Source organism: Eulemur rufifrons, chromosome 3 (genome assembly GCF_041146395.1).
Source record: "Eulemur rufifrons isolate Redbay chromosome 3, OSU_ERuf_1, whole genome shotgun sequence".
Lineage (NCBI taxonomy): Eukaryota > Metazoa > Chordata > Mammalia > Primates > Lemuridae > Eulemur > Eulemur rufifrons.
The window spans coordinates 49,996,892-50,068,980 of NC_090985.1; the positions used below are offsets into that span (position 1 = coordinate 49,996,892).

Sequence of the window (72,089 nt, forward strand, 5' to 3'; positions counted from 1 at the left end):
AAGACCAGATCATCCTTATTTCAAGGGAGTGTGGAAGTGCAGTCTTTTCATAGACTCAGAGGAAGAGGTTATAGCAGAAATATTAGTAAGTAGCTGTAGTATTTGCTATATTTATTTACCTGGATACAATAATTTAATTAATATTTTAAGTAAATATATTAAGATCCCCAAAATAAAGCAGCACAAGAAAAATCTTATGACCACCCATGATGGTGACTATTGTACAATGACTTCTATTGAAAATTGGTAATTAAAGGTGTGTTAAGTACATCTCTCAACTTTTCAATGAGGACTGTATTGGATAATCAAAAATGCCACAGTTGGTAAAGGAAGGATCTTATTTACAAAAGAATGCCAGCTAACTCTTATAAAAGGGATATCATTAAGCAATTGAGAGTTTGTAACCCCAATGAAATGATTGACACAACAAGGAAGGTCAACGGGTGCTAAATCCAGTAGAGAAAGGTTGATTGGATATGGAAATTCCCTGAAGCCAAGTTTCACCACACAGATAACTTGCTGCTCAAAGAGAGAAAATGTGGCTTCACGATGGAGAGATCTAGCTATCTCCATCTTAATCCTGTAACTAATCTTATCATTGCTAACGGTGGAATAAACAGGTAGGAGTTTTCATTACACAGTGACATCTGTGAATTATTCTTGACAAATATGTTTAGCCTGTGTTTAATTCCTTTTTTTTTAATTTCAGCATATTTTGGGGGTACAAAAGTTTAGGTTACATATATTGCCCTTGCCCTCCCTCCTTCCCGAATCAGAGCTTCAAGCATGTCCATCCCCTAGGTGGTGTGCATCGCACTCATTATGTATGTATATACCCACCCACCCCCATATCTGCCCGATACCGGATCAATGTTATTCCTGAATGTGCTCTTAGATGATGATCAGTGAAACCAATTTAATGGTGAGTACATGTGGTGCTTATTTTTCCATTCTTAGGATATTTTATTTAGTAGAATGGGTTCCAGCTCTATCCAGGAAAATACAAGAGGTGCTATATTACCATTATTTCTTATAGTTGAGTAGTATTCGATGGTATACATATACCACATTTTATTAATCCGTTTTAATGGATTTAATTTACTTAACAATATTTTGTATTGTATTTAATTTACTATAGTGTATTTAATTTACTTAGTATATTTAATTTACTATAGTGTATTTAATTTACTTAACAATATTTTGGCAAAAATTTAGCAAATAAGTTAACAACTATTCACTCTGGGACAGTTGACTAGGAAGATTGAAGATTGGCCAGGAAGGAATCTTGTCTCCACATCAGCAATTCACACTTGAGGGTAGAAGGTGATCAGCTCAGCTCAAAGACACAGTCAAGAGTAAGATGAGCTTGAGAATGTGGTTCCCAGAAGCAAGGTAAATGATTTCTGGAAAGTGAAAAGTACTCTAAATTGGTAAGGGTCTAATGCAGGATTCAAATTGAGGTCTGACTCTAATTACTACATTCTTCCAACCACATTACATACAGGATGGAATTAATCATGCCCTCCTTGTGTTTTTGTATTCTTATCAATAGAGAATAGTACTTATTTGACATTGTCTTCTGTCATATGTATGTTTGTTTCCTCTATAAGATTATATTTGAATAGAAACTGAGTCTTATTCATCTTTGTATATTTAACATGTAATATATGAGTAGCATACAATGACATTCAATGATATATGTTAGAGTGAATTAGCTGGTACTGGCACTCAATGAATACTTGTAAGATTTAGAATGAATAAATTATTTAATTGAAATGAATAACGTTTAAATAACTCTTATGGTGATTGTGCTTTGTAATAAATTCACATGCTCTTCTAAAAATATTTCAGAGTATCTTGGTAAATTCAGCAACTTTATTACTGTACTCAAAAATGGAATTGAATAATATCTGGTGAAAGCTGCAAGATGTTCCTGTACTAAGCCATTTAAACACATTCATCACTTTACAACTTGATGAACTTCATTTGCTGACACTTTTAATACTTTTAATCGCATATTGGCTTTTCCTCAAAATTGGAATTAATGGCCTCTGAAATATTCAGTCTTCATGAAATTGTCTAAAGAAATGGTTTCCTTAATTTCATATGTTCTGGGGTATAAGCAAAGCACTACAATAATTAATTATTCCCATGAATAAACTATAACTGCCCTTATCTACATGTCTAAATATCCTTCCAAGGTGTTTACTTCATTTTACCAGCACTATATAGGTACATTAATTCATGAATTATTTATTCTGTTATACCAAAACAACCTTAATTTTGAACATGTTCTAAGGAATACTCTTGCATTTACATTACACTAAAATTGATCTGAAATTTTTTTTTTTTATTTAATTTTACAGAATCAAAGAGTCTAACAGTATATCTTGTTAGATACAGTATGTCCTCATAATGTATACATTATTTCTTGTACAATGATATGAAATAATATGGGAAATATTCATGATAAATTATTAAGTGAACAGTGCAAGTTAAAAACAATAGTTTCATATTTTTTCCCCGCCCCCCCTTTCCCGAGTCAGCACCTTCAAGTGTTACCACTCCCCAAACGGTGCGCAATGCACTCATTGTGTAGACATACCCCCCATCCCCTCCCCCACCTCAGTCTGATGTCCAATTGGTGTCGTTTCCAGATTTGTATTTAGGTGATGATCAAGGAAACCAATTTTCTGGTGAGTACATGTGATGCTTGTTTTTCCATTCTTGGGATACTTCACTTAATAGAATGGGTTCCAACTCTCTCCAGGAGAACCATAGAGATGTTGTATCTTCATCATTCCTTATAGCTGAGTAGTATTCCATGGTATACATATACCACAGTTTACTAATCCAATCATGTATTGATGGGCATTTGGGTTGTTTCCACATCTTTGCTATTGTGAATTGTGCTGCTATAAACATTTGGGTACACGTGCCTTTGTTACAAAATGACCTTTTTTCCTTTGGGTATATGCCCAGTAATGGGATTGCTGGGTCAAATGGCAGGTCTACTTGAATCTGTTTAAGATACCTCCATAATGCTTTCCACAGAGGTTGCACTAGTTTGCAGTCCCACCAGCAGTGTATTAGTGTTCCTGTCTCTCCACACCCACGCCAACATGTGTTGTTTTGGGTTTTTTTGATAAAGGCCATTCTCACTGGGGTTAAGTGATATCTCATTGTGGTTTTGATTTGCATTTCCCTGATGATTAGAGATGTTGAACACTTTTTCATATGTTTGTTAGCCATTTTTATATCTTCTTTTGAAAAATTTCTATTCATGTCCTTTGCCCACTTTTTGATAGGGTTGCTTGATTTTTTTCTTGCTGATTTTCCTGAGTTCTAAATAGATTCTTGTTATCAGTCCTTTATCTGATGTGTAGTATGCAAAAATTTTTTCCCATTCTGTAGGTGGTCTGTTTATTCTCTGGACTGTATATCCATGACTATATCAGACCTGACAGCCTCAGATAATCTGGTCTAAAGTAGATAACATTTTTATTGTTAGAAATACATTTCATTTCTAAGTAAGCTCTCTATTCCCTTTCTACCTTGTCAAGTGTACTTAATAAAGTATTACCTATAAAAAGCATGTATTTAATATTTACTCAGTGTCATAGCAATCTCATTAAATACAAAAACTTTGAAGGAGAAACAACCCATTTTACAGATTTGGAAACTTAAATATCTTCACTCAGAGGCACTCAGCTGGATAATGGCAGGTGGCTAATCGCCTTCCTGCTCGGTCTCTGTAAACCTGAACTTTCCTAAAAGCCAAGCATGCACCCCTTGCTTCTGCAAGTGACCACCATGGTTTGGTGGTGGAGGTGCCTGGCAGAGCCAAACGGGAGCTATGGAGGGGATGGTGAAGCTGGGTGAATGGCAAGGGCTGCTCCACTGACCTGCAGACCTTCACTGGGTGCAGCAAGAACCGCGCAGCCCAGAAAGGAAAGTGCGGCAGAAACCGCAACATCCAACTATACTTGCAAGCACAGGTGGGATACTTTCTAGAGTCTCCAGATATATTTGGTAGATACTTACAGGTGGACATGGTTGTGGATGAGCAGGTGGGGTAAAAGCCATGGAAATCTCATTATTCTGTTTCTATTGCCTCATGTGAATGCATAGGCTGATGAGGCTTAGGTATACCAGTTACATTTGGTCTATTTCTATCTGGATATGGCATATGTTAATCATAAGGATATCTAAATTCTTGTTCTGCCCAATAAAATTTATCTGTCTCTGGAGTTCTTCTAAAACAAAAATCTCACAGACTTTTCTTCAATATTGATAGAATGGAAAAGGCTATTAGGGAGAAATGAACAGAAGTCAGGAAAGTACAAGTAAAAGAAGGATTTAAAATAGAATACTCAGCAAGCAGCAAAAATAATCTTGAAATTAAATATTTCCCTTACTACATTAGGTAATTTAACTTTGTTCAAATGTTCTAAAAATCATATGTGATTTTGTCAAATCCAGAGTGAATTCTCATTTTCGGTGTACTTCAAATTGATTACTTCATAGCTGCCAAATAATTCTTTTATTTGCATTAAAATCCCTGTTTATGTAATATGTGTAGATGACAAATAAGCTAAAACTATGAATTTCCTCATTAGCAATAGAAGATAAACATATCCATTCTTTTAATAGAAGATCCTACTCTTATTTTAGGAGTAGGCCTAAGTCTAGATGTGGGTCTCTAGCTAGATTTCAGCCCTGCCAACACAAAATAAATATATATATATATTTTTTTTGAGATAGAGTCTCACTCTGTTGCCCGGGCTAGAGTGAGGGCCGTGGCATCAGCCTAGCTCACAGCAACCTCAAACTCCTGGGCTTAAGCGATCCTTCTGCCTTAGCCTACCAAGTAGCTGGGACTACAGGCATCCACCACCATGCCCGTCTAATTTTTCTATATATATTTTTAGTTGTCCAGCTAATTTCTTTCTATTTTTAGTAGAGACAGGGTCTCGCTCTTGCTCAGGCTGGTCTCAAACTCCTGATCTCGAGCGACCCTCCCGCCTTGGCCTCCCAGAGTGCTAGGATTATAGGCGTGAGCCACCGCGCCCAGCCCAAAGTAAATATTTTTGATAACAAAGACTTCTAGGTTTATGTACATTGCAGTATCTTACTTATTTCTATAGTATTATTTTTCACGTTGGTTAACTTATGCAAAATTGCTTACCAAGGAAGGGAAATTACAAGCATCTTCATGAGAAGAAACAATTTTAGTAACTTTTTAGATGTGTTATTATATACTCTGTATAAAAGATAATATTTGTTAATTTTTGTGTAACTAGAGTTTGAGTGTATAAAAATACAAAAATTGTGCCAAGATTAACTCTTGAAAATATATAAGACAAGAAAATAAAAGCCTTAAAGCATGAAAATCCGTGGCATGCACATGATTTCAGTAATATGTAACCTTTTATGTTGGTTAATAAAATGCTTAGGAATATCCTACATTCCAGTTTACATCTGATATGACACTGGAGCAGAGGCAATATTTATTTTGTTTGATGAAACCTTTAAATGCCTCACTTATACCAGGCTCAATCAAATATTTTCCTTGTTTCACAAATGTTCCAGATCCTTCACAATAAAAAAGTCTGTAATCATCACCCCTTGTAAAGCTTATTTGTGAAGAATATGAGATAAAGTACAATAATGTTTCTTTATAGCACCTTCAGATACTGTGGAGATTTCTAGATACTCAGAAATTATCTAGTTCTGTCACTGTATTCACTTCAAACTATTTGACCAACCAAGATACCATGTGTGAACAGGTTGATTACTTCTCCTTTGATAAATCACCATAAATATGTAAAGCAATTATAAATCTTTATTGTCATAAACAAAAAATAAGCATTTTAATTACATCTTAGTTGTTGATCAACACTTATGTGTACATATGGAAGTAACATTCATCAGTGTTGGGCAGGTGGGGGGCGGAGGAGGGGATGGGTAAATTCACACCTAATGGGTGCAGTGTGCACTGTCTGGGAGATGGGCACGCCTGTAGCTCTGACTCAGGCAGTTCAAAGGCAATATATGTAACCAAAGTGTTTGTACACCCGTAATAGTCTGAAAAAAAAAAAAACTCAACAAGACTTTAAAAATTATTGACATAATTTCTACAGATGATTTAGGGAAATTAATTTTATCATTTTCATGAAACTTATAAAACTATCAGTGCCTTGTATGATAAACAAATGGTATTTAATTTACCAAACTATGAACAACTTATATAAAAGCAACAACTGATCATAAAGAAAAAAGATAAACAGAACAAAAACCTCTTTAACTCAGTCTTCTCCAGTACAAATTTTGTAAAAATGATGTCGGGTATTTGTTTTCATATTTGTTTTTATATCATTAAATAATTATCATTGAGCAACTTAATATAATGTCCAAGTATTTCACAAACACAAATTGGTTTCCAAAATTTTACAAGTCTTCCTCTCAGCAATATACATAAAGTTACACATAAACTTCACAGTGATAAAAATATTCCTTTAAAAAAAAACCTTCCTAAATGAGACATTTCTTTTTACTTATTCAGATTAGTCTTCCTAGAAATGAGAACAAATTAAAGAACCATTTCTATATTTGGTGTTTTTGTAATTTAAAAACTATATTGAAATCTTTCTTTGTAGTGAATTTTGTAAGTTAGAAGGTGCAAGGAATACTAGGAATAAAATTTTGTAATTGTCTACCTGTCCCCTAATTTTTAAATGAAACAAGGTTTTCCATAACCACTTAGTTATCTATTTATTCCACCAATATTTATTGAAAATCTTCTATATGCCAGACATTATTTAGGTGCTGCAAAATCTCCTCTAGGAGAGTAGCACTGGCGACTTGAATTAATGTGGGAATAGTTGGGATACTGAAATGGGCTTGGATTTAGGATATACTCAAGGACCAAAAATGATTGGCTGATACAGGGTGAAAGAAAGAGAGAGAACGTAAAGATAACTCCTGAAATCTGGGGGCTGAGCAGAATGTAAATGTACTTGCCATTTACTGAACTTGGAAGAAGCCAAGGGGAGGAAATTAGTGATGGGAAACAGGAATTCTGTTTTGGATATGTGGAATCCAAAACAGCAGTCCAAGTGGAGATGTCAGACTGTTGGATATATGTGTCTGGTATTCAGATATGGTCAGAACTAGAGATATAAATTTCAGTAATCAGCACATATATGGTATTTTTGTGTAATATATTACAGTGATCCCCAACTTTTTTGGCACCACAGAATGGCGGGTAGGTGAATCTCAGGCAGTGATGCAAGAAATGGGGAGTGGCTGTAAGCATATCCCAAGCTTCTCCAGCTCACTGCCGCTGTGTGCTGCCTCCCCCCACTTCCCTAAGTTTCATGTGGAAGACAATTTTTCCACAAATGGGTGATTGGGGGAGCGGGGAGTGAGGTGGTGGGCAACAGAGCTCTGTGGCCCGGTCCCTAGCCAGGGGTCTGGGATGGCAGCTTTATAGACTAATTTACATTTTCATCACATTTGTTTTATCGGTTTCAATGTTTCCTTTATATCTGCATATCTTGCAGGATCAAATAAGATCTCTTGTTTTCACCAACTCAAATACTTGCATAACTCCCAGCAATTCAAAAATTCTGAGTCCGCTGCCTCATAAAACTTTGTTCCTATATTTTCCTCAGGAGAAGAAAATTTGAATACAACTGAAGGAAAAGGGACATCATCATCTTCATCATCATCACAAGTTGAGAGACAGTTGAGAGATAATTAAATAGCCTATTGCTTGATTAATATAAAACATCTCAAACCATGAGATGTTAATTTCTTTTTTCCTTTAGATATGACATTGTAAAAATATAGCCAAATTTGCTATTGTTGAAACTATTCTCAAGTTGTTAACTATTCTCAAGTAGCTTCCACATTTGGAAGGTACATTAAATTCATTTATATTTAAGAATGTTATTTGTCAAATTAATGAAAATGAATTATTCTTAATTATCCCCATTCTTTCTCAAAAGTCCTCTTGTGACCATTGGCACATATGGATAAATTGATGCCTAGGGCTAGAGATCCAAACTTTGGTTACAAACAGAATAAACTATTTGTTTATTAAAGTTTTAGTCTTGAACTCCTTAGTTCAGCCAAACCTGTTATATATAAATGTAATAGAAAGTTCAATGAATATTTTAACATGTTATTGCACAAGTTCACTTCATCACAAGGAGTGGACAAGAGACTATATATAGTAATGCATAAAAACAATGTTAAAAATTGTTTTTAGCACTTACTATGTGAATGTCCAGGTTTATTTTATTTATTCAATAGTCAACAAATGTTTCTTGAACAACTACTCTGGTTTGAACACTGTTTTTGAATTTGGGGATACATTGGAAGAAATCAGATCCCAAAGCAATTTATTTTTCACATAGTGACTCGTAGTTGACAGTGTAAGTTACCATTTTCAGGAAAACACCAAATAACAAGCCATTCTAAAACTCAACAGCATAAAACAAACATTTTTAAGTCCATAAGTTTGCAAGCCAATTATGAATATGATAATGTGGACTATAATGTTGGGCTTCTGGGTGACTCTGCTCCAGGTAGTATAACAGATTGACTGGACATGGCTCTTGGCTGTGGTTTGGGCTCAGGTCTTTCCATGCATTTTTGTTTGGGGGTCCAAGATGAAGGGCCATCAATAAACCATCTTCATGCTCTTCTCTTGGTGGATTATGAGAGTACAAAGCACATTTCATCATCCTTCTTATGTCATATGTACAAAATCCCATTGGCCCCAACAAACCGTAAGAAAAAATCTTAAGTCAATAAAAATGAAGTCATGGCAAGAATTTGGATATATTACAAGATAGCGAAGATTTGTGGAAGAGAAATTAATTCTACCAGAGTAGTAGATACAAATATTACCATTTTAAGGAAGTACAGAGAAATTATTGGCTGTTTCAAGGTCACACAGCTAAAAAGTGGCATAATAGAAATTCAAGATTATCAGATTCCAGATTGTGATCTTAATCAATGAACTATACTGCCTAAGAATTTGTTGCATCTTACATTTAACTTATCTCTAGAAAGACATTTTTATAAATTTATCATTCAATTAATTTCTAAAATATTTGTGTTGTCTGTTGTTCATAAGTTTAGTCCAGTAGATTGATTCTGTGTGTGTGTATATTATATATATATAATATATATATAATATACACACACATCTCTATAATTGTGTCTATATGCATACGCAACTGTTTATACATGTATAATTTTCTGAGATAGAATATTATAGTATTTAAAATTGTTGTATATACAATTATATATACATGTACAATTTTCTGAAATAGAATGTTATAGTATTTAAAATAATTAACAATCAGCAAGTAGGCCTAATATAGTAGAAAAAAATGTAAATTTGAAATAAAAACAAAGAAGGGTTTGTATGCTGCCTTGGCTAGCGTACAGTCATTAGGTCTTCATCTATTTACATCTCTGAGTCTTGGGCTTCCTTATTATTAACTGATGTAATATTACTTGGCTAAAATATTTGTTATTAAGACTAAATGGGGCCAGGCGCGATGGCTCATGCCTGTAATCCTAGCACTCTGGGAGGCCGAGGCGGGAGGATTGCTCAAATTCAGGAGTTCAAGACCAGCCTGAGCAAGAGCGAGACCCTGTCTCTACTAAAAATAGACAGAAATGATCTAGACAGCTAAAAATATATATAGAAAAAAAATATTAGCTGGGCATGGTGGCACATACCTCTAGTCCCAGCTACTCGGGAGGCTGAGGCAGAAGGATTGCTTAAGCCCAGAGTTTGGGGTTGCTGTGACCTAGGCTGACGCCACAGCACTCTAGCACCTGCAACAGAGCAAGACTCTGTCTCAAAAAAAAAAAAAAAAAAAAAACTAAATGGAAAATGTATTGGTTTATAGTTCACAATTCCTGATTCATAGTTTCCACCATATCCCTAATTCAAGATAATAAATTAGGTTGATCTGTTAGACACATATCTTCTGAGGAAGCAACATTGTTACAGAGTAACTATATTATGGATAGAGACAAACATATTCAAATATAAGACCTTGTGATATCAGAAAATGGATCTTGCAGATCTAAGGTAATTTTATATGTCCTAAAGATTTAGTTATCATTTTGTATTTTATAGTACTGTTCAAATTAAAAAGATATTGTGTTTATATCTTCCCCACAAATACATCTACAAGTGTCATAAAGTTTTGGCTAATTTTGGAATTTAGACAATAAGCTTCCCATACTGTTGGCCAGAAAATTGAAATTAATTAGTGAATAGAAGAAATTTAGTTTTACTTAAAAATTTAATTTGTAGATTATCTCCCAAATTCCTTAATCCCAAATTATTAGAATTTAAAAGTATTTTAAAAAATTAAATGCAAACATACCTACAGACACACAGTCCTGAACACCATATCTTGTTACTACGAAGATAGCCTATCATTTATTTTTTCCATTTGTATAAAAGATAACTTGTAAGATTTATAATCTAAGAAAAAGATGTGACAGTTTCTGCAGGAACAAGGTTACTAGTGAGTAGTACTTAGTTTTATTAAATTTAGTACTATATTCATAAGTGTTTTAATATGGAAGTCGCTTTGTATAGTTAGATAATAGGCCTGCAGGAAATGGAAGACTTTTTGTAAGAATGTCATTCAATACCTTTTATATATACTCACTTGGAACTGCTCAGACTTTTACATTCAATATTCACTGTCCATTGAGTCAGCAAACCAAAAAAAGAGGAATAATTCTGAATAATTTTGTTGTAGGTCTTGTACTCAATAGTGATTTGGGGGGGATTTATTTTTTCTATATTTGTTTTTCACACTTCAGTTTAAAGCAAATAAAAGGTGAGCTGTGGATATTAGTAGGAGCTATTTTGAGAAGGACAAAAATCTTCTTCCTTAGAGATCTTGACGTTGTGAATAAACAATAATATTTCTGTGACAATGTAAAAGTGAGAGCACAGTGGTCTCCCCAAATAGGGACTTTCAAGATATGAATTCCTCAGGTGGGTACTGAAATTCTGATTTAAAATAAAATAGTTTCATAAAAAGCATGACAATATTATGTCAATCAATTTGAAATCTTACCTGAAATTGACCATTTTCTATAAAAATATTTTTTTCAAATTACTAAGATGCGGTAACAGAGTAGACAATAAACAAAAAAGATATTTAATTGCTATCGAAAATCTACTTTCACACAACAAATTTAACAGGTCTATGTGGTTTTGCAGACACATTTTACCAAACTACAAATGAATAATCTCTCTTTTACACATCTCTTTCAGAAAATATAAAAGGAAGAGTACATACATTCAATTTTTGAGGCTGTCTAATAATTACAGTAAAACCAGATAGAATCAGACAGTATAAGAAGGGAAAATTGATGACATACATGTTATATAAACAAATATTGCCAGCAAATAAGTAGCAAATAAAATCTAGTAGAGAGAGGAGGGAGGGAGTGTGTGTGTAAATAAATACATCATGTTTAAATAAGGTTTATTTTTAAAATACAAAGATGATTTAACATTAGAAAATTATTAATAGAATTTGTTATGTATTTGAATTATATACAAATCATTAACAAATTTAAAGAAAAATCATATCTTTTGAGTAGATATGGAAAATATACTTTGACAAACTAAGAGTATATGAGAATATTCTTAACATAATAAAGAATATTACTAAATCCATGAACATGAGATGTCTTCCTGTTTATTTGTGTCCCTTTAATTTCTTTCAGCAGTGTTTTATAATTTTCAGTGAACAAATTTTTCACCTCCTTAGTTAAGTTTATTCCTAAGTATTTTAATATTTTTGATGTTATTTTAAGTGGGAGTGTTTACTTAATTACTTTTTCAAATTGTATACTGCTAATATATAGAAACAGCTTATTTTTGTGTGTTTGTTTTGTATCCTACAACATTACTAGTTTTGTTTAGTAATTCTAAGGGTTCTTTTGTGGAGTCTAGGATTTTCTATGTGTAAGATCATGTCATCTGCAAACAGACATCATTTTACTCATTTTTCTTCCCTAATTTAGATGCCTTTTATTACTTCTTGACTACTTGTACTGGTAAAAACTTCCAGTACTATGTTGAATACAAAATAGTCAAACTCCTAGAAACAGAGAGTAGAATGCTGGTTTCCAGGGGCTGGAATGAGAGGGATATAAGTAGTTGTTATTTAATGGGTATAAAGTTTCAGTTATGGAAGATAAATAAGTTCTAGAAATCTACTATACAACAATTTCTATACTAAATAATACTGTATTGTGGACTTAAAATTTTTTAAGAGAGTAGATCTCATGTTAAGTGTTCTTATCACGCAGAAACACACACAAAAGGCACATGAGGAAATTTTTGAAGATAATAGATATCTTTATTACTTTGTGGTGATTGTTTCATGGGTATGCGCATATAACCAAACACATCAAATTATATACATAAAATGTATGCAATTTGGGGCATATCAATTATACTTTAATAAAGCTATTAAAAAATACTATTAAAATGATAATTAATACTACCAATAAATAATCAGATGCAGTCCCTTTAAAATCAGATATGTACAAACCAGCCTGCCATTGTTATTTCTAATTGGCAATGATAAAGAAATGAGTTACAGAGATAGCCACTAGATGGAATACTGTCTCTGTCATTATTGGCTGTAAAATATCAAGCCAATTACTTATCTTCTTTTCACCTAATTTTTCTCATCTGGAAATTGAAATAATTATAATATTATCTACCTGATCTGGGATGTTGTGAGTTTTAATAAGATATCACATGTAATTTGGATGGAAACTTAGACATAGTAAGCTCTTAACAAATGTTACCCATTGTTATTACCTATCCTTTCATTAAGCATTATTTTGGATGTCTTACTCAATGAAATAAGAAAGACAAATTTAAATTAAAGAAATAAGGGTTAAAAAAATAAACTGTCATTACATTAGAAAATTCAAGAGAATCTGCAGAAAACTTTAATTTACAAGAGAAGCTTACACTCACTATGGTAGCAAGCATATATAGTGCCTAGGAATATATGTAACAAATTATGTACAAGACATCTTTAAATATTATGAAACTCAATGGAAGGACATAAAAGAAAAACTAAATACAAGTAAAGCTATCCTATATTTATGGATGTGATAAATTGGTTAATAAAGTCTATAATCTCCTCCTTTAAAGGTAATTTATAATTGAAATTAAAAGAAAAACAGAGCCTACGTGTGTATTTGCATTTTTGTAGCTTGAAAAACTGATTTTGACATGTACACAGAAATGTAACAAAGCCAAAAAGAATCAAGGCAGTTTTGAAGTAAAAGAATGTGAGGACTTATTCTGCCAGATATCAAGATATATAATATTTCTGTAGTTTTAAAATAAGGTGGTTTTCTGTGAAATTAAACAAGTAGATCAATGGAAGAGAACAGAGAACTGAATCAGTCACACACAAATAGAAGTCATTGGTATATAAAAATCACTTGGGAGGAGGGAAAAATGGACTTTATTTAATAAATCATATTGAAATAATTAACTATCTTCTCAGAAGTACAATAAATGTAGTATTATATTTAATACTATACACAAAGACAAATTCCAGATTGACTAATGACCAATGTGAAAAGCATTTCTTAAAAAACATTTCTTTACTAAACATAAAATGCATTAATCACAAAGGAAATTACATTCTTATTTAAAGTTAAAACTTTTGTACTACAAAGACTCCAGTAATAATGTTAAAATAGACACACATAAAAACTAAGCAACAACAGAAAACTAAAAACAAGTCACAGATTAGTAGAATATTTATAGTTATAATAATATTTACATATTAGTATTATACACTGATATTTGTAACACATTTATTATAATGAACTCAGAATTCTACAAATGTATAAGAAAAAGTTACATAGCTCATTTAAAAAATTGCAAATATATTCACAGAAGAGGAAACAACAGTGGCCAAAAATAAATGTAAGTCTTGCTAATATGCATGAGGGTGAATTTAAATAATGATCTAGCATTTTACATTGGACAGATTGACACAATATGACAGTGTTGATATCAAATTCTGGTGAGGATGAAGGGAAGTAGAAATGCAAAACTGGTGCTTGAACATTGCTAGTTCACAGAGTGGCTCCTTCCTGGGAGATGATATTTCAAGCATTCCTCAGGATATACAGAAAACCCCGTCTAAGTGGTTGTGCTAGTTTGTTTGTGCTACTGTAACAAAATATCTCAGACTAGATAATTTATAAACAATAGATATTCATTTCTAATGGTTCTGGAGGCTAGGAAGTCCAAAATCAAGGCACCAACAGATTAATGTTTAGTGAGGGATGCTCTGTGCTTCCAAGATGTCACCTTGTTACTGCTCCTCTAGGGGAAAGAAACACTGTGCCCTCACATGGTGGAAAGGACAAAAAGGCAAGACAGAGCAACCTTCAACCTTGAGCTCTTTGGTAAGAGTGCTAATTCCAAAGGCCACACCTCTGGAAGGCACACTCGTTAATACTGTTGCATTGGGGATTAAGTTTCAACATGAAGTTTGGAGGAGATATGATCTTTTAAACAATAGCAGTGGTCTCACAACTTTTTATTAAATATGTGAATTCTAGCCTCTGATTCAAAAAACATTCAAAAGCAAAGTTCTAGTTTGTCTACTGAAAGAATTTCCAGTCTTACACATTTTAATGTAAGGGTATATCTTCCTGGAATTATAGCATTTCATGAATCAGAGAAAATAAGCAGTGTTTCCGAGTCATCAGGGAATTATGAACTGAAAACCAACAGCTATTGTTCTGATTTAGATTACATATTATAGAGCATAATCTCTTCACATTTGATATCCTGTGGTCCTCGTTTTTTGATACTCAATTTCTTGTTTCAAGATTAAAATTTCAGATATGTGTTACAATCCTAACACCAGTGAATAGATCTGCAGCATATTAAAGTCTCCCACAGCTATATGATCAGATAATAGATTATATGGAGGCATTTTCAAGAATCTAAACTAGAATTACAAAGAAAAATCACACCAGGCTTCAATCCCAAGGAGGCAAGAGATAAAGTAGACCAGACATTTCAACAATACTAATTACTAATAGTTGTGTGAGCTCCTACAAGGTCTCACAAAAGCATGTGGCAACTTATACTCAAGGATCACACAACATCACTTGAATGCCTTCAGTTCTTCAGTTGAAAATGCCAACTGATGGATTTAGTGATAACTAAACTTTTAGGTGCTTATGTTGCTTGTAATTTTCGCACTTATATTAATTTAATTTTAATGAATATGAAAATTCTATTTTATGTGCTTTTATATGAAAGTAGTGGACATGGCTGAAATATTTGTTAACATTAACATATGTGAAATATATATATATATTTATAAAAGCTAAAGGATAACACTCTTTAGATAGAAAACAAGAAATTTTGGCTTTCTGAAGAATATGAAAATCATAAGAACAAACAATATAAGTTTTGGATTAAAAAAGAGCAGAGATTGAATTCTGGATTCACTACCTAACAGTAATATCATACATAAGTTACTTTTATTTGTTTTCTTCCTGTTACCTCATTTTAAAAATGAAAACATTATTCCCTACTTCTCAGTCTTATTTGGGTCCTATGCAAAGCACTTAGTGCTGTGCTGGTACATAAAACATGTCCGTTGGGGTGGGCCCTCCCACATTGAATCTGAACTGGCCTGTGACTTGAATTAACCAACCGAAAGACACAGGAGTGACGTTCTAGGACTGAAGAATCTAATTATCAAGAAAGACTAGCAACTTCTGCTTTTGTGTTTTGGAATTCCTGGACTACCACAAAAATTCCAGTTATCCTACTGGAAAGACCAAATGGAGAGAACACATGGAGAAGAGTCTCTGAGAACACGTGAAAGGGAGAGCAGCCTGGCCAGCCTGGTGTGAACTCAAGGCTTCCAATCACTCCAGCCCCAGCAACCATCTGTGTGCACAAACACAGAGAAGCTATGTGAGACGAGCAGAATTGCTTTGCTGAAGCTTCTCAACCCAGAGACCCATAAGAGATAATGAAATTGTGGCTGTTTCAATGATTATACTTAGGGGTTTTGTGAAGCAGTGATAAACTAAAACAATTATATAAAAACATCTTATAGACCCTTCAATCATTAATTAAAATAAAATCTAAAACCTATTGAGTTTGTACTATGTGCCAAGTGCTAAACTGAGAATACAATGGTGAGCTCAAATGGTGAAAGTTCCTGCCCATGTGAAATTAGAGCCTACTACAGAGTACAGACATAAAGTCAAATGATTAAAACAAAGTGCTGTAAAGGAAATTTGTGAAATGCTGTGAATAAATCTGATGTAGTCCACAGGTCATGGAGGCTCCTGAGGAAGTAAATTTGAGAACACTCTTACACTGCTGGTGGGATTGCAAACTAGTACAACCCTTGTTGGAAGTAATTTGGAGATACCTCAAAGAGCTAAAAGTAGAATTACCATTTGATCCAGCAATCCCACTACTAGGCATCTACCCAAAGAAAAAATAGACAATCTATAATAAATAAATCTGCACTTGAATGTTTATGGCAGCACAATTCACAATTACAAAGAAGTGGAAACAACCCAAGGGCCCATCAATACATGAGTGGATTAAGAAAATGTGGTATGTGTATACCATGGAATACTATTCAACCACAAAAAACAATGGTGAACTAGCACCTCTTATATTATCCTGGATAGAGGTGGAGCCCATCTTTCGAAGTGAAGTATCACAAGAATGGAAAAACAAGCATCACATGTGCTCACCACCAAACTGGTATTAACTGATCAACACTAAGTGCTCACATGGAAGTAATATTCACTGGGTGCCAGTCAGGTGGAAGGGGGATGCTGGGAGTGGGTAAACTCACAACTAATGAGCATGGAGTGCGCTGTATGGGGGAAGGGCAAGCTTGTAGCTCTGGCTTGGGTGAGGCAAAACCATTATACGTAACCAAAATGTTTATATCCCCATAATATTATGAAGTTAAAAAAAAGAAGGATAACTAGGTAACGTGATATTGGGAGACACATTTTCCAGAAGAGGTGACAGCTTATGCAAAGGTTCTTTAATAGGAGGAAAAGATTCAAGGAGCTCAAAGGTAACTACCAAGGCTGGAGCACTGAGAATAAAGGGACGAGAAGGACAAGATGAGTTTGATTAGGGCCAGATTAAGCTGCATCTTATATACAGCCCATGATACAGGAGAACTAATTTAAGTGCAAAGCACATACCTTCCATTGCTCTTTGTTATAAACAAACTGATCTAACTATCACTTTAAAGTAAATATTATAGGGGGTGGTGAGGATTCTTTTGTATTTGCCTTTTGGGCTCACGGGGAGGGTTGTTCTGAAAATATAGATATTGATTTTCAAGCCACACTTGAAATGTACTTAATCCAAATTTTCAGAAGTTATATATCAGGATTCAATGTTTATTTATTTATTTTTATTTCAGAATATTATGGGGTACAAATGCTTTGATCACATAAATTGCCTTTGCACTGCCTGCATCAAAGCCACAAGTGTGCCTATCCCCCAGATAGCACACACCACACCCATTAGGTGTGAATTTACCCATCTCTTCCTCCCTCCCTCCCACCTGCCCGATCCCCGATGAATTTTACTTCCATATGTGCATGTAAGTGTTGATCAATTAGTACCAATTTAATGGTGAGTATATGGTGTTTGTTTTTCCATTTTTGTGATACTTCACTTAAAATAATGGGCTCTAGCTCCATCCAGGATAATACAAGAGGTATTAGTTTGCCACTTTTTTATGACTGAGTAGTACTCCATGGTCCACACATACCACATTTTATTAATCCACTCATGTACTGATGAGCACTTGGGTTGTTTCCACATCTTTGCAATTGTGGATTATGCTGCTATAAATATTTGAGTCCTTTTTATAGAATGTTTTTTTTTCTTTGGGTAAATATCCAGTAATGGGATTGCTGGATCAAATGGAAGTTTTACTTTTAGTTCTTTGAGGTATCTCAATATTACTTTCCACAGAGGTTGTACTAGTTTGCAGTCCCACCAGCAGTGTATGAGTGTTCCTATCTCTGCATCAAGCCAAAATTTGTTGTTTTGGGACATTTTGATAAAAGCTATTCTCACTGGAGCTGAGTGATCTTTCATTGTGGTTTTGATTTTCATTTCTCTGATGATTAGAGATGTTGAGCATTTTTTCATATTTTTTTTGGCCATTAGTCTATCTTCTTTTGAAAAGTTTCTGTTCATGTCCTTTTTCCACTTTTTAGTGGGGTTGTTTGATTTTTTCTTGCCGATTTTCCTGAGGCCTTTATAGATTCTAGTTATCAGCCATTTATCGGATGTATAGCATAAAAATATTCTCTCACATTCTTTAGGTTGTCTATTTGTTCTAATGATTGTCTCTTTGACTTTGCAGAAGCTTTTTAATTTGATCAGGTCCCATTTATTTATTTTTGTTTTTGTTGTGATTGCTTTTGGGTTCTTCTTCATAAATTCTTCGCCTATGCCAATGTCTATAAGAGTTTTTCTAACATTTTCTTCCAGAATTCTTATGGTTCTCTGCCTTAGGTTTAAGTCTGTTGTACACCATGAGTTGATTTTTGTGAGCAGTGAGTGGTGTGGATCTTGTTTCAGTCTTCTACATGTGGTTATCCAATTTTCCCAGCACCATTTATTGGATAGGGATTCTTTTCCCCAGTGCATGTTTTTGTCTGCTTTTCCAAAGATCAGATGGCAATATGAGAATGATTTTATATCTGGGTTCTCTGTTCTGTTCCATTGGTCTATGTCTCTGTTCTTGTGGCAGTACCATGCTGTTTTGGTGACTTTAGCCTCGTAACAAATGAATTAACTAGGAATATATTTAACTAAAGAGGTGAAAGACATCTACTGGGAGAACTAAGAAACTTTGAGGAAGGAAATAGCAGAGGATGTAAACAGATGGAAAACCATGCCATGCTGATGGATCAGCAGAATCAACATTATTAAAATGTCTATACTATCCAAAGTGATCTACAGATTCAATGAAATCCCTATTAAAATACCAACATCATTTTTTGGAGATCCAGAAAAACTAAATCTACATTTTGTATGGAACCAGAGAAGACCCCATATAGCAAAAGCAACCTTGAGCAAAAAGAACAAATTGGGAGGCATCAATTTACTGGACTTCAAACTATAGTACAGGTTTTTTTTTGTTTTTTTTTTAGATCCTTTTCATTTCAAATGCAAAGAATCCATGGACTGAAATTTGGGAACCACAGGTCTAGAGGAGTAAGAGCTACAATTGTCTTTCCCAGTATGTAAACAAAAACATGGAGGCACAGGAAGGTTAAGCAATAAGGCTTTGGATGCACAGTTAACTAATTGCATAGCTGAGATTTTAACACAGGCAACTTGACTCCATAAGATGTGTTTTTAACCTGTATAGTACAGTGGACATTAGTCCCATCTCTGATGCTGACGTCAACAAGTTGTTTAAATATCTTATGGTTTGTGTAGTGATAGTATCTTACCCAATGAAGTTTATCTGAGATGCAATTATTGCTAATTAAATATCTTAGTTTTAAGTTTCTTCATATGTAAATAAAGGAAACTGGGCTGCATGATTCCTTCAGTATGTCTAAAAAATTAAGTCTTTTTGTCTACTGCACTTCTTAAATCTTGAAAATAAAGATCAGTGTACAGTATGAGATCTTAAAGGAAGCTCATCATTACCACAGTTGCTGATTACTTCCTTACATACCAGATATATCATCATTTCACACTTGCAAGTTCTGTGACCATAGGCCTCCAAGCATGTTTCAAAAAAGTTCAGTGCCTATTAAAATAGAAATAACAGAGCAGGATACATAGGTTCATTTCTGAGAGAAGAATAAATCCAGGACTGGATTTCTGATGTTCTGGGTAGGAGTAGCCCACAGATGCATTGTGTGGAGCTACATGAGAACCAAAGTACAGGTGGTAGCGTGAATATTGCATCACCTCAAACAAGTAGTTGAGACAAAGCACGAATTTAAAGGAGTTGAGGGTTTTGCAAACACTGAAGAGAAAACAACAGCTGATATGGAACCTATGGAGTCCATGGAACCCAATCTGGATAGAAACATTGATCTTAAGAAACTTGGATAGACTTGAGAAATGATAACATGGTACAAAGGCTGAAGTGCTGCAGGGACTTTGAATAAATAGCCTGTGGCATCTTTTTTGATTGACACAGGGAAGAGGTTCCAAATTTCTTTTCCCTTTCTGCCGTTAGCATGATCTGACCCCTTTCATCTGTCATGTCTTTAGTGCTGCACTAATTAAGAAAGTAAGTTCTAAATACAACCACAATATTTTTTTCCTATAAAAATATCCATCACTAACTCAGAACTTATTTGTTTCAACAATTCAGTTCACTGTGGTAAATGAGAGGATAGGTTCACTGCACACTTGCAAGACCTTTAAGTAATCATTAAGTAACAATTAGAAACTGAATTCATTAAATCAGTTCATTAATTCTGTTTGACATCAAGAGATTATTTATACATAGGAAATACCAATGTATTTTTCAATAAAATAATGACTACCTTTTTTTCCTATATACAAATTTTCTTTTAAAAAATATGTCCTGGAATGTCATTGAAACATAGTCTGACATATGGGTTATTATCAAAGTAGATAAAAGTAGAATCTTTCTCTAGTTTATTGTCTAGGGAACAATTTCTAATCATCTTGCTCCCCCACATGGAATAGATACTTGACAAGAGGGAAGTATTTTTTACAATTGATTTCTAAAAGATCAAGTTGTACAAAAATACTTCCGTTGATGCATATATCAAATTTCTTTTGTGATGCACATTTTGTTTTTCTTAAAATGTATTGCTCTCATGGTGGAGTGGTATTTTAATGTCTCTGTACATAAAATAAATCAAATTATAAAAGTAAAGAAGAAAGAACATATATTTTTAAGGAGCATAAATGCAGTTTTATTGAGATCTGCAATTGTTTTTAATTATCTTAAGTTATTGTGATCATATGCCATCCAAATATTAAGAAATTATATATCTGTTACTTTGGAAGCAGTATAGCTATATTTTTTAATAAATTCTATTTTTCACAGTGTCATATAAGTAAAATTTGAGTAATCAATGTGCCAATTTTGTCCCTTCAAACATTTTATCATAAAAATTATATATTGGAGTATTTCCATATTTAAGATCTATAAACCTGAGGAGACTGTGGTTAAATGTGAGGCAGATAAATAAAAATGATGAATAACTCAAGAAAGGTTACTAACAGTACATTTGTCCACCACATTAGTTCAATTTGCTTCTGCTATAAGTTGAATATTGAGGACATTTTCAATAAGAAAAATAATTTTTGTATTTAATTTTCTCTGATGATGCTTTTATTTAGGTATTAGTAGAAACCACATGTCTTACATTACAGTTTATCCATAGATAAAGCATTGTGTAGATTTTATATCTTATTTGTAGATAGAGCATATATTAATGTTATATGTCTTGGGCAACAACTGTTATGAAAATTATAGCTATCTTTTCAAAATTCTTAGATTTTTATCAAGTTAGTGAAAGTTTAATGTTTCACGCATAAAGTATTTTAAAAAATATTTGAATGAATGCCAAATGTATTAAACAACAGTTACCAGAAAATAATTTAGAGTTTGAGTTTGAGAAATGTAAAATAAGTCAAAGGGTTATTTCAGTTATTTTTCTCTGCCTTGTATCTTGGACAAAAAGCTTAGAATCTGACAGAAAATAACACGTAAAGTCCCTAGGAAACAAAAATAAAATTATAAATAATAAAAAAGTTTAAAATTTCCTTCAAAAATAAACATCTAATGACCTATAGCTAAATATGATAGTTTAAACAAATGAGCTCATAACCAGTGAAATCCCTCTGAATGATAATGAATACTTGAAAAAGTTATGAACTCACAGGTAAAATTGTGAACAAAGAAGTAAAACCAAAGAATATATGCAATAAAATTTTGAAAAACAGAAAGTTGATTGATGAATCATAAATGAATTAGTAAAATGTGGAAAGCTGAAAAATAACTCACAACCTGCAATGGAAAAGAAAACACAAAACAAATTAATCTGCATCTCAAAATGTCCAAAAGTAAAACGTTGGATGTACCCTCCCCACCCCCCACACATATCCATGAGCCCTATCCCACCGGCAGAATATTGGTGAGACCAAGAAAGAGGACCTATGTGATAGCTTGATTCTAACTGGATTATCTTACCCTAAAGCCCCAAACAACAAATGTTGAGCCTAAGAATACTGAGTTATAGAAATGCCCCCTGTATTTCTGGAGACAAGATTTGATTTCAGAAGTCAAATAAGGCTTTGCCTTAAAGAAAAAATAAATGTGTTAGTTCAAAAGCTGCCTCGTCTCAGGAGGGTGTCTTACTGGTCAGTAGAAGCTGCACTTCAAAGAGACAGCTGTAAACTGGGCCTTTGGTTCTCACCTGTTTTGAAAGACAAGGCGGGCCTCCCTTAGAACCAAAGGTTGCCGGAGCTGACAGGTGGACCCCGGGAGATGAGAGCTAATCAGATAGATATGCTAATGCCCAAGCTGGGCCCAGATGGAACCATGCGGTTAAAGTAATTAACACAAAGCACAGCCCATGTTGACTTCTGGGATCATCTCTGTTTCCAAGAACACAATCACCAGAGCCAAGATGTCTCTATTTGTTGCTAAAGTAATAGCCTTATCATAAAACTTAGAAGTTTGCCCCAAGACGATTTTATAACTCATTGTTCCCCTAGTTAGAGTTAGTTAAAGAATCTGTAGTAGCCTTTTAGGAGACTTTGACCCTAAAGTAAACTGCCTGTTAGTATGCAAATCCCGTTGCCCTTGGCAACGGGGAGCCTATCTGTACCCTATATAATACCTGTGTGGAGTTTCAGTCGGGGAGATATTTTATGTGGGTAAAATATTTCCATCCGGATACCCTCCTTTATCTATTTTCATAAACTTTTACTTTATAAACTATATCTTTGGCTCTGTGTATTATTATTGCCATTACTTTATCTTTTATTTCTGTTTCCTACTATATTTTTCATCCTTTGCGATGACCCCTGCCTGAGAGACCTGATCGGAAGAAAAAACCTCTTTGCAGGGAGCGTAGCTAACTCCCTGCAAACTGGCCTAGTCAACTTAGAGACCATGATAGGAACAAAGAGAAAAGGACCTCTTTGCGGGGAGCGTAGCTAACACCCTGCAAACAAATCCCACCCTCACAAAGGGCTCTCCATAACAAATTACTAGGCTGCCATAACAAATTACCACAAACGGGGTTGTTTAAAACAACAGAAATGTATTCTCTTGCAGTTCTGGAGGCAAAAGCCTGAAAGCAAGGTGTCCACAGGGCTATTCTCCATCTGGAGGGTCTAGGGAGGAAGCCTTCCTTGCCTTTTCCTAGCTCCTGGTGATTGCTGGCAGGCCTTAGCTCCTTTGGTTTGTGGCTGCAACACTCTGGTCTCTGCCATCATCTTCACATAATTTTCTTCCCTCTGTGTGTCTTTGTGTCTGAATCTCCCTCTCTTTTCTTTCATAAAGACACCAGTCATTGGATTTAGAGCCCTATCTAACCCACTATGACCTTATCTTGACTTTACCAGTTACATCAGCAAAGACCCTATTTCCAAATAGTCATATTCTGAGGTTATGCGTGGATATGGACTTGCGAGAGACGCTACACAACTCAGTACAGATTCTCTGCATTTTACTGTTTCAGGTGTGAATCATTTGCACAACCAGTGTATTCTCTTCTTTTAGCAGAGGAGTGAGATCATGTTTGTGATAATTAGTGTCAGATCCATAAAAAGAAAGAGAAGAAAGGAATTTGGGGCGTAATAACAAAAACAATCAAACAAAAACAGATGCCTGCTGGAATAATTTTTGCTTCTAAAAAATTTTATAGCTCAAATATATATTTTACTTCAAGCAATAATGTAGCTTATGTGCATTAAAAATATTTGTGATAAATTTGCATGGTATCGACTGAGATTTGCACCTATCAAAAATATGTACCATTTTCATCTTCTGCATGAGAAAGACAACTTAATGGACATGTTGATGATTTCTCTTTATATTCTTCAAATGTAAAATTTATTTTTAAAATCAGAGTGAACTGTACTCAAAATATGTTATTTTAGCCACTTAAAATAGCTTTGTTCAGTTGTAATATAAAGATATATTCTACATTTCTGCATATACTTTGAATTTAAAACTATTTCAAAAGTCTTTTTTTCCCAAGATCATGATGCAAAATAGGTTCCCCCATCACTTAATATTTGTTTTCATAAAAATCTTGTTTTATTTTTTTCAGGAATATATCAAATAAGCAAAGCAGCAAATACAAATGCATCTGCAGGTACCTTTGTATGATTTATTTTTGTGGAGAATAAAAACAACTATGCAGATTTATCTCCCCTTTCTTTATCTTCTAGAAATCCTAAACTCAAATATGCAATTCAAATTTCTGACATCTATTCATTCTGATTCTTTCCAATGTGATTTCTGTTGTTTTATATTTTAAGGTCTTTGCTTGTTCTACTGGAATAAGTGTATGATGATATAATGGGTAAGAAAATAAGAGTTTTCAGGCCAGGCGTGGTGGCTTACTCCTGTAATCCTAGAACTCTGGGAGGCCGAGGAGGGCGGATTGTTTGAGCTCAGGAGTTCGAGACCAGCCTGAGCAAGAGTGAGACCCCATCTCTACTAAAAATAGAAAGAAATTATATGGACAGCTAAAAATATATATAGAAAAAATTAGCCGGGCATGGTGGTGCATGCCTGTAGTCCCAGCTACTAGGGAGGCAGAGGCAGGAGGATCGCTTGAGCCCAGGAGTTTGAGGTTGCTGTGAGCTAGGCTGACGCCACGGCACTCACTCTAGCCTGGGCAACAAAGTGAGACTCTGTCTCAAAAATAAATAAATAAATAAATAAAAATAAAATAAAAAAATAAAATAAAATAAGAGTTTTCATATGAATCTGGCTCCTAATACTTGTGTAATCTAACAAGCTACTTAACTCTAAGATTCAATGGTTTTTTTTTTCATTTGAAAAGAGAGATAATAATGTCTACCTTACCAGATTATTATAAAAATTAATTTAGATAATGTCTTTACAGTGCTAAGCACCATGCCATATTCATTCATTCATTTATTCATTCTATTTCTCTAAACACTTATTAAACTTATGTATTAGCTATTATGTTATCATTTGGAGATACAATGTGGCATGAACAGACATATTAATGAAATATGACCTGATGAACTTTAGGGTCATTAAATGACCAATAAATGGGACTACAATTACTAATATTGCAATAGCCTGTGGAGATAAATTCTACACTAAAAAAAACTCACATACCATGGATAACCATAAAATCATGAATCTAAATTTTATTTGCCTCAGATTAATCTATTTTTATTAATGTATATACATACTCTGTAGGTCTTATCACCAGATTGTACTTGACCTACAGTATCTTCTCTACACGTATCCATCTTTGAAATCTTGACTCGAGCTACAAATTTATACTATATCAGGATGAGTAATAAAACAGCATAACAGATGAAAATCCTTCCCACTATAGCTTTAGTGTTGTGTAACCAGACTGAAACACTTCTCCCTCCCACTCATGCACTGCTGCAACCTAACTGTGAGTCAACAGAGACACGATTTCATACCTATTCATCTTTGTATCCAACAGAGTGGTAAGTAAAATGTTTTATATTCCAAATAAGTATTTCTGGAACTGAAATTAATTCTGTGGATTTGGAGTTTACTCTCCTCTACTGTTGTAATTGAGCAAGTTGCTCAATTTTCTTACTTGCAAAATGAAAAGGTTAGAGGAGATGATCAATTCCTTCTCTCTTTCCCTATCCTATCCACAACTGTACCTGTATTTACGTTTATCACTGTCCTCATTGTATGCAGTTGGGGTTTTTGTAACAGATGGCAAAAACTATGATATATCATTTCATTTACAGTGCTTTCTTGGTACATTCAGACACTGAGTAAACATTGGTTGAGTAAATAAATGACCTGTAGACTTTAAGGCTGCATTCTTATTGTGTTTCTAGTACACATTATAGTAATGTAATGCATTAATTATATCATGCTTTATTTTAATTATTGAATTGTACTTATTTTCTTCTAAAACATTTGGAAATGCATAACGAGTGATTAGGGAAGTGTAATATTTTTATGAGGGTTGTTAGATAAATCATTGAGTGAAGATTTCCAGCACACCTGCACAAACTCATTTAAAAGCAGAAGATACAGAGTTGTTTGCCTAGCAGAAAAATTCTATGGTGATAAAACAGAAAATACCTACATTATATTTTATTTCCAGATGGTACTATGTTACAAAAGTTGAGTCTAACTAAATTATTAGGGAAATGTGTGTTCTTTAAAAACAGATCTGCATAAATACACTTCTAAAATTTAAGAGACTGAGTTTGCACTCTTCATACAATATAAATTGCACCTCTAACAGCTAAGTTCAAATTAAATACCAGTGATTTTATTTTCCTTTGACCATGAAGAAAATTAGGAGAGTTTCATTTGAAAAGGGTAATTTGTCCAGCACATCATAAGCTTTAATTTTCAAGTCAAAATGATTGAACTGTTTAACAAAAGGAAATGTCTTTGAAGATGCAAAAAGGTTTGTGTATTAAAATGATATCAACCATTTCAAAGAATTATTGAAAAAGACATTTATATGAATATCCAATAAAATTAGGAAGGCAAAAGATTACTTTTTTAAAGAAAAGAAGTATAGCTTTTCCCTTATTTTTTTCTTTGTTTACAATACCCTTTTTACCACTATTGGGTGATGTATTAGGGTTATAACTGCTGAAACAAATAAACCCTAAAATTTCAGCGACTTTAGCTAATTTCTTGATCATATAACTGTCCAATATGGAAGCTCCTAGCTGAAGACAAGCTTTACCCTTGATGGCTGATTAGAAACTCAGGCTCCTTCCAGTCTGTACTTTTGCCATCTCTAGGGTTTCGGAGTCCACCACATTTAGCTGGCAGATGGGGAAATAGATGGTAGATAATATACACAAATAGTTCCATATAGACACAAGGCTCCTGAACATGTGGTCCCTGGCAGGGCAGCTATTTCTCAATTATATCACTGTGTTACAGAAAGAGCAACACAAATTTATGGTGGAAAATTAATCATCTCTGCTTCATGTATTCAGGGCCACTCTCACGTAAGAAATTAAGTCATAGTCTTGCCCATCCTAAAGTATCTCTTTATTATTCTTGCATGAAACTCCATAAAAGATTAAGTTGTATGTTTTCTTGTGTAATTTGGGGATGAGGGACCTGGTAAAAATGATAAACCAATACTCATAAAAGCATTTTATGAACAAATAGTCAACAGATAAAAATATTTGCATGAGTCACTTGAGATTGGAAATTTATGATTCATCCTCCTTTTTTATAATACCTGAGAGCTCATCTTTACAAAGAGCGTTTGCTAATATCTGTAGCATAGGTGGTAATATTCGGCTGTTTTTTTCAGTTTTCAAATAAAATGTACTTGTTTTCATTTCATTGATTCCTACACTGTGACTTGAAAAAATAGAGGTAGGGAGATGGCAGCCTTCAATCAAGCATATTTTTTAAACAAGAAGAGTTAAAGATGTCAATTAAGCTAAGTTTACAATTTATGCCATTGTACTGGTATTTTCTGAGATTATGTTAAAGAAATAATTTATTGGAAGCTTGAGTTAAAATCGTAATTAATATAAAACTTTGTTTTAACATTTGGGTTGTATCTCCTAAGATATTTTATTTCTCACATAAGAAAAATGTTTTGAAATATAATTTCAATTTCTCTTTGTTTTTTGATATGACAAGCCATCTGAAAGGAGATTCGAATTGGCAATAAAATAAATACAATGGGAAACAGGAAACACAGAAAAAGTTTAAATGTTCTGTAAACTAAAGTATATTCTAATGGATAATCAATCATCAGTTTAAGAATCTCAAACTTTAATAATATTTAATTAAAATGTTAAATTAAAAATATAACATGCACAAAGTATTTTAGAATATAAGAAATATTACATGATGCTATTAGGTAAACAGCTAGGGACCTCCAGCCTCTCCTGGGGACAAGGTGGGCAACTGCCACACCTGGGGGAAGAGGGAGCACCCCACTAATTGGCCAATCAGAACTTAGCAAGCCAACTACAAAAGAATGCAGAGGACTCTCTAGACCACAGGCCAACCAGCATAGGTAAATAGACTCTGGAAAGTGACCTAGAGCAATCGGCTTTCAGAGAGGTTCATGGGACATCCACATGTGTAGTAAGACTCAAGCTGTATAACTCCCAGCTGTCCATCAAAGTGGTTCATGGTGACAACTGAACCACAGAGAGGGCCAAATCCAGACACTTAATGAGACCCAGTCCATACGAAGGCCTTTTTTTGTTATGACACGAGGCCTGTTCCATTCTGTCACAAATGTATCTTACTCTTACTCTGTAAACCTATATTTTGCTCTTGCTCTGTAATCTATCTTTCTCTCCTCCATAAACCTTGTTTCATGCTTACCTTGCTTTCTGTGTGCCTGGTCATTCTTTGGCCAAAAGCACACCAAGAATCGAGAACAGACAAGATTACCGACCCCGAACTCTGACAATGTTGCTTGTGAGTAAAATCTGGAATTCTCATAAACCATTAAGATCATTTAATCAGTTATTCCTCTCTCTCTTACATTTCAGGCTCTCCCTTTTATTTTACCAATTAACTATTCTTCTTCATATCATCTGCCACCCTTTATTATTGCTATCTCTTTGGCTCTCTTTTTTTGTCTTAGAATTCAGACAAAAGCCATCAACATTGCCTAGAAGGCCTGCCTGACCTAACCATCAGCTATCTTTTCAGACTTAATCTGCATCATTCTTCTGTTTACTTTCCACACCCCAGCACAAGCACCTTCTTTTGGTTCCCTTAATGTCTTCTCTAGTCCAACCCACAAATGGCCCTGTACACGTAGTGTTTTCATGTTTATAATGGCCCATTTTCCTTCAGATCTCAGTTTAAGAAATATTCACTCCTAAAGGATGATATTTCTTTACATCCAAAACACAAACACTTTGTAATTATGCATTAACTACAATGCATATATGTTTAATGTGTCTCCTCTTCTAGATTGCTGTTTGGTGAAATAAAGATCATATTTGCTATTTTACCACTATAATGCCAGTGTCTAGTATAATTACTCACCCATAATTAAGGTGGCCATATGTCTCAGTTTCCCCAAGCTTTCCTTAGTTTTTTGTCCCAGTGCAATCTTAAGAGTCCATTTTTCAATCTCAAAATTTCAAATTTGGACAATAAAATATATGTTCACCTTTTCATCGAGAATGATTTGGAATAATTATTAAATATTGACTAAACTTATTGCTTCATTCATTTATTAATTTAAAAGTACTTCTTGATTCAATATTGTGTGATATACACTGTGCTTTGCCTTAAGATAAGCAATGAACAAGACAGATGCGATCCCTGTTATCATGAGCTAGCTTATTCAATGGCTATAAACATATACACGCCTTGTGAATCTTAATGTGTATGTATGTGCACATATATATGTATGTACATGTAATCATGTACATATACACATATATTTTGAAGGAAATCAGTTTCTTTGTTATATTTTGAGATGGCAGGCTTGTCTCACAGATAGAAGTAATACTACAAAGCTGTCTTTTGTCAGGAGTGTGGGAATTGGGGAGGAATTTTCTTCTATACAGAATGCAGCCAAGTCTATCCTCTCCTCCCTCATCTAGACAAGATTGAGAGTCTGAAACCCCTAAGTTCTGAAAAGAAACTTTTACCATCTATTCTCTCTGAGGGCTGCTACCTTTAAGGTTTCATTTACATAACGCCACCTTTGCTGGCTACTCAAATCTCCTTCTCTCTCTCTCTCCCAAAACCTATTTTTCTGCTTTCAAGCCCCCATTCTTTAAAAACTTCTCTACCTCATTGAAGAGTGAATCTTCATTTTCTGAGGGTTCCCATGTATACATGTTAAAATAAATTTGTATAGCTTTTCTCATACTAATCTGCTTTATTGTGAGTTGATTTTTCAATGAACCTTCAGAGAGCAAAAGGGACGTTTTCTCTTCACCCCAACAATTTATATATGATATATTTTTAGATATTATATGCCCTTTGTCCTGATCTCTTTTTACTTACATCTCAGAGTCTAGAGCCTCTCTCACAATTTCCTCTTTTACATTTACTATTTTGTTGCATTATCGAACTTTAAAAAAATATTTCATTATTTAAAAAATTTTTATTTATGGCAAAATACATACAATATAAAGTTTACCATCTTAACCATTTTTGAGTGTATAGTTCAATAACATTCAATTTGTGGATGTTAAGAATATTCACAAATTAGCTGCTAAAATGTTTAAGAGAAAAAAAGGAAAAAAAAGAATATTCACATTGTTGTGCAACCAATCTCTGGAAATTTTTCATCTGGCAAAACTGAAACTGTACTCTTTAGACAACAAATGCCCCTTTCCTCCCCCCACCCAACCCCAGCCCCTGGCAACCACCATTTCACTTTCTGTTTCTATAAATTTGACTACTCTAGATACTTTACGTAAGTGGGATTGAAACCGTCCTTTGCAAATTAATAAAGGGGTGCAAGGGGAGAACTGTGATAAGGGCCTAAATTTTGCAAAGGCACAGGCATAGCTAAAAATAATGATACAAGCTAGCCACTGTCCTCTAGTTTGCTTTCCTATAATTGTTACTCAGGAGTCACACAGCTTATGTTCATAAAGACTCTTACCTTTCTCTATAGAGAGTATCACCCTTATGAAATGTAAGGCTAGTTTTTGAAATATCTTCCAGGCTCTACATTCTGGTAGAATGGCTGACCCACCCTGACCAGTGGTCTATACCAAGGAACTGACTCAGTTGGTATTGCTACCCTCACCCAAGAATCAACTCAGCAAAGACAACAATTTCTATACTCCTAAGGTTCTGCCCTTAACCTAGCCAATTAGCAGACCCAATTGCCTATCCTTTTGCCTGCCAAACCATCTTTCAAATCCCTTTCTCCCAAATTTTTGGTGAGATGAATTTGAGAAATTCCTCCCATCTCCTTGCATGGCGTCTGCGATATTAAACTCTTTCTGTGCTGTAAATCCTGCTGTCTCAGTGTATTGATTTCCTCTTGAGCAGCAGGCAATGAAACTTGTTGGGCTGTAATAGAATCATGTTGTATATGTTTTTCTGTGACTGGCTTATTTTACTTAGCATAATGTCCTCAAAGTTCATTCATGTTGCAATATGTGTCAGCATTTCCTTCCTTTTAAAAGCTGAATAATATTATACACACATACACACACACACACACACACACACTACATTTTATTTATTCATTCATTTGTCAATCAACACTTTAGTTGCTTTCACCTCTTAGGTATTGTGAATAATGCTGTTATGAACACTGGAAGTGGAAATATCTCTGAGTTTTTTCAATTCTTTTGGATATATATCCAGAGTGACATTACTGGATCATATGATAATTCTACTTTTAATTGATTCAGGAACCTCCATATTGTTCTCTATAGTGGCTGCACCATTTTATGTTTCTACCAGCAGTGCTCAAGTGTTCTAATTTCTCCATATCCTCACCAACACTTATTTTATACATTTTTAAATGCATTGGCTTAATGATGTTTACAGAATGTACTTATAGTTGTAATATCTGTAGAATCTGTAGTGCTATTTTCTGTTTAATACTTTGGTTGTTAATTGTTTTTCTCTTTACTTTCTTGATCATACCCCTGTGTTATTGTAGAAATGTGTTGTTCAATTTTCAAATCCTATGGCATTTATAGATGTTTTGTTGTTAATTATTTTTAATTTATTTCTATATGGTCAGAGAACATTCTCTGTTGACTTCAATTTTTGACATCTATTGATACTTATTTTATGGACTAACATGCTTTCTAAAAGTGAATGACCATATGCTTTTAAAAAGAATGCTTATTCTATAGTTGTAGAAAGTACTGTTCTATAAATGTAAAATAGATTAATGTTATTGATAAAATTATTCAGATCTTATAACCTTACTAATATTTTTTTATTAGATGTTCTGTCAGTTATTAAGAAAAGGGTGTTAAATTTCTGACTTCAGTTGTAGATTTGTCTATTTCTCCATTTGTTTTATTAGTTTTTGCTTTTTATGTTTTAAAGGTCTGCTATTAGATGCATACATATATATATAGTATTATGTCTTTCTGATAGAATGACTTTTATGTCATTGTTAATAGCAATCTTTATATTTCAAAATACTCATTTTCTTGAAGTCTAGTATTGTTTGATATTAGTATAGCTGCTCTAGCTTTCCTGTACTTAACCGTTTGAATGATATATCATTTTTAAAAATTTTATCCAATCTGTGCCTTTTATATGTAATTTGGCTTTTGTAGACAACATATATAAATACTGTCTTGTTTTTTTATATCTGAAAATATCTGCCATTTATTTGGATTATTTAATTGAATTACCTTAATGCAATTATTAGTATAGTTAAATTCATGTCTCCCATTTTTCTGTGTCTCAATTTTTTCTCTATTTTTTGTTTTCTTCATTCAGTTGGTTAATTAAATATATTCTGTACTCAATTTGAATTTACCTATTGGCTTTTATTGATCTTCTTTACAGCTAAATTTCCTTTTACCTTCTAAAAATTTGCTTGCAATATTTGATTTTCTGTGAGGAAATAATGTTCAAAATATATAGTGTGATAATAGTATATTCTCCTTTGTTCTTTAAATTACCTGAAGTGTATGTATTCTAAAACCACTTATCAAGTGATAAGATTATTAATCAAATCATGCTATAAATTTCCAAATATTTTTTTTTAAGTAGTTTATGTTATTTTTTATTAGATGCAGATTTTACTAACTAAATAAGGACCCTGTCTGAGCCAGGAACTAAACCAAAGTCTTCCATTAGTGAACTGTTTCATAAGGAGATAATTTTCCTTAACAAAGAAAATAGTGTTCATTACACTGAAATACACCTCTGATTTTGTTGAAGAAATATCAATTACATTCAAGGTTTTCTAACCATTATAATTTTTTTTTGATAGAAACAAAGGTGGCTTGCATATTAGGATGCAAAAGAGAGGACTTTCACAATACAGGGTGCTGCTTCTCAGTGTGTATCAAGAGCAAGACAGCAGTTGAAAATCATATTCCTGAGAAGAAGCAACAAAGTTACCATATTGCAAACAAACATAACAGGTGATTTCAAAAAAAGATACATTTTTTTCTTTCTTTCAAAAATCAAAATTTCAAGTATTATTCCAGATGACATGGCAAACCTAATGTGGGAAAGGAATCCCAGAAGAAACAAAGGCCCAGTGTGCTCCCTCTGTGCTCTGCAGGAGTCTCTGTGGGGAGGGCCTGCTTCTGAGGGCTTGGGGAGCATAGAGGAGTGGTGCATCCTGTGCCTTGTCCTCTGTTCTCCTGCCTCATCCAGGACCCGTGGTCAGTCCTGGGCTAGGGGTGGCGGTGACTCACGCTCATTAGCAAGGAGCCGCTAACTTGATATCCGCATCTAGGATTAGCAATTTGGGACACTGGAAGATTTATTTTTTTTTAAATAAACAGAAACATATGCTTATTCTGTCAAATACCATACTATACCCGGCCTTGCATGCACACATTCTGTGCGACTTGCTACTCTGGCTGGATGGAGTGATCCTCCCTCTGCCCCACCTGCCGCTGTCCGGTGGAGCGAATCTGTAAAAACCACATCCTCAACAACCTCGTGGAAGTGTACCTCATCCAGTACCTAGACAAGAGTCACAGTGAAGATGTGCAAAGCATGGACTACGGGTATAAAATCACTCAAGACATGATACAGCCCAAAGTCAGAAGGAATTTTTCTGATGAAGAGGGAGTTCAGAGACCTGCTGGAGCTGTCAGACATTGACAGCCAGTCCTTGGACATTAGCCAGCCACACATTGTGTGCTGACAGTGCCCCGAGTACAGGAGGCAGGCGATGCATCCCCTTCCCTACCTGGCACCCGATGCCAAGCCAGGTGCCCTGCAGGACCTCGGGGATGCACCATCCACCTCTGCCAGCCTCACCACAGGCCAGGAGTATGTGTGCCCACTTCAGGGGAGCCATGCCATATGCACCTGCTGCTTCCAGCCCATGCCCAACTGGAGAGAGGAGCGTGAGCAGGACCCATGCATCTCCCCTCAGCACTGTGTGGTTTGCCTGCAGCCCTTCTGCCATCTATAATATTATTTTAATATCTTATATATTATTCATTAAAATTAACTCATTGAAATATCATATTTAAAATTGGATGGAGCCTAATACTTTTGCTCAGATGTGAGATATGTTAGCATAGTGCATATACTCTTGCTGGACTACTTGATTTTCTGTGTGTGTGTGTATGTTTTGTTTGGGTTTGTTTGTTTGTTTATTTGAGACAGCATCTTGCTCTGTTGCCTGGGCCAGAGTCCATGGTGTTGTGATAGCTCACTGCAACTTCAAACTCCAGGGCTCAAGCTATCCTCCTGTCTCAGCCTCCCAAGTAGCCAGGACTACAGGGATATGCCATCATGCCTAGCTAAGTTTTTCAAAATTTTCTGTAGAAATGGGGGTCTTGCTATGTTGCTCAGACAGGTCTCAAACCCCTGGCATGAGTCACTGTGCCTGACCAGTATCTGGTTTTGAATCCCAGTTATGACTCTTTATGTTTTCAAAAAAATTAAAAATTCTCTATTTCTTTAATTCTAAAAATATAGTAAGAATTATAGCATAAATGCATATTAAAAATGTTTATTGCTGCTAGACTCAGAGCAAGATCAAATAAGTTTCAGCTCTCATATTTACTAATAACATTAATATTAGTAGCTGTGATGGGCAAATGGTGGGTTTTGAAGAACTTATCTCTATAAAAACAGGTGCTACTCAACAAGAATGGTAAACAGGAGAATCTGCACTGAAGTCATCCTCTGTCCCACTACCTTTCTCCTAGGAAATCATCTATCCTCAGCTCTCTTCAAACAACTTGTCCTCATTTTTCTGATGTAGCCTCAGGGACAAGTGCTGAGCTTTCAGTAACAGAATTTGGTGTCCTTGTGTGTGCCCACTGGCACTGCAACAGGACAGTACCCTACGACTGCAGCCATGGCTGGAAGAAGCAGGGGGTAGCCCAGGATCAAGCTGTGGGTCTCCACTGGGAGAAGCACCATCTTTTCAGGTGAAAGTGAGAGAGGAACTGTCCCAACAGCTGTCAGAGCCTGTTTAACTCTAGGGGAGCTTCTGTCTCTCCCTCCCTGGAATCAGACACAGCTCCTGGCTACTTTAAACTTATTGCGGATAAGGAAAGGGATCTAGAAATGTCCAGACAACTTCAGACATTTTTCTGAGTAAGTTCCCTGGCATATACACTGAGACCCCTGATTCCACCCATTTGGGCAGGGTTTTGAACCTGCCAGCCCTGTGGAGCATTTGTTTGGTGTCCTATAGCAGGGCATTTGTCTGGAGGTGCCATTTGGGTGCAAGTCACGAAGTTGAGTGAAACTAGGGAACCTAGTTTGGATTTGGAGCTCATTTGCAGTTTCCAGGGAATGGAGCTGACTAGGCCACACATTTGAGGAGGGTTTTGAACCTTCCAGCCCTGTGGCAGGGCATTTGTTTGGAGGTGCCATTTGGGGTGGTGGAGACACATTTGGGGTTGCATTCATCCCCATTTGATTGATAGGCCTTGGTATTTTAGATTGTTTGGGAATTCCCTTTATTTTTTGTGTTTGATTGTTTGTGACTTTTGCCCTAACATGGGAAGCTCCATTTCTGTTCCATCTAAAAGTCCCTTGGGAAGAATTTCGGTTGAATGGTCAACTTATTGCCATGAACCTATGTCTAAAGAAAGAATGATGTATTACTGTAACACCTCCTGGCCAACTTACGTGTTGGGGTGTGTGCAGAAGTGGCTGTTGAATGGAGCCTTCAATTATTATACTATCTTACAACTGGAATTATTTTGTCCAAGCAGGTGGGCATCATGTACTGTCCTGGTCATCAGAAAGGGCAAAAGGGAATCAGGCCATGCTGACAGGGCTGCTAAGAAGGCTGCTAAAAGTGATCTGTTCCTCAGTGCCTTGATACCCAACTTGGATTTAGATCAATATAAACCCCACTACGTGGATGAGGATGAGAAAAGAGCTAAATATTGGGGTTTTGACACTTGGGATGACACAGCTAAGTGGAGACAGAATTCTCAAGGACTTATTCTTCTACCTGAAGCCTTGCTTCATCCCCTTATGAGGCACCTATATGAATGCACACAGTTACGGGTGTTATGCCTTAATGGATTTGGTGGGACCTCATTTAAGAGGATCCTGGTCACAACAAACTATACAATAACTCAGAGCTGCTGTCTAGGTGCTCAAAACAACCCCAAACAAAAAAGCAACCTGTCGCACAGGGGACACAGCATGTGGGGACCCACCCTTCCAATGACTGGCAAATTGATTTTACTCAGTTGCCTAAAATGACTGGAAACTTCAAATAGCTGCTTGCATTAGTAGATCCTTTCTCAGAATGGGTAGAGGCTTATCCTATCTTAACAGAGAAAATGTCTGAAGTCACCCTAGTCCTTTGGAAGGAACTTATTCCAAGGCATGGACTCCCTTCCTCCATACAGAGTGATAATGAACTCTCCTTTATATCAGAGGTAACTCAGCAATTAAGTAAAGACCTGCATCTAGAATGGAAATTACATGCATCCAGGAGACCTCAATCTATGAGAAACATAGAGGAAATGAATCATACTTTAACAAGGACTATAGAATTAAAGCAGAAAACCCACCTGGAGTGGGATAAAGTATTGCTGCTTGCTCTCCTTCAGATAAGGGTAGCCCCTAGAAGCAGGCTTAAGTTGAGCCCTTATGAAATAGTTTATGGGAGACCCTTTCTAGCACTGCAAAGTAGGTAACATATTCATAAGTGAAGAAAACAGAGTAAAGCAATATATTAAACAAGTAAGTCAGATACTAACCACTATACATGAGTTTGCCTCTTTTAGGTCTTTGCCTCAACTGGAGGCACCCCTGCACTCCTTTAAACTAGGATACTGGGTGTTGCTTAAAGCCTGGAAAGAATAAGGAGACAAACAACAACTGACAGAGAGATGGCAGAGATTCTATGAAGTGCTACTAAGAGCTCATACCTCATTGAAATTGTCAGTAGTAAAACTTTGGGTTCATCATACCATAGTAAAGAAGTATCCCAGGGAACAAAAGGACTCAAAACCCAGTGGATGGGCCAGCCTTTAGGCAATCTTAAATATCTGTTTAAAAGGAAGGAAAAATGTACAAACGTTCCTTTTAAAACATCACCCCAATTAAGCAGGAAGTAGCTCAGTGACTATGTTGCCCCTCCTCCTATAGATATGGAAGGGTGAAATTGACAGGGGGGCATATGTAATAGGGGGAATGGGCTGAAAAAGGGTAAAAGTGTTTTCTGTTTTTCTAAAACCTTCCCTATTCCTTTTGAGAATTAAAATGTGCATCCCTGCCTCAAGCCAATGGTTGGGAGGGGAAGGAGTGGCCTTTGTTCTTTGTACCACAAGAAATAGCTCCAGGATATCATCTGGGTGGAGGTCACAAGGAAGATGGGATGAATCAGAACCATCAACTATAGTTAAACAGCAATAGTGTGAAACTGAAAACCTCTCCTTTAAAATCTCTGTTTCCTGCTCAGAGGCAGGACATTGATACTTTAAGATAGGAGTCTACCAACCTCCTTATTTTCTGGCAAATTAATAAACTTCTCTTTCCCTCTCCTCAAAACACTTGTCTTCACTCTTCTGATGTGGCCTAGGGGACAAATACAGAACTTTCAGTAACATTTCTTTTGCTCAAAATTATACTTGAGGTTTACCCATTTTTTTTTTTTGTGCCTGTGTGTGTGTGTGTGTGTGTGTGTGTAGCATAACCTTACTTTCATGGTTTTGTGGTATTTTATTGTAGGAGCCAAGGGAAAAGCCTTCTCTTAGCCCTCTGAAGAAAAATCATCTCAATAAAAGGCAGATTAATTGAAAAAAAGGCATAAAAATTTTATTAATGTGTACATGGGAAAAAATCACAGTGAACTACCCCCCAGTGGAGTTCAGAAGCTTAAAACCATCTTGAGATTACAAAAAGAATGGGGGCTTGGATCCTGGCAAAACAGGTCATGGTGACAAAAGGGTTATGGGAGAGGGGAGGAGAAGAATCCGTTGAGAGGCAAAAATGATCACTAGCAAGAATGAATGGATCAGGGAGCAGAGATCAACTGGTAAATAGTGCTCTTTGGAATTTGAATGAGCCTGAGAGACAGACTTATCTTATGAAAGGTTCTGTTCAGGTATGGTTACATTCTCGGTCTTCTTTTCTGCAATAATGATATAAGAGGGAAGGTAAGAAAAAAACAATTGTCCTTTGTGGTGGGTCCAGAATTTAGGCAGATAAAGTTGAGACAGGTGTCAGACACCCTGCAGGTAGTTAGAGCAGGGGTCAGAAAGAGAAGGCCAGTAGGATAAGAAAGTCACAAGAATGTTGAATATGCTTAGCTAAGATAAATGTGACCAAAAGGGACATTTTAACTGTTTTACTTTATCCATAACATCTTCATCTAAGGTAAAAGGGGGAATTCCTTTAATTGGAGCATGGGCACAGTTGAGGCAACAGCATCCCTAAATGAGCTATCCCCATTAATATAGTAAAAATTTGTACCCATCAGTGCCATGACAGTTTACAAATACCATGACAACTCCCAGAAGTTACCTTATAAGGTTAAGAAAGGGGAGAGTTCCCAGTTCTAGGAACTCTCTACCTCTTTCCCAGAACCCTTATGAATTTTCCACCCCAACTTAACATATTATTAGTGATTAGCATAAAAGGGCTGACCCTAACCCTGAGGTCGCAATGTTCCTTCTTGGATCAGTCTGCTCCCTACCATCTTTGAGAGTATACTATACTGTCTGTACTCTGTCTTTAATAAATGTTTTTGCTTCACATGTGACCCTGAGTTTGAATTCTTTCTCTTGCAGGGGTAAAGGACCCTCTCCACTGATGTGGGAAGTGGTCCCTTTTGATATCAAAGGAACTTCAGAGAATAACTTTATCCTATCCTTTGGGAGAGATGGTATTGGTGGGCAATAGGGAGATCTTGAGGCTTCTATAATTCAGCATGTCAAAGCATTTGGGGTATGAATTTCTGAGCCCAAACACATTGTATAAGTGCTATTATAGATTACTGTTTGATAATCTATCTATATTTGAGGGGCTTTGAAAGTATTTGTAGTTTTTGGCTATTATCAATAATGCTGCCTATAAATGTTTTTGTACATATATTTTGGTGCACATATTGAGAAAGCAGGGACCCCTCTGAGGGGCCTGCCGGGCTCCCCAAGCATGGAAATAAAGGAAAAGTTGTGAGTCCTTTCAAGGGAAATTTCAGGGACCTAGCTGGCCTTGAAAATTAAATAAGCAACCTGACAAGCAAGAAGATAGTAATCACCTAAATGATAGTCTCTCCCAAGCAAGCCAGAGTCACAAGATGTTTTGGTTCTGTATAGAAACTAAAAAATAATATCTTAATATATGTTCTTGAATGGTTTCTCAGAACTCCCACCAGATGAAAAATGTCTACCACTATGAGGTGGACCTTAGGTAAAGGGGAACTAAGAAATGAACTCTGACCTCCGTTCTCTGTTCTAAATTTCTTCCTGAGGGGCCTGAAGAGAGTCACACCCACAGGCCAAACCTTAACATTTCTTTCCATTGATGCCAAGTTTTTAGACAAGGCCTTGCCTCCTTAACCAATTGTTAATCAAAGAATCTCTGGATCCACCTATGACTAACCATTCTTCTCTCTCTACAAGATAGCTCACCATTTTGGACCAAACCACTTTATAACATCCATGTGTTGATTTATGATTTTACCTGCAACTTCTGCCTTCCTGAAATGTATCCCTCTTCTTAAAAACCCTTGTCTGTAAGCCACTGGGGAGTTTGAATCTTAAGCATTAGTTGTCCATTATCCTTTCTTAGAACCATGCAATAAACGCCTTTTTCTCTCACCACAAATCTCTGAGTCAGTGTTTGGCTCCGATGTGCTGGTTGAGCAGACCCAAGTTCAGTTTGGTAACAATATATATGTATTTTTGTTGGGTCAATACTAGGAAAAGAAATGAATGACCAAGCACTATTTAAAATAGAAATTTCAGGCTGGATGTTGTGGCTCACGCTTGTAATTCCAGCACTTTGGGAGGCTGAGGCAGGAGGATAGCTTGAGCCCAGGAGTTCAAGAACAGCCTGAGCAACACATTGAGAATCTGTCTCTACAAAATATAATTTTTTAATAATTTATTAATAATAAATAAATAAAAGGAATTGGAAATTCCCCATTTTATTATATCTGAAAATCTGTTTGATCCTGTTTATGTCTCTATGAATCTTCCTTCTTTGAAATCTGAATCAGTACAGATCAAATCAGGACAGAGAAATCATACAGTTATTTGAACAAGGAAAATATAAAGAATTATTGACAGTAGGGGAATGAAATAATGGAGCATTAGTTGGTATGCAATAAAGAAAATTTGGCATCTGGCAAAGAAAAAAACATATTTAATGGGTCAATATTTATCTTCAGAGAGCAGGTAAAAAAAGTATGGATTTGGAGATGAAACCAGCCCTTTTTCTGGTTCTTCCTTTGTAGTCCAGGCATACACAGGACAAAGAGCTCCCTGTTTACCCTTTCAATTTTTGACTATTATATTTTAACACCACATATAAAATAAATGACTGTTTTTGTTCCATTGTATGCTCCTTAACTATCAAAGCATCTGGAATATAGAAAGACCTCAATAAACATTTTGGACTTAGTGAGTGAATAGGGAATAAGGTAACATCCAAACCTAAATCTCAATATGAGGCTTCCCCCTAAGCTACTGGACACATTCACTTGAATGTCCCCCATGTGCTTCAAGTTAAATTCATTGCTGTCTAGATCTGCTCCTTTATATATTCTCTATCTTAATGAATGGCACCATCTTTCACCCAGTCATTCAACTTAGAAACTGGAAGTCCTCCCTTATTTTTTCCCTCATTCTACATATTTAATCAATTAATCAAGTCATAGTGACACTGTTTCTCATTTATTGGCTATGTTCCCGTTGTTATTTTCTTGATTCAAGTCCTTGTCATAGCTCTTCCAAACTATTATGATTTCCCTCCTGATGGCCTTTCTGCCTTCAGTTTTCTAAGTCTCTGATTCATTCTCTACATTGTTGCCCCAATTACCTAAAAAAAAAAAAAAAAATGCAAATCTCATCATGTGACTGCTTTAAGTCCCTTCAGAGGTTTTCTATTGTTGAGAGCAGTGCTTTTCAATTTACGCTCTTAGGAATCTCTAGGTGAATAGGTGTGATGAAGAGGAAAAGGAACAGAGAGAGGGCAGGCTACCCAGGAGCTGAACTTTATCTCTTTTACATATTTTTTGTAAGCTTATTTGTACAATGTGTCTCACTATAAGAAACTATAACAAAATTTCGACTAGTTTTGAAAACAACTGAGCTAAAGGATAAAATCCAAATCTTTGAAATGACATATATCATCAATTACAATCCAGCTTTTAACTATTTTTTAGCCTGATCTTTAATCCTTTGCACTCATCAAGAAAGCAAAAATCAACTATAACCATGTTTAATTACACAAAGTTCTTTGAATAAACCACATTTTTTTATTCATTTGTGATTTCAAAAACTGTCTTGAGTATTAATACTATGTGCCAGCTACTATACCAAGTGCTAGTGACATAATAGAAAATATAATTAATCACAATAGAAAAAATAATTACTATTTAGAATTTAAGTACATAAAAATTGCTATGGAAATTTGGATAGGGCATTTGGGGCATGTAGTTTTAATTATAAACATGGTGTTCTGCAAAAGTCTAACAGAGATGGTAGCCTATAAATTAAGCACTGAACTTGGTGAGTAAGGTAAAACATTTAGAAATTTGAGAGAAGAGCTCATTTGAGGCAGAGAACATAAAAATTCCAGTTCCCTGAGGCAAGAGCATGCTTAAAATATTGGAGGAACACCAAAAAAGCCAATGTAGCTAGAATAGAGGAATAAGCCAAAAAGTAGTAGGAGATGAGATTATAAACCAGATGGGAACCAAACTATAAAGGACCAAGTAAATCACTGTAATGCTCTTGTATTTTGCTCAGGGTGACATGTGATATTAGTTTTCTATGACTGTCATAACAAAGCACCACAATCTGGGTGGATTAAAAAGAGAAATTTATTCTGTCACTGTTCTGAAGGCCAAAAGTTAGAAATCAATGCGTCAGTAGGGCCATGCTGCCTCTGAAGGCACAGGAGGATTTCTTCCTTGGCTCTTCCTAGCTTCTGGTGGTGACCACCTATCCTTGGCATTCCTTGGCTTGCATCTGCACCTCTCCATCCTTTGCCTCTGTCATCACATGGTGTTCTTCCTGTATCTCTCTCTGCTCTTAGAAGAACATGAGTCATATTGGATTAAGGGCTCATTCTATTCAAGTATGACCTCATCTTAACTAATTACATCTGCAATGATGCTATTTCCAAATAAAGTCACTATCTGAGGTACTAGGTATTAGGATTTGATCACATCTTTTTAGGGGATACAATTCAACCCTTAGTGTATGGAAAGCCAAAGAGTAGAAATTACATGATCTGACTTAGATATTAAAAAGATCTTTTTGGTTTCTCTGTTCGAAGACTAAAGAGAGGTAAAGTTGGAAGTAGGGAAAACAATGAGGAGGTGGTGGTAGATGACAATAGCCTTGGATCAAGGTGGGGATATGGGTGGTGGTGAGAAGTGGTGGAAATGAGATATAATTCAAAGGTAGAACTGATCAAATTTACCAATAGTTTCAATGTAAGTTTAAAAGAGAGCAGTATAGATAATTTCAACATTTTGACTGAGCAAGTGGAAACATGGGATTTTTAACTAAGGAGGAAAAGATTAAAAAATTGAGTCTAGGAGAATAAGATGAAGGCTTCAGTTGAACATTGTGAATTTGAGATATGCTTTAAACAGTTTGCCTGAAAAGTTCTGGTTTAGACCTACTGTCTATGTTGTCCTCCACAGTTCAGCATGTCTCTTGGTATTTTATATTTTAATATGATATTAGTCTTGGTAGTATATTAGTTTCCTCTGGCTGCCATAACAAATTCCTTAAAAGATGTTTGGCCTAATTCAATACAAATTTATTCTCTCACAGTTTTGGGGGCCAGAAGTCTGAAATCAAGATGTTGGTAGGGTTGATTCCTTCAGGAAGTTCTAAGGGAGAATTCCTTTCATCCCTCTGTTCTAGCTTCTGGTGGCTGCTGGAAATTCTTGGGATTCCTTGGATTATAGAGGCATCACTGTAATATCACGTTGTTTCCTTCTCTGTGTACCCTTTCCTTTTCTCTTCTCTACTAAGGACACTTATTAAATTTAGGGCCCAACCCAATCTAAGAAGATCTCATCCTGAGATCCTTAATTATATTTGCAAAGATGTTTTTACTAAATAAGTTTACATTCACAGGTTCTGGATGGACAAATCTTTTTTTGGAGGGGAAGGCAAGGGAGGTCACCATTCAACCCACTATATTTACATTAAAATAAGCACCACATGTACTCACCATCAAATTGGTTTCCCTGATCATCACCTAAGTGCACATTTGGGAATAACACCAATTGGGTATTGGACAGAAGTCAGAGGTGGGGGGAGGGGATGGGTGTATACCTACATGATGAGTGCAATGCGCACCGTCTGGGGAATGGACACGCTTGGAGCTCAGACTCGGGGGGATGGGAGGGCATGGGCAATATATATAACCTGAACTTTTGTACCCCTATAATAAGCTGAAATTAAAAAAAAAGACAAAAAATAAAAAATAAAAAAAATAAAGTATACCTCCACTTCATGCTCACAACTTTTATTGTAGTTTTGACTAGTGCTGTGGGAGGCATGTGGGAAGTGAACAGTTCTCACTCTAATACTTGGTTACATCTTAGAGAAAGAAATAACTTGTCATTCTTTTTTTTTTTTCTTTTTTTTTTGAGACAGAGTCTCACTCTGTTGCCCAGGCTAGAGTGAGTGCCGTGGTGTCAGCCTAGCTCACAGCAACCTCAAACTCCTGAGCTCAAGCGATCCTCCTGTCTCAGCCTCCCGAGTAGCTGGGACTACAGGCATGCACCACCATGCCCGGCTAATTTTTTCTATATATATTTTTAGCTGTCCATATAATTTCTTTCTATTTTTAGTAGAGATGGGGTCTCGCTCTTGGTCAGGCTGGTCTCGAATTCCTGAGCTCAAATGATCCGCCCACCTCGGCCTCCCAGAGTGCTAGGATTACAGGCGTGAGCCACCGCGCCCGGCCTAGTCATTCTTTTTTATTGATATTTTTAGTTTCATATGACTGATATATGCTTTTCAAGAACTGTATGCAGGGCACTTACTGATAAAACAAATTTTATGTGGATAGCAGCAAGTAATTCCCTTTGGTCTGGTGGGGGTAGGAAAGGATTCAATAATGGAAGTGCCATGACATGACTGTGCCTACAAGATGCAGAAAACTCCAGGCCCATGGTAAGTCAAGTTAGCTGAAAGTGTGTGCAAAAATAAGCAAGGTGTATGCGAAACAGGTACAGGGAGTAGGAGCTGAGAAGTTCTGCCATAGAGTACAGAGAAAATTGTTTGAATATCTTTGCAATAGTGGTTTTATTATTTAATTTATGATATAAATCTAAAACAAAATTATTTACTTTATTGTTTGATAATACAATAAGCCCTTTAAAAGCAATGAGCTCAAATAAATGAGATTGTTTAATCAAAAATTTATCACTGGATTGTTTTTCAAGAAAGTTGACAATAAGCATAATATAAACTTGTACTATATGTTAGGACTTTCTTCATTATGTTGAAAGCCTTATCCCCAATGTGATTATATTTGGAAACAGGGCCTTTAGGGAGGTAATTTGTTAAATGAGGTCATAAGGTTGGGTTCCTAATCGAATAGGCTTGGTAGCCTTATAAGTAAAACTCTCTCTCTCTCTTTTTTCTTTCTCTTTCTGTCTCTCCCTTCACCCCTCATTCCTCACATATGCTCTGAGGAAAGGTCAAGTGAGGGCACAGCAAGAAGGCAGCCATCTGCAAGCCAGAAAGAGAGCTCTCACTGGAAATCGACCATGCTGGCACTCTGATCTTGGATATTGCAGCTTCCAGAACTGTAAGCAATACATTTTTGTTGTTAAAGCCACAAAATCTATGGTATTTTTTGATGGAAGCCCAAGCTGACTATGACGGTGAGCCAAAGTGATTTCACTAACCACATTAAAATCAGAAAACAAAAATCTAATTCAAACATTTATAGTTATTTTAAAAAATTTTACCCAGTGATAATAATTTAATGCATGCAGCTGCTAACATTGTTTAATTAATCTTTCCTGAAGCTTGACTTTTCATTTAGATGAAATTACTGTTCTTCTAAAATAATTTTGCTCATTTTAGATTTTGAGTTTTCTTGTGTACATATAAAAAATGAAGTTATAGCTCCATTAACAGAAGTATTTCACAGTTATATGATGCTAGTTTTATATCAAAGCTTTTAAATGCTAAAAATAGAAAAAAATAGTTAATTCTAATAATGGCTTGATTTTTTTCCCATTCAGTTTATGAAACAGAAGTAAAATGTTGGGACATTTATAATGGTCCAGTAAAACATTTGACAAAATTGTGATTACTGTTTATTATAAATTCAATTAAATGGTTCAACTTTTAAGATAAAATGACATGATGTTAGGAAAACAACTTGTGTTGCAGAAAAGTTATTAAGTAAAAAAGTATTTACTAAATTAAAAGTCTGGAATTGGATATGGTACATACGTAATTTGTAGCTTCATCCAATTTACCAATAAAAATAGAAGGCAAATCTCTCTCTCATTTTCTCTCTCTTTCTCACTCTCTCTACACACACACATACACACACACAAACACAAATACATGCTATATATCACATAGTAAGAATGACTGCAGTTAAATTTTTTTAGTGTCTAAGCTTGTGTTAAATACAAAAGAATCTTCAAGTACAGTAGTGGTTTATGTCTTTCTTGACAATTTAGAAATATTTGAGCCTTTGAAGAATTATTTTGTAATTGAATTTAAATATCCTTTAATAGCATTGAATGGTTTTATAAAGTAGTATTCTAAATTTTGTGGGTATTTTATTATTTTATTTTTAGCACTGATTTTAGTCTTAAAAGCCCCAGTTCAGACAATAACTTATAAATACTGTAATATTGTATATCCAATTGTATTATACATTTCAAGGAAGAGGTTGGATAGGTGTATAGGGAATGTGGGAGAGGTCTAGGCCAGATATTCAATTTGGAAGTCAACAGTATATAGATGGAAATTTAAGCCATAAAACATGAATTTTTCTTTGACTCTGAAAAGATAAATGAATCAAAGATCTTTTATTTGTAAAATCATAATCTTCATTTAAGTTTGTATTAAAAATTACCCTTCAATATGAAAGTCTTAAAACTTGTTCCTTTCAGGAGTTTTGTGTATCATGAAGACTTGTTTTTCCATAGTTGAATATTGCCTAGCTTAGATTAATAGTGCTGTGAACACAGACACAAATATCTGGTATAATAAAATTATGTGACTCATTCAATTCAGATTTTTTAAAACTTAATTGAAATTACCATTATGAGTATCAATTGCTTACATTATTTTTATGATTGCATTCTCCCAGCAGTTTAGAATGGCTACTAATAGTGTTAACCAAAATTCTGTATTTCATTGCAAGAAAAATGCTGAATATAAAAGAGGTTTATACCCACATTTCCAATCTTCTAGTGAAAAAACTCTGTTTGTTCTGCCAGAAACTCAAAATCAAATATACAAAGTTAAGTGGTTTCCTACCATTCCTAATTATTTCCTTTATCTCTCTTCCTTCACTATTTTCTGTTTCTACTTTGGAATACTCATTTTAAATGTACATAGCTATAGAACATTAGAATCACTTCCAATTCTCTTTATCCTTTTTTTCTAAATGGCTCCAAATATCAAGCCTTACTATGTTATCAAAAGTTCTGCACTTGTCCCTGAGGCCACATCAGAAGAACGATGACAAATGGTTTGAGCAGAAGGAAAGAGAAATTTATTAATTTGCCAGCAAGTGAGGAAAATGGCAGACTCACATCTTAAAGTACCATTTTCATAACTATAAGCAGAAATGCAGAGTTTTCAAGGGATTTTTCAACTTGGGGCTATTGCTGTTTAACTATAGTTGATGGTCCTGATTGACCCCATCTTCCCATCTCCAGTGAAGACAAACTCCTGAACCCTGCCTGGACAATTCTATTGAGCTATCTTCTGTGGTATAAAAAGACAAAGAACGGTCCCCTGCCCTTCTGATTACTGGCCCTAGGCATGGATGAAGGTTTTAATTCCCAAAAAGAAGGGGAGGGGTTATAAAGAAACAGCTCATAAAACATTTTACCTTTTTTCAGGCCATTTTCTCTGTTATAACTGTACCTCTACAATAGCTATGGTATCCAACTCTTCATTCTCTCCATTCTTAGTATATTCTGACCTCCATTTCCTTTACTGAATGATTAAAATATGTTTCTAACTAGCATCTCTGCTTCTGGTCTCTCCAGTTGATAAGGAAAACCCCTGTCTATTACTTAGCACAGCAGCCACCTGAGACCCCCACCCCTCACGGAAGACCCACATTAGCATACCACTAACCTAACATCTAGCACATCAGCATAACACTAAACCTAATTACCTGGTGCAAGACACTAACCTAAGACCTGGTACATTAACATATCACTAACCTAACATCTGGCACATCAGCATAACACTAATCCTATTGCCTGGTGCAGACACTAAACTTATTACCTGTCGGACATTAGTCACCTGAGACCCCTCCCCTTGGATCACCCCAACTTAATAAAAATGGGAAAAATTGGGTGGACAGGGCTCAGAATTTGGTGGCGAGACCCCTCTGAGCCCGCTGGTGAATAAACCTTGATTCTCTGACTCTCCGTGTGCCACTCGGTTTGTCCTCGGGACCACTCGCTATAACACTTGCCGTAATACAGTCTCCAAACTTTTCTACATAATGCTATCAATTTGATCATTCTAAAGATGATTTCTAAGCATGTCTCTCCTTTGCACCAAAATATTCAATGTTGCTCCTCTGGTTAAAGGATAAAATTGTATTCATTAAACTAGCAATTGAGTTCTGTCCTACTTTTCCAATACTATCTTCCACTTTTTTGTTTCATATTGTATGGTCTAACAAAACTAAACTACTCACTCTTCCCCACGTGAATTTTCTCTCTTCAATTCCATTTCTGAAATTTTTTGTTTTACCAGATTCTTCCTTCTCTCGTTTCTCCATATTAAGATATATGTAATCTAAATGTCAACTGATCTTGTCACTTTGTGTATAAAATTGAGCTGCACAAACTATTTTAGTAATTAATTTTTTATTACTACAAAAACAATGTATGTACTTTGGTAAAAAAAAAAAAAAATTCAAATATCCATTCCACTCACCATCCATAACTCTGTAGAGATCAAAGCTCTTGGAAACCAGAAAAATCACTGACATGAGGCAGATTGATTAATTGGAGAAAAAGGCTGTTGGGACAAAGGGAAAACTTCCCCTTTGCCCTTGGAAGTTTCGCTGAAAAAAGTCAACTCATAATAAAGCATATTAATAAGAGAAAAGCTATATAAATTTGTTTTAATGTGTACACAGGAACCCTCAGAAAAATGAATATTCTACTCTTCACCAAGGTACAGAAGTTTTTAAAGAATGGGGGCTTGCAAGCAGAAAAACAGGTTTTGGGAGGGAGAGAGGAAGAGGCTTGAGTAGCCAGCAAAGATTGTCTTGTTATGTAAATGAAACCTTAAAGGTAGTAGCCCATCGAAAGAATAGATGGTAAATGTTTCTTTTTAGACTTTTAAAGGTGTCAGACTCTCAGTTAATCTTCTCTAGATGGAGGAGGATACACCTGGCAGCATTCTCTACAGATGTAAATCCCCCCCCCCACCCCATAATAGACAGCTTTGTAGTGTTACTTCCATGTATGAGACTTATGGCAACCCTCTCAAAATATAAATATGTCAAATATATTTTGGGGTAAAATATTTCTAATTTCCTTCAAGGCATTATATATTTATTTTAATGTGTGTACACAGGAACCTTCAGAATGAAGATTTAACTCCTCAGTGAGATGCAGAGGTTTTGTATTAATAAAATGAGGGCTTGAATTGTAGCCAAACAGGTTTTTGGTGGCAAGATAAGTTACGGGAGAGAGAAAGAAAGCTTGGCCAGCAAACGTAGTCTTGGTATGCAGGTAATGTCTCACATTTAGCATTACTCAGAGAGAATAGATGGCAAATGTTTCTTTTCAGACCTTTAAAGGTGCCAGACTCTCAGTTAATCTTTCCTAGATCCTGTAAAGAAAGATCTGGCTGCATTAATGGAGATTCTCTACAGATGCAGATATCCTCCTACAAAAGACAGCTTTACAGTTACTTCTGTGGCAGCCATCTCAAAGTATGTCAAAACAAAATATTGTGTGGTAAAATATTCTAATTTCCTTCAACTCCAAAGTTTATGTTTCAATTTTATGTCAACTTTTAAAATCTAGTTTAAAAAAGAAAATTGAAGGTTTTAAGAGGTTTACCTTCCAAAATCTACATGTTACGCACGAATCTTCCTTGGTTGTCACTTGCTTTACCTAAAAGCAACCTTTAGATAATGGCTTTCCAGCCTACCTACAGGCTGTTGAATATTCTACTTCAAATTAGCAATACTGCCTGGCCCAACTTTCTTAAGGTCTCTATTTCTTTTCCTCCTAGTACTTTATACCATGTTTGAGATGAGACCATTTCCTGGACTCCCGGAAGTAAAAGTTAACAAAAGTCAATCCTTTAACAAGGTCCAAGATAATCAATTGACTTTCCAACACAGACGATAAGCTCTTCTAATTATGGTCTTTCTCAGATCCAGTCCCTATTTCAGGAGGGTCAGGAATGCACCTCTCAGAAATCTTGGTCTGCCTACTATGACTACAATTGTCAGGAAGCTTAGATAAGATGGCCTATGGGGACCCTCCCTTGGGCAGCCTCAGAGTGGACTAAACTGCTGTCCAATCAGAAGAAAGGGCATACAGGCCAGGAACTCTGGTGAACGCCAATCGGGAACCAGCTTTAAGACACTGATTTAGCCACAGGGACTGTCCCAACCACACTTAGGATGGGACAAGTGCACACAGAACACCTATACGAGCCAAAGTTACCTAGCCTTAATTAACATCTAATTTTCATAAACCTGCATTGCGGTCCTCCGCCCCCCCGCCCTGCAATCAAAGAGAATTAGGGACCACCCTCATGCGCAGTACTAAGGGACTTACGTAACAGAGGCCTGTCAGTTAAGAAGGCGGGACCTCCTAGATCAAATAAATATTAGCCCCCATAAGGCCATCAGGGCCTCTTGTACCTTACAGGGGCCCATTCGCTGCCTGTGGTGAATGTATCTGTGTTTTCCTGTCAATAAAGCTTGTTTAATGCTATTCGTGTTATACTGTGAACTTTTGATTTTCAACCGTGTTCACACTAGAACCGAGGAATTGGTGACAGGACCGGACACAATTAGCTTATCTTTCCCTGGTAGGAATGCCCCTAGACACACCCACATGGCTCAGACTGTAGGTATAAAAAGCTTTCAGGGCAGGGAAAGGCATGGTGTGCTCTTGTATTAGTCCTTTTTCTGTTGCTTATAACAGAACACCTGAAACTGGGTAATTTATAAAGAAAAGGAATTTATCTTACAGCTGTGTAGGCTGAAAAAACCAACGTCCAGGGGTCGCATCTGGTGAGAAGTATCTTGCTGGTGGGCTTCTCTGAAGAGTCCTGAGGGGATGCAGGGTATCACATGGTGAGAGGTCTCCTTATATCGAGCAGGTTAGTTAGAGGGGACATAAGGGAGCTGAGTGTGAAAGAAAGACAAAGGACTTTTCGAAGGACTCTTGATGCAGGAGGAGGGGGAGACAAACGTGCTGAGCGGAGGAAGATGAGACAGCTGAACGCTCCAAGGAGGAAGCCAGGGTGACCTAGAGTAACCTTGAGTGAATCAAGGTACCATTTACATGCATTTACATTGTGGTACTCCCCACCCCCAGCGGGGATGGACGTCAGGACATTTCGGGAGGAGGCCATAAAAGGAGAAATTCTCCCCCACCCATGGCTAGGGCAGAGGAAAGCACTCCATTGGACAATTCGAATAACGCAGCCCTTCCTCAGTAGGTGGAGACGATAAAAGCCCAGAGACCAAAATAACACAGGGCCAGAGTCCAGGAAGACAAAGGCCTACTCCCAGCACTGTGGAGTGTACTTTCGCTTCCTTTCAGCTTGCAATTAAGTTCTTTTTCCATCTTTGCTTTGTTACATTCTATCATTCTTTGTGGCGGATAGACAAGAACGAAGGAACTCAGGGCGCAGCCAGTAACAGTCAGAGTATGCTATCTCAGGTTTCCTTTCCTCTTCTTCTAAAGCTACCAGTTCTTCTCCCACGATAAATAGATTAATCTATTCATGAAATCAGAGCCCTCATGATACAATCACTTCTTAAAGGCCCCACCTCCTCAATACTGCCACATTGAGGGTTAAATTTCAACATGAAGTTATATATTTTTTTTCCAACATGCATTTTTGGAAGGGACATTCAAACCATAGCAGCTGTCCTCTGAGGCCAGGTATACCTCCTGAGACCTCGTTTTCTCTCTTCAGATCTATTACTGTAAGACAAATGAAAAATCAGAATATCTGCTTCCTTCAGGAGAGATCTGAAGTAGGCTGGGCACGGTGGCTCGCACCTGTAATACTAGCACTTTAGGAGGCCAAGCAGGAGGATGACTGGAGCCCAGGAGTTTAAGACTAGCCTGGGCAATAGCAAGACCCTGTCTCTACAAAATTAAAAAAATTAGTCAGAGATGGTGGTGTGTGCCTGTAGTCCTGGCTACTCAGGTGGCTGAGGCAAGAGAATCACTTGAGCCCAGGAGTTGGAGGCTGCAGTGACCTATAATGTAATGACAGCACTGCTCTCCAGCCCAGGCAACAGAGCAAGAGACTGTCTAAAAAAAAACAAAAAAAAGAGAGATCTGAAAAGCCTTCAAATTTGTAACTTCATTAACATATATTATGCCCATATTATCTAAAACTTAGATTGTTCATAATACTGTATGTAGAGTAACAGTGTTAAACAGTGTTATAGTGTAGGTATACCTTTTGCAATTATCAGACTCTTCCATTTATTAACCTTACATAAATGAGTATTGAGTTTTTGTTAACTCTTTCTGTAATTCTCCAAATCAATACTCTAATTGGATGCTGTAGACATACACACATACATGCAAACATACACACTTTTCACAAAAACAGATCATAACAAACAAGTGTGATAGAGAAGAAAGTTTCCTTTTAAAGTTTCTCACAGGAGAAATGTGACTTTTTTTTTTTAACCACAGAGGTGGTCCCTTAAATGGTCATATAAAAAATCTGGGTCTCCTGGCTTCATAGTACTTCAAATGCTTCCAAAACTAAATCAGGTTGTTGCTTTATTCTGTGTACCTTATCAAAGAGAAAGCTATTTAACTCCTTAAATCATTAAATTGTACTTTTTGTATGGTCATAAAGTTCTTCGGACTAAATCTTAATTAGAAGTTTCAGTTCAAAGGAACTTTACCACTTAAAATTTCTACAAGAAGGAAAGTTTTCTATTCTTGTGACTGAGAAAGGTAGCACCATTTGCATATCATCTGGAGGTGTCTTTATTCTCTAGGCTAGAGGTTGGTGCTGGGTAGCTGGTGCTAGGTGACTAATACCAGGTGAATGATGCCAGAGAGCAGTTGAAGAGTTACTTCTATTTTTTTCCTTTTTCTAAACAAGATATTAAAGTTTTATAACTAGAAGGAACATTCCAAAATGAAGTGACACTTCAAGATGCATAATTTACTGAGGAAATGCATAATAACGTATTCCATGACTCTTAGACCTTTCAATCAGATCAAATTATTAAAAAAAAAAAAAAAAAAGGTCAGGATGTGTGTGAAATTTCTTTAAGAAAAAATATAGTACATGGTATTTTCCAAAGTTGGCTACAGCAATATGTCCCTTCCCATATCCCCTTTTAGAACTGTGGGGCATACCCCATCTAGAGGTAAAGTTGAATTTTCTCTCCTTAAATCTGAGTAATACTATGACTCACTTACAACAAATAGAAAGTGGCAGAAGTGATGCTATATGGTTTTTGAGGTTATACCATAAAAAGTAACAAAGCTTCCTCCTTGTTATCTGAGATACTCATTTTGGAAACTAAACCACCATGTATAAAATCCAACTATCCTGAGGCCACCAGAGGAGGATAAATTATTTGTCTGTTTAAAAGCTTCAGTTGAGATCCCAGCTGATAGCCAATATCAACTGCTAGACAGATGACAAAAAACACTTCCAGATGAATTCAGACCATAGTGAGAAAGTCTTCTTCTGCCTTCAAGCACTCTCAGGCAGACTCCAAATATCCCAGAGCAGAGAAAGGTCATTCCCACTGAGCTCTATCAGAATCTGTGAGCACAATAAAATTAATTTTGATGCAACTAAGTTGTAAAATGGTTCATCCCACAGCAGTAGCAACCAGAACAGAACAATGTGAGTATAAATGAGAGACAAGTGGAGAGTGCCTGAAGATTCATCTAAAACCTGAAGTGTACTTGAAGCCAGATATACATTCTCTGCAGTTGGGGGACCCAGTACTGACACCCAATACAGCCAAATTGGCTGCAGCTGAGCAGAAGAGAGACACCAGAGGGCTGCAGTAGGCCATGAACATTCCCACTGATGACAGGAAATATGTGACCATTTGACCATTTCTACGGAAGAGAGGTAGGCTCAGTGGAAGAGAAACCTGGCATAGGGTCTTTTTTTTTTTCCCCCTTAGAGATGGGGTCTCACTATGTTGCCCAGGCTGGAGAGTGGTGCCTATTCACAGGTGCAATATTATCACACTGTGGCCTCAGACTCCTGGGCTCAAGGGATCCTACCACCTCAGCCACCCAAGTAGCTTGGACTACAGGTGTGGACCACCACACAGGGCTGGGCCTTTTTGTGTCTTACCACAGAAGACTGCTTGGGAAAGTGAAGGAACTCTGTAGCTAATGTCTGAGTGTGGGGCTGAAATAAAAGTGTCAGCTGAAGAGGTATCAGGCACAACAAAGGATCTTTGGCTAAAAGAGCACAGCAGGAGACTTCCGAAGGGCCTTGAAAGTTGTCCAGGATAGGAGGCATTTTAATTATCTACAAGGTCCAGAGAGTTAGAAGCCAGCTTAACAATAGCAGAAGCCAAGAATTTTTTTTTCTCTGTTCCCTTGCCTCCTCCAAAATTATAATTACAAATACGGTGGACATCAGAGGAAAAAGCAAAAAGCTAAATATAAACAAACATATAAAAACCAGTCCTTTTACAGAAAAGGGGAATGAGACCTAGTGGGTATGCACATTTAACCCATAATAGCAGGATGGAAGGCACAGTATATGGTCCCAGGCACAGATGGGTAGGTAGGATAGGATCAAAGTGAGATAGGAGTCAGATATCCTGAAGGCACTTAGGCCCGGGGTCAGAAGAAGGCCAACAGAACAAGAAAGCCACAAGAATGTGAATGTGCTTAGCTAAGATAAATGTAGCCAACAGGAACCCTTTAATTATTCTACTTTGACCATAACATCCTCACCTGAAGCAAAGGGTAATTTCTTTAATTATAGCATGTGCACAGTTGAAGCAACAATGTCCCTAAATAAATTAGCCTCATTAGCGTGATAAAAAACACACCCACCAGCGCCATGACAGTTTATAAATACCATGGCAACCACCAGAAATTGCCCTATATAGACAAAAAGAGGGAAGGACCCTCCTTCCCAGGAACTCTCCACCCCTTTCCCAGAAAGGCCATGAATATTCCACCCCAGCTTAGTATATTATTAGAGATTACCATAAAAAAGGAGAACCCAAAGCCCTGTGGGCTGCTGCCTACTTTGGAGCAGTCCACTCTCTACTATCTTTGAGAGTATATTATACTTTCTGTACTCTGTTTTTAAAAAATGTCTTTGCTTCCCACGTGACTCTGCATTTGAATTCCTTCTTGAGTGGCGGTCAAGAAGCCTCTCTGCCATCACCAGGGGTGGTTTGTGCCGGTATCAAAAGCTGGATGTTCTGTGAAGTGAAAGAGCAGTGTGAGTGGAGATGGAAGAAGAGGTGAGTAGAAAGATAGCAGGTGCTGTTCTCTTAATTTAATAAGTCAGTGATATGCTTGATGCTTAAAATATATTGGCCCATTATTAGGATAAGTTTGTATTGTATAAAATATGTAGGATAATTAGGATATTAAATTAGAAGTTACTAACGATAGATCACGGAGCTTTTTCTAGCTCATATGTCGAATATCTTAATTATGCTAATTATGGAAGTATTCAGAGGAAAATTATTCCAATGATGAAAACATTTTACAAATTTACACTACACTTAAAAGATACTTTTACTATTCATTGTGTTTACCTTTAATGAAAAAGCTTATACTAGTCAATCTACCTACATTCAAGTAAAAATTTTGGATGAACAAATACAATGTCTCTTTTGGATGGCAAATTATTTTGACAGACATTGGAAGGGCTGGTAATAATGAATCTTTTCAAATTTTAGAAAAATCCATTTTGTTATTTAATTGGAATAAATGCATATCATTTCCCCCAATACACATATATTCTGACACATCAACACTTAAGAAAGAAAAATAACAAACAAACCATAAAGAGCCATTTAAGAAAGATAAAATAAATACAATTAAATAGGGGATGAATGTGCAAAATTGCATTCTCCCTCTCAATATGAGTTATAGTCTAATGCTTATACAATATATATGTGATATTTAGTATTCTGTTTATTCTTAATTTTCTAGTTTTACTTTTTAAATGACTTAATTTATTCATCACAGCCTGCAATTTTCACATTATTTATAGATACAGAGGCCATTAAGCCTTGCTGCATAAATGGTAAATAATGACACCATGAAAATAATCCTTTAATATTACTTTATGAATATGTATGGCATTATTGTGAGTAATACTAATTTCTAAGAACTTCCTTATAAACAGGATAAGCACAAATAAAGCAAGCAGTAGGTATTCTAACCACATTGGTTCTGTACATAATTTCCATATGAATAATTTATATAAAAATCTAAAAAGAAAGTTTGAAATTATCTGTTAGTTTTCTAGGTTAAAAGTTATTTTTTTAAGTTTTAGAAAGTTCTCTTTGCTACTGGGTATTAGAAAAGAAGGGTAGGGGAAGCATATCATAGTGTAAGTGAATGATGCTAACTGGAAATTTATTTTCATTGTCTATAGTTTTCAGGAATAATGTTGAATAATAAAAAAGCAATAACAAGCCCAAATCCACCACCTGCTGAATTTTATACATCAAATTTGGATGCAACAAAATAAGCATTTTATTTTCAGAATTATCATTGTCATTAGCTTTGAATCCCAACTATACTGGGAGATTCAAATATTTTTAATAGTCAAAGATATTTCACCTTAAAAAAGCAGGATGCATCATGAAAGCTGAATTGCTATAATTTTCCTTTATGGATTTTCTTCTCAAAAATAGTTTGTAATTATAATTATTAGATATCTTTTGTGAATGCCCTACACACCAATCCTGGCAATATGATTTTAAATTTCCCCAAAGGCATGGTTCATGAATTTAAATTGCCTAATACCAGTAGACAGTAGACAGTAATAGACAACTATTTAATAGGAGATGATTCTTATTTATTATAATACTATCTACCTTTGGTGGTTTTGCATTAATTTTTTTTTTTTTTTTTTGAGTCAGAGTCTCGCTCTGTTGCCCGGGCTAGAGTGAGTGCCGTGGCATCAGCCTAGCTCACAGCAACCTCAAACTCCTGGGCTTAAGCGATCCTACTGCCTCAGCCTCCCGAGTAGCTGGGACTATAGGCATGCGCCACCATGCCCGGCTAATTTTTTCTATATATGTTTTTAGTTGTCCATATAATTTCTTTCTATTTTTAGTAGAGACGGGGTCTCGCTCTTGCTCAGGCTGGTCTCGAACTCCTGACCTCGAGCGATCCACCCACCTCGGCCTCCCAGAGTGCTAGGATTACAGGCGTGAGCCACCACGCCCGGCCAGCATTAATTTTTTAAAGTATTTTTACTTTGGGAGAAACAGATGGTTAAATCTAATTAACAATTCAATAATTTGGCATAGCCTCCATGAAAAGAGTCTTGCATTTTATCTTAGTTAAGTAACACAAAGAGCTATTGCAACAAAGAGAATGTTGAGGTAGAATTAAAATATTACTTTATTGTGAATAATGCTAAAGTTAGCATGAATGGATTCACGGATTAAGAAATGTGGTATATATACACAATGAAATACTATGCAGCCTTAAAAAGGAAGCTTTGTCATTCATGGCAACATGGATGGAACTGGAAGACATTTTGCTAAATGAAATAAGCCAGGCACAGAAAGACAAATACTGTATGATCTCACTTACATGGGAAATCAAAAAAGTCTATCTCATAGAAACAGAGTACAAAGGTGGTTACTAGAGGCTGGGGGTAAAAAGAGAGGGAAGGAGAAAAGGGAAAGTGTTGATCAAAGGCTACAGAGTTTGTTAGAGTGGAGTAATAAATTTTAGTGATCTATTGCACTGCATGGTTGTGCAGTTAATAATAATGTATTATATATTTCAAAATTGCTAAAAGAATAGATCTTTAAAGTTCTGACAAAAACATTATAAGTTGATGAGGTGATGGATATGTTAATTAGCTTGATTTAATCTTTCTGCAATGTATATACATAGATCAAACATCCCATAAATATATGCAATTATTATTTGTCATTTAAAAAGAGAAAAAAAGAAAAATATACTAATTTACATAAAGAAAACCTCTTTACAAAACGATTACTAATACTCTTTTTTTTGGAAACAAAAGAATATTAGGCATTATTTTCAAAGAACATGTACCTTTAAAAATTTTACCAAGACAATTTCCTGCTTTATTATCTCTTTCAAAAGAGTAAATTTAGTGCATAGATTTCAGTATAAGGAAAATGTAATTCAGAGAAACTAAAAGTTAACTGCCTGTTAAAAGTTAGGCAGTTCTAATTTTAAACTTGGGCCCCAGCATCTACTTGCTTTGTAAATTTGAAAAGTTGCCTACTCTTTTTGGGTCTCAAATTTCTTATTTGTAAACTGAACATAATATGTAACTCACCGAATTGTTTTGGTGATAATTATAAATTTTGTAATTTTATTCTTCTTTTATTACAAAGGGAGTTTTGCAGAGTGCTAGCATACAGGAGACAAAATGGATGGTAGTGATTTCCGATTACAGTATTCCTGAAGCCATGGTATATAGGTTGCTGCCTGTTTATCATACTAGATAGGAAGTTCACATCTTAACTTCATACCAAAGTGTAGGATGGATTGTGTTTTAAAGCTAAGAAGTGACCAAAGGTTATCCTGTCCCTTTACTAAGAAAGATAGTGGCAATTAATCTGGCTAAATGCAAGCCCATTTAGGTACCATAACATTTTAATTAATATAAAGTTAATATTATGCCAAAAATTTAAACAGGTGTCCTTAATGCTGACATTTTTGGAAATAACAGAAAAATTAGTCTGACAGTCATGATAAATACCTTTAAATGACAGCTGGGGCAGTTACCTGTGCTTTCTATGTACAGTGTTTTTCCTGTGTTTTATATTAAGGTTTAATCACTGTGACATTTTATATTCCCACTCGCAGAAAAAGGAAAAAGAGATTATATTTTTTATAGGCAAGGAAAACAAGGTGTAGAAACATCAGTTACTTGCCAAGGTTATTAAACTAGTAGTTTGTGGACAGGACTTTATTTCAAACTATCTGACTTTGAGAACTATGTTCTTATGAGAACTAGGTTCTTATGCTAACCTTCAGGTATTAAGTGTGTCTGGATGCCGCTATGTCATCCATCATTCATAAACAGAGGCTTTGTGTACAGAAATGTTTGAAGAAGTCTTATCAATGAAGTTGGCCATTGGCAAAGCAGTGAAATAGGAATGAGCATGTCTTTGTTTCCTGTTTTACCTGCCTTTCACTGTACTTGCTTTCAAATTTGTAAGTGGATTTTCATAAAGAAAAGTATCTAAAAACCACAAATATTGAAAATGGTATTATTACATAAAATACTTTTTGTGAACATTTGTCTGACTTATATAAACGTGTATAAAGGTTTCATGCAATCATGTTTCTAATAAATGTAAACAATTCTGTACAGGGAATATTTGTATTACATATTTTATTGAAAATTTTTCAGTTTTTGGATTGCTTTTTTATTTTTAGTAGCTTTACTGAGATATAATTTATATGTGACATAATTCACTCATTTAAGTGTACAATTCAATGTTTTTAAGTATACCCATAGAGTTGTGTAGCTATCATAACAATTTAATTTTAGGACATTTTTGTTCTCCTCAAGAAATGTACCAATTAGCATTCACTTCCAAAACCTTGACTTCTCAGCTCCTTGCAACCACTAATCTATCTTCTCTCTGTATATAAGTTTGTCTATTTTAGACATTACATATAAATGGAGTCAGATAATATATGGGCTCCTTTCACTTAGGTAATCTTTTTAAGCTTCATTCATGTTGTGGCATGTATCATTACTTCATCACTTTTTATTGATTAATAACACTCCATTTTATGAATATACCATATTATATTTATCCTGTTATCAGTTGGTGGACATTTGAATTGTTTGTATATTTGGATTATTAGGAGTAATGTTATTCAGAGCATTTGTGTACAATCTTTTGTGTGTACCTATGTATTTATTATTCTTGGGAATAGACCCAGGAGTGGAATTGCTGGGTAATATGAAAACACTATGTTTAACCTTTTCAGGAACTGACAAACTATTTTCCACAACAGCTGTACCATTTTACATTGCCATCAGTGTTATATAAAGGTGTCAGTTTCTTCACATGCTCACTAATGTTCACAATTGTCCATCTTAATATAATGATCCTAGTGAGTGTAAAGTGATTCTCACTGTGGTTTTGATTTTTATTTTCCTAATGACAAATAATGTTGAGCAATTTTTCAAGTTCACAGTGCTTATTTTTGTGCACATTTTTTTAGTGAAATATTTATTCTTATAATATGCTCATTTTGATTTGGTTTATTTGTCTTTTAATTGTTGAGTTGTAAGAGTTTTTAAAAATATATTCTTCATACAACATTCTTATCAGATATGTGATTTGAACATATTTTCTTCCATTTTTCCATTGTCTTTTCACATTCTTGATAGTGTACTTGATGAACAAAGTATTTAATTTTGATGATGAGCAATCTATCCAACTTTTCATTTCTTGTTAGTGCTTTTCGTGTCACATCTAAGAAAGCATTGCCAAACCCTAAGTCACAAAGACTTACCCCTATGTCTTCTTCTAGGATTTTTATAGATTCACCTCATACTTATGTCTTAGATCTATTTAGAGTTAATTTTTGTATTCTGTGTGAGGTAGGTGTCCAACTTCATTTTTTGTACGTGGATGTCCAATTGTCTTAGCACCACTTTTGAAGAAATTTTTATCCTGATTAAGTGGTCTTGGCACTTTTGTCAAGAATCACTCTTAATTCTACCCCATTGATCTGTATGTCTATCTTTATGCCAGAACAACACTATCTTGATTACTGCAGCTTTGCTGTAAGTTTCGAAATTGAGAAGCATGAGTCTGCCAATTTTGTCCCTCTTTTCAAGATTGTTTTGCCTATTCTGACTCCCTTGAGTTTCTATATGAATTTAATTATAGGGTCTATATTTGTAAGCAAGGCCATTAAGCTCTATCTATCAAAAAGTGCAAAAGGACATAAACAGAAACTTTTCAAAAGAAGACAGACCAATGGCCAACAAACATATGAAAGAATGCTCAACATCCCCAATTCCTCAGGGGAATGCAAATCAAAACCACAGTGAGATATCACTTATCTCCAGTGAGAATGACCTTTATCAAAAAGTCCCAAATCAATAAATGTTGTCGTGGATGCGGAGAGATAGGAACACTCATACACTGCTGGTGGGACTGCAAACTAGTACAACCTCTGTGGAAATTAATATGGAGATACCTCAAAGAGCTACGAGTAGAACTACCATTGGATCCTGAAATCCCATTACTGGGAATCTGCCCAAATTAAAAAAAGACATTCTATAAAAAAGACATCTGCACTAGAATGTTTACAGCAGCACAATTCACAATTGCAAAGATGTGGAAACAACTCAAGGACCCATCAATGCATGACTGGATTAATAAAATGTGGTATATGTGTATCATGGAGTTCTACTCAGCCACAAAAAAAAATGGTGATCTAGCACCTCTTGTATTATCCTGGATAGAGCTGTAGCCCATTCTACTAAGTGAAGTATCACAAGAATGGAAAAACAAGCACTCCATGTACTCACCATCAAATTGGTATTAACTGATCAACACTTAAGTGCACATATAGTAGTAACATTCATTGGGTGTTGGGCAGGTGGGAGGGGGGAGGAGGGGATGGATATATTCACACCTAATGGGTGCTGCGTGCACCATCTAGGGGATGGACACACTTGAAGCTCTGACTTGGATGGGGCAAAGGCAATATATGTAACTTAAACATTTGTACCCCTGTAATATGCTGAAATTTAAAATAATTTTTAAAAAGATCTATCTATGTATCTATCTATGTATCTATCTATCTATCTAATTTTCCAGGTTTTTATTTTCTTTATTAGCAAGTCATCTTCAAAAATATATATACCATTGCCCCTAGGTATACATGGAGGCTTTATTCCAGGACCTCTCGTGGATACCAAACTCTGCAGATGCTCAAGTCCTTGATATAAAATAGTGTAGTATTTGTCTATAACCTATGCACATCCTCTCATATACTTTAAATCATCTCTAGATTACTTTTACTATCTAATACAATGTAAATGCTACGTAATAGCTGTTTTACTGTATTGTTTAAGGAACAATGACAAGAAAAGTCTGTACACGTTTAGTACAGACACAATTGTTTTTTAATAGATTCAATCTGCGGTTGGTTGAATTCACAGATGCAGAACCCAGCCCACTGATTTGGAGGGCTCACTGTATATATGGTAAATATCGCCATTGCATCACTCTCTATTACATCAATGACTTTTATGTTATTTATAGCATCTATCACTAGCTAAAATTATCTTGTTCATTAATATGTCTAATTTTAGATTGTCTTCCTCCCTTTATTGTTATTTGTTCTAGAGTTCAGGGACCTTGACTTTGGCATGCACTTCTGTAACACCTGTTAACTGAAAGTGTTGAATGAACCAAGTCTTGGTATTACTATGGAGTAATCAGCATTTAGAAATCACCATAACTACCTTTTGGTATATAATTTTCCTATAGGTTGGATTGTATTAGTACAAAATTCAGGAGGGACACTTGTCACTTTTAAATATTGACTTACTGATGAAATTTTTCTCTTTAAACAAGGAATCTGATTAGGTCAAGATACTTTCTACTCTGTCAGTAATAGAAGGGAAGACAAACTTATACTGAAGGTTGGAGTGTCCAAGCATTGTTTCAGAGGGTAGAGGATTAAACCCAAAACATATTTAAACATTTGGGGCACTACATTTTCCTCCTATTTTTACACATTCTTTAGATAACATCTATTTTAAACATCCCCAATATTCATTAAATTGATTCCTATTAAATCAGATAAATGTGCTAGAAAATGTTTCTAGTCATGTGAAAATAATAAAATAATATCTTTACCTAACTCCTTCATAAAATGAATTCTGGACAGCTTGGATTAAAGATTTAACTGTGAAAAAACAAAGCATATGTAGTGATAGCTTTTACACAGCATAAACTATAAGATAAAGTCTATATTAAAATAAAATATAAACTTATATATAAAAATCTGATAGAAAAGTAAAGCATAAGCAACAGATTGATAGAAGACATTTTAAACATAAAACCAAATAAAAGTATTACTCATAATGTAAAAATAACTCCCAAAATAAGATACCACCCTGCTAACACACAAAGGGCCAAAATATATTTATAGAAAAATTTATAATTTCAAAGAGTGGGAAATCAGATGTGCAAATATCCAATATCACTTGTGATCAAGAAAATGCAAATTAAAAAAAAACTGTGAAGTATCATTTCACACTTAACAGATTGGAGGGAAATTATAGTATCAATTTCTTACTAGAATGTGGGAGATGGAGAGTCATATACTTAACAGTGAATCATGTAATGACATAATTCTTTTGTACAGTAATTTGTCAATAGCCAGTAGATCTGAGTATGTATTTTTCCAATAGTCCAGCAAAACCACTTCTAGTAATATTAGCTCAAGGAGATCTCAAAAATACCACAAAAAGGAAGAAAAAAAAGCTCAGAGATATTAATTGCATTGTGTGCAATTACAGATCACATAAATATCCATCAGAAGGAAATAAATAAATAGCTATTTGGCTGTATGATGCAAAAACAGTATTTCATTTTAAATGAGTGAACTAAAACTATAGGCATCCAGATGAAAAATTCAGAAACATAATGTTTAGTGACTAAAGCATACTGCGGAATGATATAAATTACATGTTATTTATTTAAAGCTTAACATTGATTTAAAATTTAACACAACATAATACTACACATTCCTTAGAGATGCATGAACATGTGGCAAAATATGAAAAAAAAAAAATAGATGGGAAGGATTCAAACTGACTTCACTGTAGTGGTTATCCTTGAAGTGTTTGGTTGGTGTGGGAGGATCAAAATGTATATTGATAGGAATTGAAAAAAAAGTAAAAACTCCTAATCTGAAGATAATATAGCCATTCACATAGAAAACCAAATAGAATTATCAAAGAGAATATTATAAATAAGAAGATAATTCAGGATATTTGCTTGTGTCAAAGTAAAAATTGTACTGGGAAATGTTAAATAGAGAAGGTTAAATGGCTTGTTAAACAAGGCTTTATTCAAGACTCTTGTAATAGTAGGGGAAAGAAGCCAGAATTCAGTCTGAGATTAATTCTAAGGAAAAAAGGGCTGAGAGAATTTTAAAAGCTTAGGTAGGGGGGATAGTAGGCCATTTGTATTTGCTAGTTGGCCTTAGACAAAGGAAAAGTAAATTTTTCTTCTACTGTCATGACAGGTGGTAGTATTACAATCTGCAGTAAGGAGCCTACATTAGTTAGGCTTCTACCCTCCCACCAAGACTATCAGCTCCCATGTCCTTGAGAAAGACAGTTCTGGGTTGTAAACCTGGCTGTTCATAGCTTACTTATAAACAGAACTCTCTCCCACTGACTATGTAGATAAGTTATAGATAGCCAGTTCATCTTAGATTATTAGTGACAAAGATCATGCAGAAATTTTAAGGTGACACATTTTCCCCAGGAATTGATGTAAAGAAATACGAGCATCTCCTACTTTTAATGTTGAATTCAATGCTCTTGGGTTCATTGCAAAATCTAATACATTTATTACATACAATAACAAAATTATTGGAGGTTTTCATCTTAAATCAAATTAAAAAAATCATACTAACAAAAATGTTCATATTATTTTCTAACATTTTATAGCAGGCCTGCTGCCTTTCTTTTCATCCCATACTCTAAGTAACTGCTAACCTACCATTTTCCATATTCTTTATTGTCCCCATGGATTGAGGGCTCCATGCATGCCATAGACCGCAGCACATACCACAGCACAACTTGGTTTAGTATTAATATTAATAACTGGCTGGCTGAATCAGGATGAGAGCACAGGGCTACAGGCTTAAATGAGCACTGTCCTGCACTTGTGATGTACATCCTAAGACTAAAGATAGACAGCCTCATCGTGTTCTTTGACAATTCTTCTTAAAATAAGTAACAATTTTTGTGCCTTGCAGCCAAAATATGTCATATAGTAGTTAGGCAAATAGAAAAATATCTATTTCCCAGCGTTGTTAAGATAAATAAAATAATGTGTTTAGCTATACTTGGTAAATCTGAAAGTATTTAACAATATTTGTTGCTCTTGCTGTTATAATATATATTCTGATGCTTAAATGTAGTGACAGACAAGACATAATTCTTTCCATTTCTATTCTGATACTTAATTTGAACACATTATTCCTTCTAAACCAGTAGTTACTAACTCTTTTTTGATTCATGGATCACTTTAAGTATAGTCTGAAATCTATGAACTTCAAGCCCTCTACAATACATAGAGATAGATTGTGTGCATATGGATATTGCAGAGGAGGCCATAGAACACACAAGGAATTTGGAATCTCCTTAGGTTCAGTGGATTCTAGATAAATAATCTATGCTCTAAAATATATAAAATTTATATTTCAGCACTGCACATTCAAATCAGACATTTTTCTCAAACCAACCATTTTTCTGACTATTTTATAAAGTTGAAGATACTTCATTTCTTTAAAAACTTGTAAAGAAATTTTTCAAATGATACATAATGAGTACCTAAAATATTGTGAATTTTCTATACAGCATGGGGTTAACTTCTATAATTTTCAATTAAATGTTCTTTCTGTATTCAATTGACACTTTTTAGTATGTTTGTGATTATAACTTTAATCTTAAGTATATCCTATTAAAAATAACTTAACATGTGGAAAAAAACAGTTTTGAGTACATATTATTATTCATTTCTTTCTACTAGCACAGTCCTTTTTTAAAAAGCAAATACAATTTATATAAGATCGTACTATCGAACTGAACTGTCTTTTATTTTACAATCAGCCTGGCTTTTTATATTAGAACATGAAAAGCTTTTTTTGTAAGGAACTATGAAAATAAATTAAAGCAGTATTGAGTTCTAACCCTTATTAGCATAGGATTAACTTTCAAAGAATGGGAATGATTTAGCAAACATCAATTCATTTTAACTCAGGAAAGAATTACTCTGTAAAATAATGGTGCATCAAATAATAAATAAATGCATACTTAAAAGTGGCATTTGTTCATTCAATGCACATGAAGTATGTAAAATTAAATCCAAGAAAAGGAGTAATTTAAATGTAATCAAAGAGGAGTTTGAGTGGTTTAAGTAGAAAAAAATCTCTGGCCTTCAATTTATCATCATGCACTTATAAAAATATAACTTGTTAAAAAAAAAAAAAAATAAAAAAAAAAATAAAAAAAAAAAAACAAAAAACAAAAAAAAATAAAATAAAATAAAAATATAACTTGTTTTCCCATTTACTTACAGAAATCTTTATGTTTCTGAATCTCAGAAACCAGAAGCTTAAAAGCCAAAGAACATTGGCTTCCCTTACCTTTAAATAACACAAATGCCCCTGGGGTATTCCTCTTTCTCAAACACTTATGTTAACTGAACTAGAACCTCACTCTTGTAGCCTAGGGCTATTAAAGGCCTCCCTGTGATCTCTTCTCTTCACTTCTTTACTTTCTTAAATTGTTCAGGCTTCTGTATATCTACTATTCCCAACCCACTTCATCAAACCCTGACGACCTCTTCATATTTCTCAACATGTTTTCCCATGGCACACAATATGCCACCATGTAACCATGATTGCACTGTCTATGGGGGAGGAGAAAAATCACATCATCCACCCAAAGATTTCTGCTGTTTTGGGGAATTGTAGAACTAAAGAAAGAAACTGAGATAAAACTAATGTAGAGAGCTTATTAGGACCAAGGTTGAGGACTGCTGCCTGGGAACACCAGAGAATGTTCCAGAGAACAAAGGAGAGAGAGGCTCAAGGTTTTTATAAAAAAGGACAAATCAGGAAAGGTGGCTATTACAAAACTTGTTTGTCAGGAATTCTCATTGCTTTACAGAAATTCAGTAATTAGTGATTAGCTATACATTTGTGAACGATAAGGTATAAATTATGGCATCCCGTGTATGGCATTGTTAGGTTAATTTATGGCCATTGGTGGAGACACTCAGTCTAGAGTTCATCTAGCAGGCAGGTTACTTAGCTCAAGGTGGGAGTGAGAGGTGACTGCTGTCACATTTCAATGCCTCTCTGGGCCTGATAATTTAAAAGGGTTTATGGTCCTCAGATAAAAAGTTTTTTTATTTCCTAGGACTCGATCTCATTTTTACTACATGGAGCTGCCTGGCTTCTATTCGACAAACTTAGAAAGACTATGATCTCAACCCTTGACTCCTTTTGCTGTGTGTAACTTGCTGGAAGTCTAGTGGTATCTTTTACTCTTGCTGCTTTTCATTCTTTCAACCTTAATAATGAGATTCAGAAAATATGATTAGGTATAAAGTTTATTTGAGCACAAAGCTTGAGGATAGCTACCTGGAAACACTGACTGTGAATGAATGGGGTCAGTATTCAAAGTGAAGAAGTTAAGGTTTCACTTATGTAGGTAGAGACAGAGAAGTTCCAGTGGGATTACAACTTTTTCAATAGGAGACCGGTTTACACATCCTAGCCATAGGGATTTGATTGATTACAGATTGTTACATCCCAAGGAAGATTACTTTATTACTCCATATGGAAGGGTAATAATCTGAAGGGGGTCTTCTCTCTGGCACCAATTGGTTTTAATTATTTATAGGAAAAAAAAGGCAGAAGTTTCAGTTGCATGCTACATGACTCAAGCCACATAACCACATTTCTCTCAAGGCTTCAGAGAAATTTTAAGTTCCAACAGCTTTAAGTTTAAATTATTTTAAGTTTGAATTACTTAATTTTACAATTAAGATTTTAATAGTCTGTAGTCCTGATAAATGTGTGTGTGTGCGTGTGTGTGTGTGTGCATTTTGTTTTGGACTGCAAGAGCAGACGTGAGACTTTAATTTTATAAACTTCAGATCTCAGCATACTTTTCTCATCAGTGTGTATAAGACTTTGCTCTAGTTAACTTGTGTTGTGCTGTGGCACAGTGTGTTATCTTGTTTTGTTTGGTCTATCATACTCTATTCTTTTTTTCCTTTGCTTCCCATCTTCTCTTCCTTTTCTCACCTCTCATGGGAACTGTCTCTAATGAGTTTGGTGTATGCCCTTGGATGTGAAATATTGTTGAAAAATATGTTGGGTATAGTAAATGTCTGTCTTATTTAAATAATTCATATTATGATATAGATGTTCTCCTGTTTCCTGCTTTAAAAAAATATATCAGAACTATGTTTTAATGATCTATCAAAGTTGCTATATGTATCTCTATCATAGTTAATCAAATTGTTAGTCAAATTATAGCCTTTTATTTCAAAGGTTGCCTTGTTACATTTAAATTAAGCATTTCTCCAAGTAAAACTGAGTAACTACACTGCCCCCTGCTCCGCAACCAAATAGTGCTATAACTTAGATGGTTCTATGAGAAATTTTTCTGGGTTATATAAGCAGGAGTCAGAGTATTAGTTTCTAGAGCTTATACTTACTTATTTTTTAAGTACTGTCAGATTGCCCCCAAATGGCAGCAACTGCCTACACTCCAACCAGAAAAGTACAAGAGCTCCTATTTTCACATACTAGAGAGTGAATCATTTTTCCCTACTCAGTTTGGTCAATAGAGTGCATAATGTTGTCCCATTGCTGAAATTTGCATTTTTCTGATTACTAAAGAAAGAGAGTACACTTATTTTCATACATTTATAACCATTCTGTGAATTGCGTATGCAAATTCCTTTTCTAATTTTCTCTGAAATTTCTTATCTTCTCTTGTTAATTGGGGAGTTAATTATACATAAAAATATTAATTTTTTGTCAGGTTTAGCTGCTGAAATGTCTCCTACCAGTGGGCTAACATTTTTCTGTTAATTTTGCCTATGGTTTCCAGTGCTGAGAAGAAATACTTTACTGTTTATTTCTGCTGTTTATTTTAACTTTTAAATGTGTGAAAAAGATTATATGCTGAATAATTGCTTAATTTGAAAGAAATTTGTTTTCTTTTTTGTGGGAGAGGAAAATGAATGAGAGGAAAGAAAAAAATTTGAACATTAAACATATTTCTTATACCATTTAAATTTGTAATTAATGCTTTTGTCTTAGTGGATATTATTGGTAAATTATTTTTTTAAAAAATTTGTAATAAACTCAATAGTGAGCTCATTAAAAGTGCATGTTTAATACAAATTAGATACTGAATTAAAATATTTCAAAAAAGTTGATAAATGTGTAGCTTGTCCAAAATATTTGTTGGCATTTACTAAACACCCTGGACACTGCTGTGGTGATATCATTGGCCACATGAGAACCAAAAGACACAAATTTACTGAAAAACTATCAAATATACTTCACAAGGTAATAGGCATTTAAAATACTGTGACTGAAAAATGGAAATTTAATAGAGGCAGTTGCAGAAGGTTCATTTACATAGTACTGTGTAAAACATACCTTTTCAATTATATCAGATAAGTACTCTGCTAAATAAATTTGGCTCATTTTTGGTACCGTGTGTGTGTGTGTGTGTGTGTGTTTGCACTTATTAGAAGTGTGATGCTAGCTATTGATGTGTTAGACCCATTACCAGAAGAACTTTGCAAACAGTTACATAGTTAGTAAATTAGTATCATTAGATGCCTTGAATAAAAAGAAAAATTAATTCCAGTAATGAATAATTTGCTTTATCCAACTTATGGAATAAAAAAATAAGTTTTTGAAGTTCATTGTGTCAGAAATACTTGACATTTTTGTGACTGATATTTGCAATTTAATTAAGATGGTCAATGTTGAATATAAAAATGTTTTTGTCATAATAATATAAAAACAAATTTTAGGGGAACAAAATGTCTTGTTCTAAACATTATCCTTACGAACTTAAGAAGCTTCTGAGCAAAATGTTCTTGGAATATTGGTGAAAACAAATGCTATAATCACATGTGTGGAAGTGGCAATGCTCTACCAATCAAAACAGAAGATAATATCTAGAAAGAGAGAGTGAGAGCATTTTAAAGAAGATTTTGTATATATAAATAGCACTATAGTGCATGTTTTCTTTCTTTCTGCTTATATTAAAGGAACATTTAAACTTTTAAAAAGTTATTTGTAAATTAACTTTTCGACAATGGCATTAAACTTCTTATGTAAATACAGCCTCTAAAATTATGAATGCATTTTGTTCAAACTCAGTTGTAAATCTTTAGTCAAAGCATTTACAACCAAAGATGGAGGAAAATTCAACTTTTGAAACTTTTCATAAATTTTAATTATTAAAATTGACCTTAAAAATTTGAAAACATTTGATTATATTTGTTCAAAATCAAGGGAGAAAATAAGCAGTTATATGATGAGAACTCAAATAGTGTGTGTCTCAGGCAGTTAGAGCTCCTATAAAAGAATTCCATAGCCTGGGTGGCTTTAAAAAGCTGACATTTATTTCTCACAGTTCTGGAGTCTAGGACGTTCTAGATCAAGGCACTGGCAAATGTGATGTCTGATGGAGGCACTTATCCTGGTTTGCAGATAGCCATTTTCTTGTTGTATTCTCACAAGACCCAGAGCAGAGAGAGAGGAAGAACACTCTCTTATATCTCTAATTTATAAGGGCACCCATTGTGAGGGCTCCACTCTCATGACTTAATTACCTCCTAATACCATTTTATTGGGGGTTAAGGTTTCAGTATATGAATTTTGAGGTACACAAACATGTAGTCCACAATAGTGTATAGGATTGAATTTTGAAATTTGATCTTTATTCTTTAGAATGTATTGATTTGTGGGATGAGTTCTTCAATAATGCTCTTAAATATTCTACTGAAATGTAACAAGATAAATAAGGCCTATATTATGCACTCTGTAAATATGGTTAAACATCTGAAATTATCAAAATTATTGAAAGTTATTTGGTTAATTTTATCTTGTAAAAATACTTTTTGTAGAGAAGTACCCTGAATGAAGGCAAAATGATGGTGTCTGCAAAAATATTTTGGCTGAAATGTTTAACATGTTTCAGTACAAGAGAAAAATCAGTAGTATTAACTAATTACCATTTTTTTGTGCACAAAAACAAAAATCAATACTATCAACAATTACCATGTTTTTCTCTAGTACCTCAGCAACTATGAAAAAACAATTAAAAAATTATTAGGATTGGTCTCAGGATCCCTCACAGATATCAAAATCCAAGGATGCTGAAGTTTCTCATATAAAATGGAGTAGTATTTGTATATAACCTACACATATCCTCCAATATACTTTAAATCATCTCTAGATTATTTAATACAGTGTATCTAATACAATGCCTACACTATAACAACTATATAGTCACTTCATTTACATGGATTCAATGTAGTACTCACACACAATAAATTCAAGTTTTGCTTTTGGGAACTTTGTGGTATTTTTTTTTTCCAAATATTTTTAATTTGTGGTTGTTCGAGTCCTCATATACAGAGCCCACAGATACAGAGGGCCAATTATACTTATAATCTCGAGGCAATTTCTTTCCTAGGATATACAGGTATTGAAATTTTCTAATAAAGTTTAGAGTTTTCTTATAACAGCAAGGTAGTGAAGTAGTCACATAAATGACAAGCAGATGACAATTATTAATAAAAAACAGCCAATATAAGTAAAAAGCTACTTAAAGATAGAAAACTGTAACAGGAAAGAGTAAAAATGGCAAGTTAACAATTTCCTAGATCAAGATCACAACCCAACCCCCTTTGGATCTGGCAAAAAAAAAACAGATACAGTAACCGCTCCCCAACACCACCCCCGCCCCTCCTCCCCGCCACAGTCGCTTATCC

At 35.1% G+C, this 72,089-nt stretch overlaps 1 pseudogene; it reads left to right on the forward strand.

Annotated features, from left to right (window-relative positions):
• Nucleotides 1-4,052: 4,052 nt before the first annotated feature.
• On the forward strand, nucleotides 4,053-34,419 carry LOC138381369 (E3 ubiquitin-protein ligase CHFR pseudogene; annotated as a pseudogene).
• The last annotated feature ends 37,670 nt before the right edge of the window (nucleotides 34,420-72,089 follow it).